We start from the raw sequence: 72,089 nt of genomic DNA on the forward strand, positions 1-72,089 counted from the left end.
TGCTGGATACTGTTTACATCGATTTGTTGTCGATTTTGTAAACCTGAAATTATGACCTTGCTGCATCATTATTGTGCGGGATCTTGTAGTTTAGCATTGTGAAGTGAATTGTTTTGGTTTTGATGTCTCCTGGCAGGTTATTTTATCTTGTGAGTTGTTCCCCACTCTAAAGGCTGTAATTTGTTCAATAGAAAATTGTTTAAGTATTTTTATTGATGTAATGATTTCTTTTCTTTTTTTTTTTTGTTTTTAGTTTAACAGAATACTATTTTTAATAATAATTTAGCATGCCACTTTGATGTAATATGGTTTAATAATTTCAATATTTTGAATATGTTTATTTCCCCTTAAACAGTGAAGTCACCCTAGTTACTCCTACTTAAGTATCTATTGACTAATGGAAAGGTGTTTATTTCAATCAAGTCAATCTCAGATCTCAGTCGGTCAATCATTTAATAATTCGAATTCTGCTGTGTTTAGTGAAGCCACATCATGTTCAAGTTGCCATCATATTAGTTGTATGGTTGTTTACCTATGAAAGTGGATGATTTGTCGATTTTTTGTAATGGTCTGCATGAATATTGTGCAAGTGCCTGTTATTTAAAATTGTTTCTTCAGCTGTTCGGTTTAATGTTCCTCGATAGGTTATTTTGGAATGTGTCTTGACACTACTTTTTCACTCTTGGGGCTTGGGGCTGTGATTGCTTTAAATAAATATTGTTTTAATATTTGTATTGGTATAATTATTTTTTGTCGGGTTATTTTTTTCCTTTACATTATATTAAAAAAAAAACCAGGCCAAGTTGTTGTGATCTATTTTAAGATTTTCAATGCTGTTCACCCTTCTTTATTTCATTATTTACCAAGCCAAACTCTCCAGGTTGCTCCTCATTTAGAAATAGTTTACCGATGTAAAGGTTTTATTTTTTTTTAAACTCAAGTTAATGTATTTTCTCAGTCAGTTAGTTACTTAAAAAATTAAATTTCCATTGTCTTTTGTGAAACACCAGCATATCCAGGTTTCTATAAGATTATATCTATGGGTGTTTATCTATGAAGGTGGCATCTTTGAATATTTTATGTACTTTTATTATGGCTTGATTCTTTCAATGCAAGTCCTAACTCAATAATTTTATCACAAAGCTTGATTTTAATTTAATAAATTCTTACGGGTTTGTTTTGCATGTCACTTGATTGTTTTCATCCACTTTATTGGTGTTGATTTTGTTGAAACAATTTTGTTTCCATCGTTCCTCTTATTCAATCATTTTTTCATTTCTATTTTTTTCCTCCAAAATGAAATTATTAAAAACATTTTCCCACGTGACTTGGCTGTATAATATTTATGTAGCTTGGTTGTTCAGTTTTTAAAAAATGAAAACATCACAATGGTGAATGATTATTGTGCCAGAACTTCTTGTTTAAAATAGTGTTGTGGAGTTGGTGGCTGTAATATTTTTTCCTGCGAAAAGGTATTTAGTTTCTTGGTTTCGAGTATGTCAATCTTTTATGTTGCCTGCATTTGTTTGAAATAAGAAGATGGTAAACTCTGCATGCTATTGAAGGGTTGATTTTGATATGGGATTACTTGTTATTATAACTCTACTTTTACCTTGGGTGCTTTACTTTGTTCCTTGTAATTTGACGCATACCCATCCACCCAAAGGCAGGAATGAACATCTAATATCTTATGGAAATAAACATGTACGTTAATTTTGTCGAACATACATTTTAATTGCTGTATCCAAAGAGTATCTACATAACAAAGCATCATGTTTTAAGAGAATTTCATACTTCTAACTTAGACATAATAAATTTGATGTGATTCTCTTTAAGGGGGCATTGCAGATAAATTTGTTCTCAAACTGCTATGTGTGTGTATTAATCATATTACTTTATCGGGTAGAAATTTATTTATGATGAATTAATAATATATAGAAATTGGTGAGACTAATTACTCATACATTCCTTCCAGGCACGGACTTGTTTGGATTTTGATCTATTGAGGACAATTCTGATGGGAAAAAAGGTAATCTGTGTTGCATCATTCAGCAATCTTCCTTTTCATGGCTTATACCTTGTTTTATTGATGCACACAGAAATTAGTAGAGACACGCTGTTCACCATCCTATATCAATGGCATGGTTACCCATCTGGAAAGCATGAATGCCGTGGAAAAGCTACTGGAGATTGACACAATTGGTTTTGGTTTCGTGAAGAGGATTCCAAAATGGGCGGTGAAACAAAGTATAATGAAATAACTTGCGAGGGCATACGATGTGGACACGACTACGCTTATTGTGGACGTTGGAAACATCCGCATCAATTCTGAGTTGATAGGGAAGGCATTAGGCATACGCGACGGGGGTAAGATACCAATGTTTCATTTTTAGTATTTACTAAACATATCCTGGTTTGATACCCTTGTCATTGCGTAATAGTTGTTGTTCACACTGTTCTGCACTTGAAATGTAGGTGATGCCATACCTGAACTTAAAAAGAAGAATCCGACCCATCACGCCATCAAAGAACAGTTTTTAAAAAAGACAACCACCCAGTTGCGCGATTTCGTGTATTCCTGTCCCATGGATACTAATGCGTGAGCATCTTATCTATCTTTTCCTTGTGAATTTGCACTTGAATTGCTAAGTTTAATCAAAATTTAAATATCTTTTAGCCACTATGGATGCTACTTTGAGTTGTGCACAATTCTATTTATTTCAGGTAGCATTTGGATGGATTTGACGGAGTTTTGTAGTAGAAAAGGGAGAAAGCGAATGATGCTGTCAATCCTGACTTCCTTGTACTCAAATATAAATAACTTGAGCTACAAAGATCCAATTGACATGATTTTAGCGGCGTTGGAAAGCTAACTTCCAGGGCTTTCCAACAATATATAATAGTATACACTTCTTCTCCAGCAACCTCTGCCTCCTCCACGTTGAACTTGGCCCCTGCCAAGTTCAGCGTGGAACTTGAAAGCTCCCAGGAAACCATGCGCAACACTCCACGCTAAACTTGGAAAAAGCCAAGTTCAGCGTGGACTCAAAGGGGAGCACTAAATATCACACTGCCTCCTCCACGCTAAACTTGGCTTTTTCCAAGTTCAGTGTGGATCCTCAATATCAGCGTGCTTCCCATATACGTCAGCATGGTTGCACGAATAATCAATTAATTTTGATTAAATTTGTATATTATTTTTAAATAGGAAAAGATATTATTTTATTTTGAGAAAATATATTTTTACATTAATTAGGATTAGATATAAAAGAGAAAAGAAACTTATCTCTCTCTCTTCTCTTACCTCATTCTACAATTTACAGTTTTTTAGAATCCTAGTTTTCTCTCTGAGCCATGAGCAACTAAACCTCCACTGTTAAGGTTAGGAGCTCTATCTATTGTATGGATTGATACTATTATTTTTCTATTTTAATACATGTATTGATTTCTATTTCAAGAATTATTTTCGTTCTTTATCTTATGAATTTGGGTTGAACGGAAGTATGACCCTTGTTCAAATTGAGTTCTTGTATAACTTGGAAAAACTCTTTAATTGAACAACAACTTGAAAACAATTTCTCCTAAACTTCTAATTATCTGGACTTAACGGGATACGTGACATATAATCCTTTTATATTTGGGTAATTAGAGTTTCTGTGGCACATAAACAAGAATTGAACTTCATCCTCTAATTGGAATTAAGTGACCAAGGAATTGGCGGTTGATGAAAGTTAGAGTAGACTAAGAAGGTCTAAGGGATTAGGGCTTAGTCATATATAGTTTGCCATGAACTGAATCTTGCATGATTAAAATATTTAGTAAGAAAAGTCAATCCGGAAAATAGATAACTCTGAAGCCTTAACTATCTTCTCCATATTTTTCCCAAAGTATTTACTTGCCTTTCTTCAATATTCTTTATATTGTTTAATGTCTTTTATATTGCATCTCAATACCATTTTCTGTTTGTCTAACTAAGCCTATCAAACATTATTGTTATTTAATCCATCAATCCTCATGGGATCGACCCTTACTCACGTAAGGTATTACTTGGTACGACCCGGTGCACTTGCCAGTTAGTCTGTGGTTAAAAATTCCACACCAGATACTGATGCACAACGGGCAGATTTCAGAAGGCACTTCATCCTTGTGGTGCTGAAAATGTTCTTATGCCCAACGAGTCAGCAAACCATCTCTCTGTGGCACATCCCTCCTATTCTTGATGTGACCGACCCCAGCAGATTTAATTGGGCTCATAAAACATTCAAGTGGTTAGGGCTAGCAATTGAGAAATTCCAATCTAAGAACCATGAAACCTGTGGTGGCTGCATGTTCGTCCTTTTGATATATTGTAATGTTTAGTCTCTGTTTTTACTTGATTACTTCTAGATGGCAAAACATAACATTTCTAAATTGGCTTTTAGTTATTATACTTCCAGCGATTGCAGCATGGTCCACTTGATCGATGTCGAGAGCAAGAACCATGGGTCATTGCATGGACTGCTGCAGAACTTGAGAAGAAAGCCGCCAATGTGCTGGCTGAGGTACTATGCTGGTTAATTAATTCCTTCCAATATGCTAACCCAATTTACTAATGAGGAATTCCTACAAAAGTGATTCATGCACTAATGTGGGATTGTACATTATTACTTTCTAAATACCATTGACGTGTCCATACTAGGGTTGCATCGGAGATAGGAAGAGAGGGAGCAAGGAATCAGCCTCCACTAAACAAAGCCAACGGAGGGCACCTAAGAATAGAGAGGCGCACAAGGTAATGTCTTTCGTGGAATTTTAGTTTAGTATATTGTGTTTATGATAATGGTGGTTATTGACATGGTGATGTAATCTTTCATCTCGAAAGCTATGTTACATATAATTTTGTTTTCATACCATCATGGTGTCTCTATTCTATGTGTCGATTACTTACGTAGCTCGTTCACAAACCAGTAGGCCTGAATAGCGAAAAAAGTTGCCGATCGTGAGGGGCAGATCCCGCGACAACAGCACAGTAGCTCATGAAGGCCCAAGTTACAATGAGAGACATGTTGTACCTTCAAACTACGACGAAGACGATGATGTGCCCATTGCTCAACGAAGGCGCCGACCTGTTGTTCCTTCAGACTCCGACGATGACGATGACGTACCCATTGCTCAAAGAAGGCACCGACTCTTCCAAGACAACTTCAACCCAAATGGTGAGGATGTAAATGAGGAGGACAGTGCTTTTGCTCCACAAAATCTGAATCCAATTATACCCTCTTCAGCACTTGTGGAAGTTCTTGATTACGATTTTGACAGGCAAGTTCTATACAGAATAACATATTTGGTTCCCTCACTTATCTCTTTCTATTTCAACGTATTAACTGATCGCGTTAAACCGTAGTAGTTAAAATTATATAGTTGTATCAAAATGAAAGTAGACACACGTCTTCAATTAGTTGTAATATATTACACATAATGCACATTGATTATTTCTAGTAACCATCTGTTGTCTGTCTCAAAATTGCATGTCTTAATTTTACTATGATTTCGATGGTTCTACACGTGTTTTGTAAGTATAGTTGCATTTATTGCAGAGAATTCGACGTGAACTTCGTGCAGTGTCTAGAAGTTGAGGAACTATTGGAAAAGTTTGAACAAGGTGGGAACACAAGTCCAATTAACGTGGAACCCCTTCAGATGGTCGTGGCTACCAAGTCACGCTATCACACCCCGAGTCCCGGAAGGCCTAGCTTTTCCCTTGGCTTGACACAGTTAGAGAAGTCACCAGCCAACCCCCCTCATAACAGTCCATCCGATCTTTAAGGGTGTGAAGTTAGGCGAGGAGAAGGAGGAAATGGTCCAGCGCTGGATTCTGAACTCTCACCTTGACAAACACGCACCATTGTCAACCTATGAAGGTAGGCCATATATTCAACTGTCAAGGTTGGATTTGTGGACTTTGAAAGCACGCGGTTGGGTCAATAGCAATGTAAGTTATTGAAAGCCATGCTGTAGTTTCAATTAATTTGTTTCTCGTACCTTGGATTTCATGCGTGATTACTTTTTCTACGCAAATTATTCAATCAATGTGCAACACATTTAATGATGCTCCGGTGGCGCACTTCAAATGTGACTTCTATTGCGTGTCTCTAGGAATATTGGTATGAAGATTGTAATTTTTTTTTGAATTCTCATAATAGCTATAGCATCACTGGATACTACTTTGGCAACAGGAAACAGTGATAAAACAGCATAACTTGGATGCATTCCAGAACGGGCCAATTTCAGTGTATGATGGATTCGGTCCAAATTTCGGAGACGATAACAGATTTTTTGACAAAGTGGAGGCATCAAAAAGAAATTGGGTTAGACATTATTCTTTTTTATGTAGCACATGGTTAGCCTTTTTAGGATAATAACTTATTTGTCTGGGTCACTTATTCTTCGTAAACTGATGGATGTTCTGAGAATTTTTAAAGGTTGCCTCAGTTGTATTCTGCATGCACCTATTCATTCGTACGTCCTATATGTGAAAGTGAAATTGCCAAGTCATTTAACCAATAATGGTAAAGATTGAACTAACCTGTGAAGTTTATGATATGTTTGTCGTGCATCTTACTCCATTAATTTCATATTTGCATGAGTTGTTATTTGTGCTTTCTTCTTGCAGTGGTTTATTCCAATGTGTTGGAAAGGACACTGGTGGCTGTATGCTTTTAATGTGGCAGGAAAACAGGTGTTGGTACTTGATAGTCTGAAATGTGAGGAAGCCACTAATGAAAGGAGAAAACTAGATGCATATGCAGTAAGTTAGGACCCCAATTGTGCGATTTTTTCGAATTTATCGATAAATAACTTCAACAGTTAACAAAGTATTGTTGAGTTTTTTATAGGGTCGATTGCTTGAAGACATGTCCAAAGTGGCTATCCAAACTTACGAGCATACTTTGAATGGCCCAACTATTGCATATGCGTCAGTCCCCGTGCAACCCAACGGGTAAGTATTAGTAATCGCCACACCTAGCAAATTCATGCTTTAGGAATTACTTTAACATTGATATCATACTGAATGGACCCTCGTTATTTACGTAGCTGGGATTGTGGCATCTTTATAATTAAATTCATGGAGTTATGGACTGAAGATTGTAGACTACATGAATGGGATGATGTAAGTTATTCTGTCGCTCATTTTCAGATTTTTAATTCCGGCTCATGTTTCTTGCAAAATTCAATCACCATCCTCATCATGTAAATACCCATAGGATATGCTTCTTGCTTTGAGATGTCAATTAATGCTGGACATTGTGATGGGAGCGCACAATGAGAGAATAGGACAGGTGCAAACCTTGTTGGAGGAAAATGAGAAATGTGCGCGCCGGAACCCTGGAAGAAATAAGAAAAAGGAGGTCAAATCACCATTCACGGCACCAAGTACAAGGACATTGATGAAACGGCTCGGGGAACAACCTATGAAAAAAAAACAAAAACGGAGAACGCAATAGTTGTACTTAGTCTTAAGAACATAGAAACCTTTATTAACTTATTTGTTTTTTGGCTTAGGTGTATAAGGTCTTTTGCTGTTAGACTCTTGGTATAAGATATATGATGTACATGTTTGGTTCTCTAAGTACTCTGAAAATAACCATTCAGTTAACAATAGGGTTAAACACCCCCTTTCCTATTGAAATGCATATCCAGGTGAAAATAGCTCGGCGGAGAAATGCTAATCTTAAAAATAACCATTCAGTTAACAGTAGGGTTGAACATCCGCGTTCCTATGAAAATGAACATCCAGGTTAAAATTCTGGTAAAACATTACACACAATAAGCTATGGAAATCTTATCTTACCATTTGCATATAAGAAGTAACCATCCGCTGTCGTACAGGTTCGAACATCCGGATTATAAATAACACTAACATAACAACCAAAATTCACCCAAATACTACAGAATAACCATCCGGGGATACTAAGAATTATAAACATCTGAAATCCTATTGAATCGAACATCTAATGAAAAATGCCTGAAACTGATCTCACACATGCACGTTACCTATTCCGAAACAAGTATATGCGGAAAGCCTTGAATAAACATGTGATTTCTGTATTGATTCGTACATCCAACTTAACACACTAATTAAAAGCCATACAGAATACAACATGTTAAATTGATTTATTTGCAGCAAATATGAATTGTAGATTGCAATAAATCATCAATAAATTCTTGGAACAACTTCATTCAACCCCATAAAATAGATATTCATAACATAATACCACTGATAAACCCATATTTTATGATATAATTTGTACTCAAATTGAGTATTTTTATCAATTCTTCACCCACTTATTCATGTAAACTGCATGGTTTTACTTTCCCTTCCTTATTTTACGATATAAGTGAAAAACATGTTTCCTATGCTTTAAAAATAATAATTTTAATTATCCATTATTACCATTCGATGCCGTGATGTGTGTGTTAAGTGTTTTCAGATCTCATAGGGCAGGAATGGCTCAAAGGACAAAAAAGAAACATACAAAAATGGAAGGAAAACACAAAAATGGAGTTGTGAAGAAAAAGGCAGCGATGTGAATGCATGGACGACGTAAACGTGTGCCTAGCGCAAAAATGTAGCGACGCGAACGCGTGGATGATGCGGACGTGCACCTTGAGCAGAACGCAGTTGACGCGTACGCGTGACCGACGCGTACGTGTGACAAGGAAAACTCCCAGATGACGCGAACGCGTGACCCACGCGGACGCGTGACAGACGCCACGTACAAAAATCTGTAGAAAACGCCTCCAGCGATTTCTGGACCCTTTTTCGGCCCAATCCAAGCCAGAAACACAGAATATAAGCCAGAGAATGGAGGAATCAAGGATATACAGAATACAATATTCATAATTTATAATTTTATGATTAGATGTAGTTTTTAGAGAGAGAAGTTCTCTCCTCTCTCTTAGGTTTTAGGATTAGGATTCCTTTTATTTTTACCACTTCAATATCAGGTTCAATATTTTCCTTCAATTAACGTTTCTCCTTTATTTTTATTTATTCGAATACTTTTACTTGTTAATGTTCCAATTTGACTTATGAACCATTCATGTTATGATTTTCTTAATTAATATATTTTGAGGTATTTCAGATTAATAATTATTTTATTCTATTTATGATTGCTTCCAATTTAAATTTAGATTTATTTTTCCTCTTGTTTTGGTTGAGTAATTAGTAACACTTGAATTATCAAACTCAGCTGTTGATTGAAATTGGAATTCTTTGCTGATTAATTTGTAATCCAACAACTCTAGTCTTTCCATATGAGTTGACTGGGACCTGAGGAGCAAAGTAATTAGTCCACTTGACTTGCCTTTGTTAGTAAAGGTTAATAAAAGTGGGAGCAAAATCCAATTCTCATCACACCTGATAAGGATAGTCAGGATAGGACCTCAATTTCTTATACCTTGCCAAGAGATATTTATAATTATTAATTTATTTTTCTCTTCATTTAAATTACCTGTTTCTTATTTCAAAACCCAAAAATACAATTTTTCATAACCAATATTAAATCACACCGCCCTGCAATTCCTTGAGAGACGACCCGAGGTTTAAATACTTCGGTTATTTATTTTTTTTATTGGGTTTGCTTTAGTGACAAACAAAACTTTTGTACGAAAGGATTCTCTGTTGGTTCAGAAACTATACTATCAACGCGATTATTTTTATAAAATTATAAATTAGCAGAAATCTGATCGTCAAAATGGCGCCGTTGCCGGGGAATTACAACTGTGTGCCTTATTATTGGTTATTGTAAATATTTTCTTTTGCTTGTTTATTTGTTTTTGTTTTCGCTTTTAATTTTTATTATTTACTATGAACTCTCACCCCTATCGCTTCGAGTTTGGTTCTGATAATGTTGAGAGGAATGGAAGCTATAACAGGAACATGCATCAAGGTCAAAACAATTAGAGATGGACGGAGCCACGAGGATCTGATCAACCCTTTAGGCAACAACACCTTCCAAACTATCATGGACGACGACCATTCAATAATGCGTGGCAGAACAATAGTTATGGTGGAACCCCTTGTAATTACCGACAAGCCCCATCATACGCCTGTGAACCACCTCTTCAACGCAGCTTTGAACCCCCACACTCACAAGCCAACTACCACCATTCACCTCCATGGGAAGACAGAATTGAGGAGAATTCCATCAAGAAATTTACAATTGATGCTAAGGAGGATAGTGCACAACCTCCAAAGCAGGAATCTTATGAAGAACTGGATGGAATAACTCAACAAGCAAGTTTCCTTGATAGTGATGATCACGAGTCACATTCCCCTAGTAATGAACTTGCATCCGCAAGTGAACTCTTTGAGATGGAAGAATCTTCCCCAAGTGAATGCGAAGATGATGCAGAGGTAGATTTTTTGCAACCTCCAACTTATGATTTGAGCGATGAGGAAGATATCGAAGACTTGGATCAAGATGTGGTTGAAATTGAAGAAAACTGCAAGGAAGTGGAAGAATTCACGGAAGAATACAAGGGAGTAGAGCTTGCAAAACCACTGGAAACACCTATTCCAAGGCCATTACCGCCCAATACAAACTTCAAGTAGGTAAAATCTTTAGCTTTTATCTTTACTTTTCCACTTGAATATGGTTTACTTGAAACAGATGGCCAGCTTAGAGCTTTTTACGGCTTTAAGAGTAAAAGAAAAATGGTTCGTGCTCAAGGCTGGTACGCAAGACTCAATAAAGTTCCACACTTCACTTTGAAGTGTAAGGATTGGTTTCGAGTTCGATTGAATGGGTCTAGGAAGATGTTTGGCCATCTTGGTGAGAACGCAACTTCCAAACTGCCCGGCTAGAAAAATAGAAATCAAGATAAAGGCGGATATAAAAGTAAGATTTGGGATCTTGGAATCTATTCTGACATTCAACATCCCGGAAACCTGAGAATCTGTTTGAAGCTGCTCAAGGGCTTTACATGCCTGGTTTGGGACCCCGGAGGCTGTTGGCATTCCAAACAGTGGTGGAGATTTTTGGATGAATTCAAGCACAAGCCACCATAACAAAGGACTCTCCAAATGTCCAACTTAAGGACTTTAACCAAAAGTGATAGGTGGGAGATAACCCACCATGCTATGATAGTTTCTTTTTCAATTTTATTTCGTTTTGTTTATTTTTATTTTATTTTATTTTATTTTTCATTGAACCTGGAATTAGTCATAGCATCCATATCAGCATTGCATATTGCATACTGCACTTTTGCATAAAAAAAAGGTCACCCCACACGAGCACGCAGGCCACACGTGGGCGTCAAATGAAAATCGGCGTAAAGATCCAACGCCCAGAAAGTTGGGCTGGAATTGTGCGGCTGGTATGCGTTTAGCACAAATCGGCCCACGCGTTCGCGTCCCTGACGCGAACGCGTCCGCGTCACGTGGATTTTGTGGACCCCCTTGGAAACAGAGAGTTGCGCCAAAATGACGCTGGAACTGTGCGTTTAGCACAATTCTCAGCGACGCGTTCGCGTGCTTCACGCGTACGCGTCCCTTACCTTTTACCCAATTCACGCGATCGCGTCAATGACGCGTTCGTGTCAACATCCTTTTCGCCCAAAAATCACGCGATCGCGTGCTCCACGCGTTCGCGTGTATTCAAAAACACTAACCCCCAGTCACGCGAAACTTCCCCACCCCCCTCTGCAACTTCTCTTCTCCCACATCCCCCCAATTACCACCCCTCCCAGCCGCCCAGACCCGCCGACGCAACCCCCCCCCTTACTTCTTCTTTCCTTTCTTCTCCTCCCTCCTCTTCTCCCCTTTCCTCCTCCCTCCACATCCAACCAACCACCACTGCCATCGCCTCCATCACCGCGCCCCACCACTGCGCCGCCACCAGCCACCACACCCCAACCCTCACCTCCCTTCACTCTTTCCCCCCCTCAACAAATCACCACCCACAACCACCATTGCCCCTGCCCCCACCTACGACCGCCGCCACCCATCACTGCTGTGTCACCAACACCAACACCATCTCTCTAAGCTTACTTTCTGTTTCTACAAACCAGGTTCTGCCGAACACCGATTTCGTTTTCCAATTAGCCAGTTCGTTGCACATTTTACAATTTTTGTTCAAAATAGGATAGTTAGAGATGCATGTTGTAGTGGATTTGGGCCTGATAATTTCATCGTTCATGCTACCTGTTTTTTATCTGATTCGCAATTCTAATTATGCTGTGGTGATTCTGTTCATATGTTGTTCTTCATATTTGATGCTGCTGTTAGCATGTTCTTTCATGTTATTGCTATTTGCTACTCCTTTCAGCACTATTTACTTTCATATGAACTGAATTTTTCTGCTGTTTTACTACCCGAAAACATCCAATTTTAGTCGGAATGCTGCCCAATTTTCTACAAAATTTTGGTTTAATCTACTCCATTCATGTATTGGTTTGCAAACTCATTATTTTGCATTACTTAGCTGCAACCAAACCAATTCATGAATGCACAGGCTAGCATTCTTAAACCTTTTTGTTCCCTGAGTACTGAATTGCTTATTGATGATTTTATTCTCATTTTAAACTTTCTTTATTTATCAGAATTATCATCAATAAATTGCACTCCTTGCCTGATTATGAGTTGTTTGTTCCTCAACTTTGTGAATTTCTTGGTAACTAGGAAAACCATTCTCATGTCACCCACTTTAACTTCCTTTTTAACTCTTAACCAGCTCCACTTTCTAACTTCTTTTGCTTTTTCCTTAACAACTTTAACTTTCTAACTCAGGGCATGATTACTATTTTTCCTAATTAACTTGAAATCCACTTCTATATAATTTGGATTGTGATTTTTACACTTGGACTTCTCATTCGAATTCAATCTAAAATGTACATATATTTAATTCATTTCATGCTTCTACTGATCTTTTTGCCTTTATGCTTCCTACTTGCCTACTTGCTTTCCTGCTTTAGTTCTTCAATTATATCCTGCTACTTCTGCTTTTTAGGATGTCTGATTCCCAAAGGAAAGGAAAAGGCAAGGCTACCACAGGCAAACGAAAAGAGGAGAATCTTCTACCTCTATCCTGGATATCCTTCACGACGATTCCTGGCGGGAAAAGAACTTTACCCCGCAGGAAAAGGCCAACCAGCTCCTCACTGCCACAGATCCAGTCAAATTTGCAAACAGATACTGTGAGCTCAAGTATCCCGTGTTCGCCACTGCCAGGAACCTCTACTTGGAGAGAACTCTCAAAATTCCAGAAGAGCTCACCTAGTACACCTCCGAACAGATAAAACAACGAGGCTGGTTCTTCATGGAAAGGAACTTGACAGAGGTCAATGCCCATCCTTCTGAGATTCCTCTTTAGGCAGAGCCCCCACTGCAGCAGACAGACCCTCCTACACTTATCCAGACTGCAGAGCCTTAGATCACCACCGAGACACCTACTGCCCATCCTTCCGGAGATGACACTTTTCACACCCAACCTGAGTGAGCATAGAGGACGATGCTATTATTTAAGTGTGGGGAGGTCACCATCTCTAGCATACTTTATTTTGGTGAACCACTCTTTAGACACTTTTTATCTTATTTTGCTTATTTTTCTATATTTTTATTTTTATTTTACCTTATCTTATTTATCTTTCAGTACTTGCACATTTTTCTTTTTCTGTATTTTTACTATATTTCTGCATTTTGCACTTAGATTTATTTATATATTTATCTTAGATATTTAGTTTAGTTTAGTTGCAATTTTAGTTATTAAGTTGTGATATAGAATATATAGATTAATTAGTTTAGTTTACCCTTTTAGCATACGATAACTTGGATTAATTGAAAATAAAAAGAGTAAACTAAAAACTTTAGTAAAACAGAATCACAACAATCCACACACTGTATATATACAGCAATAAATGATTAGTTAATTTACACAACATTTTTCAAGGATGAACACTAAGATTTTAAGGGCCACCCTAAGATTCACATTGAGAATAATGGGAACTCTTGATTTCTACTTGCATGACATACATAACTGATATATGGTTTTTGAGCTAAAGAACACACAACCTGTGAGTTTTTGAGCTTATTTGTATGGTTACATTATTTAACCATAATTATTTCATTCTTGTGTGTTCGCCCTTCTTTTTTATTCTGGTAATCTTTACTTTGTTTTAATCTATATGTCCAATATAGAATATAGATACATACCAAGAAATGATTGAGGCCATTGTTTAAATTGCTCACTTAGCCCAAATTAGCCTATATTTTACATCACCCTTGTTAGCCCACTTGAGCCTCTTAAATCCCCTTCTGTTCTATAACCACATCACTAGCCTTAAGCAGAAAAATAAATTAAAAATCCCAAGTTGAATCATTGGTTAGCTTAAGATAGAGATTGTGTATCCACTAAGTGTGGGGAAACATGGGAACATGGGTTGATAGGAAAAGGATTAATTCAATAAAGTAATAAGGATTTTGGGAGCATACTCATATAAAACCAAAATAAATAAAAATACCATGTGCATTGATATATGTTCTGTTTATATTTAAAAAATATATATATATATATATTTTTTCTTTTTAGTTAAATAAGTCAATAAGGGGACAAAATTACCCCAATAATAAGTTTAGTGAAGAAATCAATGCACATGATATAAGAATCAAAAATTAAATTTGGTACATGAGTATGTATTAAGAAAGTGAAAAAAATTGGAAATCCCAAGGAAATTATACTGTATATGGAATATGTGTATGTTAGGTGAGATCTTAGACTAATTAAGGATTCAACTTTGTTAACTCACTTAGCCTCATATATATACCCTTACCCTTACCTTGGCCCCATTACAACCTTTAAAAGACCTCATGATTTTTGTATATCTGTATTCGATATTTGTTGATTGGTTAGATGAAGAACAAAGTTTTAGAAAGCAAGAATAGAAAACAATAGAGTGATTAACCCCAAACACTGAGTGAATAGAGAGTAAACACAAATCCAGTGAGGGTTCAATAGCTCATCACCATATATCTCTGCTTAATTGTTTAAGTGTCTTGCAAGCTTATGAAATATTTTTACCCAACTCAATTGTGACAGTGCTTTAACATGATCTAAGTTTGGCTATACATATATAATTCCTTGAAAATATGAATTAGATTAACCACATGTAAGATCTACATATATAGGTGGGTGATAATTAAAATTGCATGATTCATGTAGGTAGTTTGCATTTAGAATAGATTGCATTGCATGAGATTCCACCATTCTAACTTCACTCTTTCTCTTGGATTTAGCATGAGGACATGCTATTGTTTAAGTGTGGGGAGGTTGATAAACCCATATTTTATGATATAATTTGTGCTCAAATTGAGTGTTTTTATCAATTCTTCACCCACTTATTCATGTAAATTTCAAGGTTTTACTTTCCCTTCCTTATTTTACGATATAAGTGAAAAACATGTTTCCTATGCTTTAAAATAATAATTTTAATTATTCATTATTAACATTCGATATCGTGATGTGTGTGTTAAGTGTTTTCAGATCTCATAGGGCAGGAATGGCTCAAAGGACAAAAAGGAAATATACAAAAATGGAAGGAAAATACAAAAACGGAGTTGTGAAGAAAAAGGTAGCGACGCGAACGCATGGACGACGTGAACGCGTGCCTAGCGCGAAAATGCAGCGACGCGAACGCGTGGATGATGCGGACGCGCGCCTTGAGTAGAACGCAGTTGACGCGTACGCGTGACAAGGAAAACTCCCAGATGACGTGAACGCGTGACAGACGCCACGTACAAAAATCTGCAGAAAATGCCTCCAGCGATTTCTGGACCCTTTTTCGGCCCAATCCAAGCCAGAAACACATAATATAAGCCAGAGAATGGAGGAATCAAGGATATACAGAATACAATATTCATAATTTATAATTTTAGGATTAGATGTAGTTTTTAGAGAGAGAAGTTCTATCCTCTCTCTTAGGTTTTAGGATTAGGATTCCTTTTATTTTTACCACTTCAATATCAGGTTCAATATTTTCCTTCAATTAACGTTTCTCCTTTATTTTTATTTATTCCAATATTTTTACTTGTTAATGTTCCAATTTGACCTATGAACCATTCATGTTATGATTTTCTTAATTAATATATTTTGAGGTATTTCAGATTAATAATTATTTTATTCTATTTATGATTGCTTCCAATTTAAATTTAGATTTATTTTTCCTCTTGTTTTGGTTGAGTAATTAGTAACACTTGAATTATCAAACTCAGCTGTTGATTGAAATTGGAATTATTTGCTGATTAATTTGTACTCCAATAACTCTAGTCTTTCCATATGAGTTGACTGAGACCTGAGGAGCAAATTAATTAGTCCACTTGACTTGCCTTTGTTAGTAAAGGTTAATAAAAGTGGGAGCAAAATCCAATTCTCATCACACCTGATAAGGATAGTCAGGATAGGACCTCAATTTCTTATACCTTGCCAAGAGATATTTATAATTATTAATTTATTTTTCTCGTCATTTAAATTATCTGTTCCTTATTTCAAAACCCAAAAATATAATTTTCCATAACCAATATTAAATCACATCGCCTTGCAATTCCTTGAGAGACGACCCGAGGTTTAAATACTTCGGTTATTTATTTTTTATTATGTTTACTTTAGTGACAAACAAAACTTTTCTACGAAAAGATTCTCTGTTGGTTCAAAAACTATACTATCAACGCGATTATTTTTATAAAATTCTAAATTAGCAGAAATCTGATCGTCAACCACCTACCTCATCTATTACCCATGATACATGAATGTCATTCAAAATAATATGTACATCAAGATGAAAAATAAACACACGCACACCCATGTCCCGCATATTCTAACTTTTTTCAAACGAGCTTAGCAAAGACATGAAGCTCCCCACTTATTTGGGCACAGTCCGGGCAATAGGATCACCAGTGTTTGTATCCTGATATGTATTTGAACGAACCACCCGCTAAACAACCCAAAAATTACAACATGGAACTCATGGCATAGTGTAATATCAAAATTAATAGTTCAAGTCATATTGACACAAGGATGTATCGGGGAAGCGTTCTTGTTTTTCCTCGGACTAGATTTGTTGAAGGACTTCTCAAGGGTTGATCCGAGTCTCTTACTCTTTAGCCGGCCCTTTGTAGTAACCAACGATGGTCCTTGGATGTCGACAACACCGAGAACATTCGAATGTTGTGAGCCAATGCTGGTGTGGTTCTCTGCCATGCTCTCGGACCTCTTCTTAGCACGGTGCTCGCTCAGCTTGGCCCTTGTTTCTTCTAAAGCAGCATGCAGCAATGCTGTTTCATCGTCGTCATTTACGAACTCTTGCGCAATGTTGTAAAAGTGTGCACATAATCCCTTGAATGCATTATGACTCACATATGACCGACTGACATCGTGACTGCTCTTGATATAAGTATGCTTGCGCTTTATATTCTTGCTCCATCGAGGGAGAACATAGCAGGTAGGTACTTTATACACTTTAAACGAATGAAAAATTTCAAGACAGTGACAACACAACACACCTGAACTCTCAAAAAGATTGCACTCACAACGAACCTCCTGTGTGGAGCGGTCAAAGTGGACGACATACGAAACACAGATCATAGTATCATGTACTAATTTTCCTCTTCCACCTTCATGCATACCACTGGCCAGTCTTCAGTAAGTACAGATGCTCTGCAATCAGCCTTTTTCACAAACTCAACTTGAACATCCCTAAACATGCTAGTAGTGTACTCCTGCTGAAATTGTTTCTCCATAGGCGAGCTTGTTGCACAAGGTATCCTGGAGTCTACTGCATCATCCTCCAATTCCCTCTGCTCCTTGGCTCCAAGCACATTGTCGTATTCGTGAACAAATTGGACCAAGCTAGTCTTGCTGTGTAAGTATCCACCATAGAATGCGTGCATGCTCTCACTCCTTTGCGTACTCCTCATGGCAGCCCAAAATTTACCTTTGAAGAATATAGGAACCCACATGCGTCAGTCATCATAAAGATCTACAGATAACACAGTTTCTATATCAGAAACCTTTCACTGAATCATTATTACAAAACAAATAAAGCTAGCTACCGCATTATTATGAATTGGAAAGCTTAACGTAATTGAACAACTACAAACCTGACAGCCATGTGTTGTCATGTAAATTGTACTCCTCCATAAATTCAAACCATTTTCTCTCGAAAGACTTCTCCGTCCGAGAGTTGAAAACAATGTCCCTAAGGTCGGCATACAACTCTCCGTATCGACGATAACCTCCAAGCCTCTGAGGAAACTTCTTCATGATATGCCATATGCACCAACGGTGACGTGTATTGGGTAACGCCTTTCTAATCGCACCGAACATGGATCTACATTGATCAGTAATGATGCACTGTGGAGCTGTTCCCATGCACGTCACCCATTGGGTAAAAACCCACTCATAACCTAGAATTTCCTCGTTTCCCAATAGCGCACATCCAAGGAGGGTCGACTTACCATGGTGGTTGACACCGACGAATGACGCAAATGGTAACTGATGCGTGAGCATCTTCCCTATCTTTTTCTAGTGAATTTGCATTTACATTGTTGAGTTTAATCAAGAATTAATTATCTTTTAGCCACTATGGATGCTACTTTGAGTCTTGTGCAATTATGTTTATTTTAGGTAGCACTCAGCTGGATTTGATGGAGTTTCTGCAGAAGAAGAGATGAAGGTGAATGATGCTGTCAACCCTGACCTCTCAACACTCAAACCTAAATAACTCGAGCTACAGAGATTCAATGGACGTGATTCCAGTGGCGTTAGAAAGCTAACTTCCAGAGCTTTCCAACGATATATAATAATTCATACTTCTTCTCTGAACTCGCTGCCAAGGCTGCGCCTAACTTGAGATTTCTCAAGTTAGGCGCAAGACACAACAACAATACGTGAGATTGGTCCTGCCCACTTCAAGTTAGGCGCACTAAAGCCCAAGTTAGGCGTGGATCCTAGTGAAGCCAAGTGGTTCCCATCCATCAATTGAAGATTTGCTTATTGCTATAATTAATTCTAATTTAAATTCAAAGTTTAAAAATAGGAAAAGATATTATTTTTTTAGTTTTAGAAGATAGATTTTAAATTTATTAGGATTAGATATAAATAGGGGGATTCCAGCTCAACATTATATCACCCCGAACACAACATTATTCCATTCCAGACTTCTAATTCTATACAAATTTACATTCCGTAATCCTAGTTTTCTACTCTGAACCATGAGCAACTAATCCTCCATTGTTAAGGTTAGGAGCTCTGTCTATTTGTATGGATTGATTTTATTGCTTTATCTATTTTAATTCATGTATGGATTTATAATTTAAGAATTGTTTTCGCTCTTTATCTTATGAATTTGGGTGGAACGGAAGTATGACCCTCTTTCTATTTGAGTTCTTGTATAACTTGGAAAAGCTATTTACTTGAACAACAGCTTGAAAACATATTCTCTTAAATTTCAATTATCTGGATTTAACGGGATACGTGACATATAATCCTTTTATTTTTGGGTAATTAGAGTTTTTGTGGCATATAAACTGGAATTTGATCATGTAGCTTCTAATTGGAATTAATTGACCAAGAAATTGGAAGTTAATGAATTTTAGAGGATACTAGAAAGGTCTAAGGAATTAGGGTCTAGTCACATATAGTTTGCCATAAATTAAATCCTACATAATTAAATAGTTAGTAAGAAAAGTAAATCCGGAAAAATAGATAACTCTGAAGCCTTAACTTCCTTCTCAATATTTTATTCCCAACTTATTTATCTGCCTATCTTTAATATTCTAAATTTACTGTTAATGCTTTTAAACTTCCAAACACTATTTTTTGTTTGTCTAACTAAGCCTATCAAACACTATTGTTGCTTAATCCATCAATCCTCGTGGGATCGACCCTTACTCACGTAAGGTATTACTTGGTACGACCAGGTGCACTTGTCGGTTAGTTTGTGGGTTATAAATTACCGCACCAAGTTTTTGGCGTCGTTGTCGGGGATTGACTGTGATTAACAACTATTAGTTGTTTGATTGTTTAGATTAGGCGTTTTAATTTTAATTTTATTTAAATATTGTTTTATTATTTTTCAAAAAAAAATTAAAAATTAAAAATTTTCCTTGTTTTCTTCCTTTTCGTTCATAACCCCCCTCCCCTTGTCTTTGTTTGGTTTGACTTTACTTTTTTTTTCTTTCCATGCATTCCTTTTCCTTCCTTTTTATTAATTTTTAATTTTTATTTTCTTGTTTTCAAAACTTTCGTTCGTTCTTCTTTTTTTTCTTTTTATTTTTATTTTCTTTTATTTTTATTTTTTCTTTTCATTAATTTCTATCTTTTTATATTTTATTAGTTTTATTTTATTTTGTCTTTAAAATATATATATATATATATATATATATATATATATAATATAACACTAGTAATTTTTCTTAATTTCTGAAATTAAGTTTGGTGTCTCCTAATTAGTTTTATTTTAATTTTTAGAATTTTGTTATTTCTTCTTTGCTTTCCTGTTTATCATATGGTGCGTTTAATTCTGTTTGGTATTTTGTGCTAAGAAAAAAATAATAGAGAAAGATCATATGGGTTACTACTCACACCCAAGTAGTAATTCATATGATTATGGATGGAGGAACTACCCAAATTTTGGTTGGCAAAGTCAAAACCAAAGAAACTTCAGTGCTCCATGTTCCAACTATCAAGAGCCACCACCTCCCTATTCATATCAAGAACCACCATCTCCATATACATACCAAGAACCATCATTTTTCTACCCATATCAAGAGCCACCATCTATCTATTCTTACCAAGAACCATCCTCTTTTTACTCTTATCGAAAATCATCACCTCCTTCTTATTCTTATCAAGAACCATCACCTCCTCCTTATTCATCTCAAATACCATCAGATCTTGAGCTTCTCATGAAAGAATTCTTACATGATATAAAGACGAGTGTCAAAAATATAGAGAAATATGTGCAGTCGATTATCAAGTCACAGGAAGAAGAGCAAGTAAATTCCTTTCCAAGAGATATAATGCAAGATCCTATGGAAGAAAGTGAGGAAATAAATCGAAGGAGTTTATACTCCAGTGAATTAGAGAATTTTCCACCCTCACACATGGAAGAAGAGAAAGATGCAAAAACAAAGGAGGAAGATACACCAACAAAGGAGGTTGTAAGGGATGAAAACAATTATGGGAATTTACACTCCAATGAAGCAGAGAGTGGCATAGAGGGTGAGTTGATTGAACCACCAATTCAAGAAATTCTTGATGAAAGGCACACTCTAACCATCACACAACACCCAAATTCTGAAATCAAAGAAGTGGAGGCAACCAAGGAAAGTACTGAAAAGGGGATTGTGACCAAGAAACAGAAGAAAATATCTATGAAGAAGAAAAGGTCAACAAAGAGCAACCCAACCTCTACCCCAACAAGCAAGGTGAATCAAGCTAATCACAATAAAAGAAAGCTTGTTAGGAGGACTTTATATCAGGGGGTACTAATTTTCACCTCTCCCCCTTGGAGACATTTCTTTTAACCAACTGGAAGAAGAGGAAGAAACTTCAATAATCAAGCGTCAAGCTAGTGATATTAAAGAAGCGCTTATCAGGAGGCAACCCGATAATTTCGTATCCTTAGCTATTTTTCGTAGTAGTGGTTTTCTTATTTATTTAATTTTTATTGAGTTTTTACTGTTTTTCTTTCATTTTACGTGTATTTTGATCATGCAGCTATTTTAGAACAGGAACCGAACATTTCGAAAAAATTTTGCCTATCTCCAAATTCAGCGTGAAAAAGTTAAAAAAAAAAAAAAAGAAGAGCAACCCATGCCCCTGATTCTCTTTCCTTCTGCCCGTAACCCCTGCACCCATCTCTTCCAATTCCCGTGACCAACTCCCTCCCCAATTCCCATGACCACCCCACCTACCCCCTCATTCATAATTTCATATCCTTCCCTTCCCATACACGTAACCCCCCCCCCCTCCTCTTATATATATATATATATATATATATATACCCCTTTCAACGTCTCCCGCACCCTTCCTATATACAGATATACGTTTCCCTTCCCCCCCCCCTCTCTCTAACACACACACATATAATAATATATATATACACGTTTCCCCCTTCCCCCCCCCCACCATTTTATATATATATAAATAAATACAATAAATAAATAATTATATATATAAAAATAAAAAAAAAGTAAAAAAATTTTAATTTTTATCTTTCTTGTCTTTTTTATTTTTGGTTTCTTTTAGATTAATATTTATTTTTACTCCTCCGTATGTCTTTTTATGTCCCTCTCTGTTTTCAGTTCTTCTTTGCTTGAGGACAAGCAAACCTTTAAGTTTGGTGTTGACGCTTCACTTATGGGTTTTCTTTTTATGGCACTAAGGGAGGTGAATCATCTTCACAATGGAGCACAACCTGAAAATAAAATGACCGCTCGGATAACTAAGGTGGTTGAGTTCCTTTCATTTTTTATTCCTTCCCGCTTTTATTATGTTATGTTCCGGTTTCCTGCTACTTTGTTTTGTTTATTGCATGATCCTTATTAGTAGATTCATAGGTTCTAGTTTAATTTTTTGTTAAGTGCTTTAATTCTGAAAGATGTCTCATGTATTTTTCACTGAGTTTGAAATCAAAAAGAAAGAAGAACATATGTAGTGCATAAGAATTTGAGTTTAATTTTTAAAGTAGTCTCATTTACTTAGAGGTGGTAGCAATACCTTTTGTTTTCTAAATGAATGCTTGAACAGTGCATATTTTTGATAGTGAAGTTTATGAATGTTAAAATTGTTGGCTCTTGAAAGAATGATGAAAAAAGAGAAATGTTATTGATAATCTGAAAAATCATAAAATTGATTCTTGAAGCAAGAAAAAACGGTGAAAAACATGAAGCTTGCGAAAAAAAATATATAAAATAATATATAAAATAAAGAAAAAGAAAGAAAAAAAAGAAAAAAAGCAAGTAGAAAAAGCCAATAACCCTTTAAACTAAAAGGCAAAAGGTAAAAAGGATCCAAGACTTTGAGCATTAATGGATAGGAGGGCCCAAAGGAATAAAATCCTGGCCTAAGCGGCTAAATCAAGCTATCATTAACCATGTGCTTGTGGCGTGAAGGTGTCAAGTGAAAAGCTTGAGACTGAGCGGTTAAAGTCGTGGTCCAAAGCAAAACAAGTGTGCTTAAGAACTCTGGGCACCTCTAACTGGGGACTCTAGCAAAGCTGAGTCACAATCTGAAAAGGTTCACCCAGTTATGTGTCTGTGGCATTTATGTATCCGGTGGTAATACTGGAAAACAAAATGCTTAGGGTCACGGCCAAGACTCATAAAGTAGCTGTGTTCAAGAATCAACATACTGAACTAGGAGAATCAATAACACTATCTGAATTCTGAGTTCTTATGGATGCTAATCATTCTGAACTTCAAATGATAAAATGAGATGCCAAAACTATTCGGGATTGCAGTTGTAAACCCCACTATAAGAAGAGACATGAGCTTAATCGAACTCTCATTCTCATGCAAATTCACATCCTAAGCTTACATTAGTTTTGGTTGCTTGAGGATAAGCAACAATTCAAGTTTGGTGTTGTGATGCGTGAGCATCTTCCCTATCTTTTTCTAGAGAATTTGCATTTAAATTGTTGAGTTTAATCAAGAATTAATTATCTTTAAGCCACTATGGATGCTACTTTGAGTCTTGTGCAATTCTGTTTATTTTAGGTAGCATTTAGCTGGATTTGATGGAGTTTCTGCAGAAGAGATGAAGGCGAATGATGCTGTCAACACTGACCTCTCTGCACTCAAACCTGAATAACTCGAGCAACAGAGGTCCAATGAACATGATTCCAGTGGCGTTGTAAAGCTAACTTCCAGAGCTTTCCAACGATATATAATAGTTCATACTTCTTTTCCGAACTCGCTGCCAAGGCTGCACCTAACTTGAGATTTCTCAAGTTAGGCGCAAGACACAACAACAATACGTGAGATTGGTCCTGCCCACTTCAAGTTAGGCGCAATAAAGCCCAAGTTAGGCGTGGATCCTAGTGAAGCCAAGTGGTTTCCATCCATCAATTAAAGATTTGCTGATTGCTATAATTAATTCTAATTTAAATTCAAAGTTTAAAAATAGGAAATGATATTATTTTTTAGTTTTAGAAGATAGATTTTAAGTTTATTAGGATTAGATATAAATAGGAGATTCCATCTCAACATTATATCACCCCGAACACAACATTATTCCAATTCTCAGACTTCCAATTCTATACAAATTTACATTCCGTAATCCTAGTTTTCTACTCTGAACCATGAGCAACTAATCCTCCATTGTTAAGGTTAGGAGCTCTGTCTATTTGTATGGATTGATTTTATTGCTTGATCTATTTTAATTCATGTATGGATTTATAATTTAAGAATTGTTTTCGCTCTTTATCTTATGAATTTGGGTGGAACGGAAGTATGACCCTCTTTCTATTTGAGTTCTTGTATAACTTGGAAAAGCTCTTTACTTGAACAACAGCTTGAAAACATATTCTCCTAAATTTTAATTATCTGGATTTAACGGGATACATGACATATAATCCTTTTATTTTTGGGTAATTAGAGTTTTTGTGGCATATAAACTGAAATTTGATCATGTAGCTTCTAATTGGAATTAATTGACCAAGGAATTGGCAGTTAATGAATTTTAGAGGAGACTAGAAAGGTCTAAGGAATTAGGGTCTAGTCACATGTAGTTTGCCATAAATTAAATCCTACATAATTAAAATAGTTAGTAAGAAAAGTAAATCCGGAAAAATAGATAACTCTAAAGCCTTAACTGCCTTCTCAATATTTTATTCCCAACTTATTTATCTGCCTATCTTTAATATTCTAAATTTACTGTTAATGCTTTTAAACTTCCAAACACTATTTTCTGTTTGTCTAACTAAACCTATCAAACACTATTGTTGCTTAATCCATCAATCATCGTGGGATCGACCCTTACTCACGTAAGGTATTACTTGGTACGACCCGGTGCACTTACCGGTTAGTTTGTGGGTTATAAATTACCGCACCAGTAACCCATGCCTACACACATAACCATATGCCATTATGAATTCTCAAGAACAACCACATGGGAAAAAAATTACCAAAACCGAAAAAACTAACTACACTACCTGTTACCTGTTTGTACTGTAAGTGCTATTGAGTGACACAACGTCTCCGTAGTATTCATAGGAAGTCCTGAACCTTGCATCAACCCAAACTACACTCCTAAATCTACACTCATCGTCCAATTTCAATGCATAGAAGAAGTTCGGATTGATGTCCTTCATTCTCATGAAATAGTTTATCATCTCCCTAACATCCGCATTTGCGTTGCTGGTTCGGAGTCTTGCTGTAATATAGTTTCTTAAATCCTTTTCTGAGAATCCCAGATTCGACGGGCCCCCAGCTTCATTGGCCAAAGCTAGGAAGGTCTTTGATAAACCACTATTTTACGGTTTATCTTGTGCTTAATTGAGTGGTTTTTATCAACTCTTTACCCACTTATTCATACTATTTGCATGGTTTTACAATTCCTTCCCAGAATTTGTGCTATGATTGAAAACATGCTTCTTTGGCCTTATATTTGCTAATATTAATCCTCTCTTATCACCATTAGATGTCTTGATATGTGTGTTAAGTGATTTTAGAGATTACAGGGCAGGAATGGCTCAGAGGATGGAAAGGAAGCATGCAAAAGTGGAAGGAGTACAAGAAGTTGGAAAAGTTGCTAAGCTGTCCAGCCTGACCTCTCTGCACTCAAATGATCATAACTTGAGCTACAGAGGTCCAAATGATGCGGTTCCAGTTGCGTTGGAAAGCTAACGTCCGGAGCTTCGATTTGATATATAATTTGCCATAGCTGCCTTGACGTTAGGTGACGTGAACGCATGAATGACGCGCCCATGTCGTATCTGCGAACTTCAATCCGCGCGAATGCGTGGATGACGCCTCCGCGTCACTTGCCCGCGACCTGAACGTAACAGAAATTACAGGGGACGATTTCTGGGCTATTTTTGACCCAGTTTTTAGCCTAGAACACACAGATTAGAGGCTATAAAATGGGAAAATGCATCCATTCATAATCAGGCTTTCATATTCACAATTTTAGGATTAGATGTAGTTTTAGAGAGAGAGGTTCTCTCCTCTCTCTTAGAATTAGGATTTCAACTTTATTATTTCAACTTACAACTTCAATCACAGGTTCAATATTTCTTTTATTTATTTTTCCAATTTAATTTATGAATATCCATGTTAGATTTGATTTCTTTTGTGAATGCAACTCAAGGTATTTTCAGATTTAATTTTGCTTTGCTTTATTTATATGAATATTTTTAATTTAATTTAGATATTTTTCCTTTTGGCTTTGGTTAAATAATTGGTGACTCTTGAGTTATCAAACTCATTGTTGATTGAAAATTAGAATTCTTTAAGAATTAATTCGAGTTCCAATAACTCTAACTTTTCCCAAGGAAAGACTAAGACTTGAGGAATCAGAATTAATTCATCTACTTAACTTACCTTCATAGTTAGAGGTTAACAAAGTGGGAGAAAAATCCAATTCTCATTACAATTGATAAGGATAACCAGGATAGGACTTCCAGTTTTCATACCTTGCTAAGAGTCTATTTTATAGTTATTTATTTATTTTACTTGTCATTCAACATACTTCTCTCTTACTTTCAAAACTCCCAATTTACAAAACTCCTAACCAATAATAAGAACACCTCCCTACAATTCCTTGAGAAGATGACCCGAGGTTTGAATACTTCGGTTATCAATTTATTTAGGAGTTTGTTACTTGTGATAACCAAAACATTTGTAAGAAAGGTTGATTGCTTGGTTTAGTAACTATACTTGCAACGAGTATTTATTATAACTTCTAAACCATCAATCTTCAGCTCTTTCAGTCTTGTTTGGTCGAATCCCAGCCTCATTATTATCTGAATCACGTACTTCGCATGCATGGTTAGCTGCCTATACTCACGGTATTGCACTGCCTTCTTCGCCGAACATGGGTGCATGTGCCTCAACTCAACCTTGAAGAAAAGCCACTCTTGCTTCTCCTTATCAAATTTTACATATATTCTTGCCTTGCACACAGCGGATGAAATCAGATTTTTGCGCGTTGGTGCTTTGACACGAGACCCACGGATGCGATCCCGATTACAGTGGATAGCCTGGTTAACGGGTTCCTTCGTGATCTTGTCAAACGTTGTCGTCCTTATCTTAGTTGCAAATTCAACTTTCTTTGCGTAGCTAACATAAAAATCATGAGTTAGTTGCAACTTCGCAAACCGCATTCCAACACTTAGTATTTCATCTTCCTCTAGGGAACCATGATCAGACAACTACGTATCAGATAAAAAAAAACAAAAAAAAGCCATTAATTATGACATCAAAAATGTGAATCCTGACTGCACAAATTTAAACTAAAATCCGAACCTCGTCACCAATATCCATCTCATCACTTCCAACATCAGTAACATCCAACATTTGCGTGGCCTGCACTTTCAACATAAACACACAAATTACAACAATAAAAAAAATAATTTTTATTCAATATCATGTACATGAAACCTCACTTACTAGCACAAAAAAATGCGAACTAAATTTATAGATCAACTCATCCACCCAACTAGTATAAGCTTTACACCAAAGGCATCTAAATGCTACTCATGGTAATTGAATCAATTAATTCATTTGAAATATTATACAATTATTGTGACTACTACCTACTCTCTTTCACGTTAACACTGCATAGCATACAGCTGAACATGCGTCAGGTACAAATCCCATACACAGTTCCTTCCTCGGTTTCCCAGCCACTGGTGCATATTTTTACTTTTAAGAGATGATTTCTTTATGCATACATTGAGCATCATGCATAACTATATACATATACTCATCTTCTAATACTAACATGCAGGAAGCAAATACATGAAAAACATCAATTGATAACTCCTGCATTCTTCCTTTTCATTATCAAAATATATCCTTCTTATCTATTATACCATTGGCTACAACTCTAATTCAATTGATAACTCTTGCACTAACATTGCCTACATGCCACTATATTTTATTCATGAGGGAGTATAGATTATTTTAATGGGTTTTCATATAATTTTCTTCAACAAATAAGTATTTTCTTCTAGAAACACATTTGACACACATATACGAATACAATGATATGTAAAAAACTTCCTAAGCTTTATTGACTAGATCATGTTGTTGATGCATCTGAATACCAATTAACAACATACAATTAAACAAGCCAGTTGCATTGATTCTAAACTGCCCATTCAACTAAAAATGACCATCCATTGAAAAGCGTTTCATACGTAACGATGCTCACCTTAGTCATTTGCACAGGATTGACGATGAGAGGTTTAACTATATTTTCATTTGGATTGGATGAAATTTCATTCCCGCCAGGAGATGGAACACAATCCACCGGTTCAGCCACAACGCACTCCATTAATGAACTCCGGCGGGGTGACGGGGGTGGAAGAGCAACCACACTTGAGACCCCTTCTACTTGCGACGTCGACATCAAGCACAAGAAATACACGCTCTCTCTTGCTGTGCATGCTGGATGTCCGTGTGGTTGTCGTCCAATGCAGATCGAACAACAAACGTGTTGGTGGTGCTTGAAGAGGGCCTTTGCGGACTATGACGCTGGTGGTAGTCGACTCCGACGGTGGTCAGTGACGGGTGGGAGAGTAATTTTCGTTGAGACCTGGAGATGATGGAGACGATACGGTATTGATAAACTACCGTCTACGTTGTGCTCCTATAACTGCTCCTATTCCTATTTGGTCCGGCCGTTACAAATTCAATATCATAAATCGGCTTTATCATTCATAACTCGGCATTATTCACATTATTACCCAGAAAATTGGCGTTATAGTTCGGCATTGCAGTCATTACTCGGCAATTTACGTTATTAATCGGCGTTACAGTTACTAATCAACAATCAATGTCATTTATTTAAAAGTAATGTTACAAATCAGTTTAACGGACTGCTTCACAAAAGTGAAACGTCCAAACCCTTATTATTGCTCTTTAATATAGGCAATAAAGCAGGAACATAACCGATTTATACACTATCACCTATAAAAAGGTATGATCTTCTATCCTAAAGACACATTAAATTCTCAATACTAACTTAAACTTCGGAGTGCCTTTGCAGGTACACTCCCCCCCCCTGTTTCTTGCTCAAAGCTCTACGCCATTGGACACTCTCTTGGAGTAAAAGCTCAGATTGTCATAAGGCTTAAAGGTCGACACCGAAGATAATAGCTCTACGTCGACTCCCAGAAACTGAGCTCTCCCTCCAGGTATCCATACAAGAACAATTGGCGCCCACCGTGGGGCCGAAAATATAAACCTCTCCATATTTCATCGGCCTCGAGGTTCCCGTTTGAAGTCATGGCTGAACAACCTCCACCCACGCCATCCGAATTGCTCCGGATGGTGACCGAGTTGCGGTAAGCTGTGGCCGAGGAGAACCAAAGAATGGCAAATCAAATTGCCAACTTGAATAACACTAGAACTGAAAATAATGACCGACAAGAACGGACGGAAGAAGCCGAGCAGCAGTCAGGGTCAACACATGTCTCAGACACTGCTCGACAGGAAGAGGAGCAACCCGAACATAATGAGGAAGCTCAGAAAGACATAGAGAATGACGATCAGGAAAGCTCCCCTGGACCATTCACAGCGGAGGTGATGACGTGCTACCCCGAAGGTTTACTCTGTCGACCACCCTAATTCCTTATGATGGGTTAGGTGATCCAAAGAAATACATCAAGAAATTCACCTCCATAATGATAGTAAATGGTACATCTGATAAAGTTTTATGTCGTTATTTTCCATCTTACTTAGACGGTCCTACACTTGATTGGTTTTGTTCTTTGCCTGCAGGTTCCATTTCTCGATTTTGAGACATATCAAAACCCTTTGAGGAGCACTTCGCTGGATCAGCCATCTACCTACATGACTCCGATTACCTGAACACAGTCAAGCAAGGCCAGCACGAAAGCCTCAAGGACTACATGACGCGCTTCACAAAGATAGCCATGAGTATACCCGACCTCCACCCCGAGGTGGAACTACACGCCATAAAAAGCGGATTACGACCAGGAAAATTCCAGGAAACTATTGCTGTGGCCAAACCAAAAACTATGGTCGAGTTCTGTGAAAAAGCTAAAGGACAGATTGACATCGAAGAACTCCGACAAGCTCGGAAAGTAGAAAAGTCTCACCATAGAGACGACGAGAAAACACGAGACAGCAAGAAGAATTTCAAACAAATTCCACGATATGAGACCTACACCAAATTCAACACCAAGCGCGATGATATCATCAAGGAGATCTTGAATTCGAAATTAATCAAGCCACCAAGAAAAGCTGGCAATTACCCAGATTCAAAAGGCACTGACCGATCAAAATACTGCTCCTTCCACCAGAAGCATGGACACAATACCGATGATTGCGTCATCGCCAAAGACCTACTGGAACGACTAGCTCGGCAGGGTCACCTAGACAAATACATCAGCGGCCACATGCAGCGGCGAACACCTCCTTCCGGAGACCAAAGCTCGGTTACACAACATGGCCGAGATAGAAACCGACCGAACAATAGTCATCCTGACCTACCAACACGTACAATTAACTGTATTTCCGGAGGTTTTGCAGGTGGCGGAGCCACAAGCTCGGCAAGAAAAATATCTTACCGAGCTATACTTTCCATCAACGCCGATCAAAGTCAGCAGCAGCCGCTGCCGACATCTTCACAGATAACATTCCAGACAGCCGATCATGATAACAGCGTAACAAATCTGGATGATCCCGTCGTAATCTCCCTACAGCTCGAAGATCTCCTGGTTAAAAAGATGTTGCTCGACCCAGACAGCAGCACCGACGTTCTCTTTTACTCAACATTCCAGAAAATGAAACTTAGCAATAACGTCATCCAACCTTCCAGTGGTGACTTGGTAGGATTCTCAGGTGAGCGAGTCCCGGTTATAGGCTTTGTGTGGTTACAAACCACACTCGGTAAGTTTCCCTCGTCAAAAACTTCAGACATTCAATACTTAGTTGTTGATTGCTTCAGTCCCTATAATTTAATACTTGGCCGACCTTTCTTAAATAGATTCGGCGCTATAGTATCTACAATTCATCTTTGTGTTAAGTTCCCTTTGCAGGACAACACAATTGCAACCATTCACAGTGATGTCCAAGAAGCCAGAGAGTGCTACAACAATAGTCTCAAAAGACCTAACCGTAACACAAAAGCCCAGATCCACAATATCGGCAACATAAAAGACCAACACATGTTGGCCGACCTTGATCCCAGAGCAGGAACACTAGAAAGGCCAACCCCAACAAAAGACCTAGTAAAAATCTATTTCACAGAAAACACGGACAAATTCACATACGTCGGCTCAACATTATCCTTAGACGAAAAATCATCATTCCAAGCATTCTTACAACAACATGTCGACCTGTTTGCTTGGACCCCAGCTGATATGCCAGGCATCAACCCATCCATCATATCACACAAGTTAGCGTTAGATCCGTCTGTCCGACCTATAGCACAGAAAAAGAGAAATCTCGGCCACGACCGAAAACAGGCTTCCCTAGAAGAAACCAAGAAGCTCATCAACGCCGGCTTCATCCGAGAAATCAGATTCACAACATGGCTGGCGAACATCGTCATGGTTTAAAAATATAACGGTAAATGGCGCATGTGTGTTAATTTCACCGATCTCAACAAAGCATGCCCCAAAGATTCCTACCCTCTACCCTCTATTGATTGTTTAGTTGATAATGCCTCTGGTTTTGAAAAACTCAGCTTTATGGATGCATATTCTGGTTATAACCAGATCCAAATGCATCCATCCGATCAAAAAGACAGCCTTTATTACTGAATATGGAAACTATTGTTGTAAGGTCATGCCATTTGGTCTTAAGAATGCAGGTGCAACATATCAACGTCTAATGGACAAAATCTTCGCCAAACAAATCAACAGAAACATTGAAGTCTACGTCGACGATATGGTCGCCAAGACAAAGGTCGGCAAAAATCACCTTGATGACCTCACAGAAATCTTCGGATAGCTAAGAAAATACAACATGCGGTTAAATCCCAAAAAGTGTGCATTTGGTGTTCAAATCGGTAAATTCCTCGGCTTCATGCTCACTAGCCGAGGTATTGAGGCAAATCCAGAAAAATGCCGAGCTATTTTAGACATGACAAGTCCCCACACCATCAAGGAAGTCCAACGGTTAACAGGGAGACTTGCTGCACTTTCTAGATTTTTACCTTGCCTAGCTTCTAAATCCTCATGTTTTTTCCAAACTTTAAAAAACAAAAAAGCTTTCCAATGGACTGATGAATGTGAACAAGCATTTACAACTATCAAAGAAACTCTTTCAAAACCACCAATTTTACAAACCCCCTACAAGGGGAGCCATTATTCTTATATTTATCTGTCACTAACTGGGCTATAAGCTCCGCCCTTGTTGCAGAAAGAGAAAAGAAACAATTTCCGATCTATTTTACCAGCAAAACCTTACAGAATGCCGAGCTTCGATACCCGAGCATTGAGAAACTGGCCCTCGCTCTTGTCTTCTCAGCCAGAAGACTCCGACCATACTTTCAGAGCCATGAAATCCATATTCGAACAGATCAACCTCTACGGCAAGTCCTGCAGAAACCCGAGCTGGCTGGCCGACTAGTAAAATGGTCGGTGGAGCTATCAGAATTTGATATCACGTACGAAGGACAAGCATCCATTAAATTCCAGTTTTTGGCCGACTTCATTGCCAAATTCTCAGTACCAAGTACAACTAACGACTACATCGAATGGTCTCTATACGTCGACGGATCCTCCAACCCGCAAGGGTATGGGGTAGGTATCATACTTGGTGATGGCCGTGGCAATATCATCGAACATTTCCTCAACTTCTCATTTAAAGCAAGCAACAATCAAAGTGAGTATGAAGCGCTAATTGCCGGCCTTAGACTCGCGGCCGACCTAAACATCACCGAACTTAAGGTATACTGCGACTCCTTACTTATCGTCCAACAGGTAAACAACTTATATCAAGTTAAGGACCCTTTGCTTTCTAAATACCTGGATGTCGTACAAAATTTACTTTCAAAATTTTCTAAATACGAAATACAGCACATACCAAGGGAGAGTAATGGCAGAGCTGACATTTTGTCTAAACTTGCCAGCACTCAACCAAATGGATCATCACTTTATCAGTCAACACTACTTAAGCCAAGCATTGAACTAAGACAAGTCTTAAGTGTGACACAGGAAGAAGATTGGAGATCTCCATACATACAGTATCTCCAAACAGGGATCTTGCCAGGCGACGTCGAAAATGCTCGACACTTCCGCCGACAAGCCTCCTTTTTTACAATTTATAATAGGTTTAATTACTCTGTTGGTCCCTGTAGTTTCACCAAATTTTTAATTAGGTCCCTATACTTTTTTTTCTTTCAATTGGGTCCTTACACTGCTTTAATTTTGTAATTAAGTCCTTTCTAGTATAAAAATTATTAGAGTTAACTGAATATTTCTTCGCAAATTGAAGATATTTATAATTAAAAACTTAATTAAATCTTTGATCGCATGTATTTTGGTAAAAATATTATGTTAATTTTATCATTTTTAACATGAAAAGGACGTGATTACAAAATTAAAAGTAGTATAGGGACCCAATTGAAAGGAAAAAAAGTATAAGAACCTAATTAAAAATTTGGTGAAACTATAGGGACCAACAGAGTAATTAAACCTTTATAATAATTGCCTATATAGACGGGGATTCTCTCGTCCATTACTTAAATGTATTTGCAGAACAAAAGCCGAGCTTGCACTTGCTGAGGAACATGAAGGGATCTGTGGAACACACTTCGGAGTCCGAAGCCTGTATTCAAAAATCCTCAGAGCTGGATTATATTGGCCGACGATACGACAGGATTGTCAAGCGAAAGTTAAAAACTATAACAATTGCCAAAAACACAATCCGATTACACATCTCCCGGCCAAACTCCTACACTGTTCCGAGGTTAGTTGGCCGTTCAACCAATGGGGCATTGATATCCTCGGACCTTTCCCCACAGCCGCAGGACAGGTAAAATTCTTTGTAGTAGCAGTTGATTATTTTTCCAAATGGATAGAGGCACAACCTCTAGCCAAGATTACATCACAACAAATGCTTTCCTTTGTTTGGAAATACATTATTTGTCAATTCGGCATCCCTCGGCACATTATCACAGATAATGGTCGCCAGTTTGCCGATCAAAAATTCACATCTTTTTTGCAGAACTTAAAAATCAAACAACACTTCTCATCAATAGAACACCCACAAATAAATGGGTTAGCTGAAGCCGCAAATAAAATAATATTACATGCTCTAAGAAAGAAACTGGATGATGCAAAAGGCCTCTGGGCCGAGCTTATCCCAGAGATCATATGGGGGTACAATACAACAATTCACTCAACCACAAAGGAAACACCCTTCCGTTTGGTCTACGGCTCAGACGCAATGATACATGTGGAGATCTCTCAATCCTCACTACGCACAGAATTGGCCGACCAAACTACACAAAACATAGCTCAGCAAACCGACTTTGACCTTATTGAAGAACTCAGATCATCCACAGCAATCAAACATTTAGCCATGCAACAGCACATTGCCCGAAGATATAACCAAAGACTTCAACCAAGGTCTTTCCAAATCCACGACCTTGTGCTCAGAAAAACAGAACAAGCTAGGAAACCACCAGCACATGGCAAACTAGCAGCTAATTGGGAGGGCCCTTACAGATTCACAGAAGTAATCGGAAAAGGAGCCTATCGACTACAAACATTAGAGGGTAAAGATCTCCCTAACACTTGGAATGTATCTTCCTTAAAGTTATATTACAGCTAATACCAGGGACAGGCAAGTACTCTTTTTCCTACTACTAAGATTTTTCCCACAAGGATTTTGCTTGGAGAGGTTTTAACGAGGCTAGCCTACCTGGGCCTTTGGAATCAAAAGTTCTTCAATAAATATTTTGTTTTACCAACTCATTTCTTGCTTCATGCATAAACATATAATTTCGATCTATACTATCAATCCGATCACTCGGATACAATCAGTCATTCTGACTGCCGACCTTAAAAATGGAATCCAATCATTTAATCAGACAACAATCCGATCTAACTCGGAATCCGATCATTCAATCAAACATATATCCGATCTAACTCGGAATCCGATCATTCAATCAAACAAATATCTGATCTAACTCGGAATCCGATCATTTAATCAGACAAATATCCGATCTAACTTGGAATCTAATCATTCAATCTGACAAATATCCAATCTAACTCAGAATCCGATCATTCAATCAGACGAATATCCGATCTAACTCAGAATCCGATCATTTAATCAGACAAATATCCGATCTAACTCGGAATCTGATTATTCAATCAGAAGAATATCCGATCTAACTTGGAATCCGATCATTCAATCAGACGAATATCCGACCTAACTTGGAATCCAATCATTCAACATATCCGATTTAACTCGGAGTCCGATCATTAAAACATGACCAACCTAACTCGAAACCCAGTCATTCTGAATTTACCAATTAGTCAATCAAATATCCGATCTTAGTCAGAATCACAACACTATGATACTATCATAGCCAATAGCTGATCTCATTCACAATCATTGCCAATGACCAAAACACAATACAGTTATTATCATGCCTATGAATCGGCATCCCAAACTCGGCCTACTCATCTTTTCTCAATCAAATTAATGGCAATTCACCATTACAACAAATTTTACCTAAAAAATCTGGCTTCAACCCAAACTCACATACCAGATAAAAACCAACTTATCATACAGCAATAATATTATATTATCATCATAACATGCAAACAGGAACAACAAAGTTTGTCCTCTCCCAGAAAACAGTAGTAAAATATAAGCTACAATAACAAAAGCCAACTAAACTGTCTACACATAAACAATCATAAACCCACCACAGAAGCAAAATAGTTTACCAAAATTAAACTATCAAAAAACAAGCCAAAACATTATTGAACATTCTCATCTCCCTCCTCAGCAGCACCATCATCTTCGACCATCACACCATCCTGAATTACCTTCCCTGGATCCATCGCTGAAAAGTCCACCTCGGGAGCTAGGAATCTTGCCTGCACAGATGCCCTCTCAAATCCTTCAAGGAAGGAATCAAGAATTTCTCCTTGCTTGTTCTTCTCCAACTCCTTAAATTGAGTGGTAACCTCAATCATACGGGCACCCAGAGCAGATAAGTCAGCTTCCTTCTTTTTTAAATCTTCAACATCCTTGGCATAGCTATCCTTTACATCTTTCAAATGCTTTTCAACCTCATCTAACTTTACCTCTAGCTCCGAGATCTTAGCAGTGTTTATAGCCAACTCCTCCTTAAAGCTCGGATCCTCCTTCTTCTCAACAAACTTCCGATGTATTTTTTCACGGCTACGCCCCAAACTCGCCAGCCGCAGCCCAACCACCTAAAGTTCAAAAATTAGTATCCCACAAAAACAGAAAAATTCAAAAACCTTCACTCCAAAATCAAAATTACCTGCATGTACTGATCAATGGCCACATCCCCCACCTCTTCCGCCAAACTAACATCAGACGAGGTCTGGCATACCTCATCAGCAGTGATCATGAAAGGATGATCCTTCCCCCAGAGGGACGACCCCTCACTCCACTCAACAAAACCGTGCAACTTTTTCTGGTTATCACAAAACCTATGAACCTCCTCCATCGGAACATCATCCCTCTCATCATCAGAAACGCCGGACAAATCCACCACATCACCCTTTCTCTTCTTAGCAATAACTTTCCTCCTCCCCGGCCTTGGTTGATCAACCTCGTCAACATCGACCTTATCTGCCTTCGACGAGGATACCTCCTTATCCAACCCTTTGCTCTTCACCCGAGACCTCAAACTCACTGCAGATACACCTGGGTACTTACCACCTGAAAAACAAGCAAAACAAATACACATTTCAAACCTCAAACATGATACCAAAAGCAAATTTACAATTCTTACCCAAGTAAGCAATAACAGCATCTTTATTCTCCTCCCACTGCAACAGGTCATAAACTGAAATCAACTCCTTCTGATCAACAACCTCAGTCAAATACTCAATTACGCACTCATCCCTTGGAGTTATCACTTCAGGCCCCAGAATATTCTACGGCTCCGAACACCACCAAAGAGGGAACTTTTCCCCTAAATTTTTGTCCAAATAAAAGGGAAAATCGGCCTCAGAGTTGCTCACCTTAATGTACATCTCCTTGAAATTCTTAAAAGAAGACTTGTATAGCTTAAATATGGCAAACCTCGGCGAGCTATTAAGATTTACCCATCCGCCTTTCCATACGCCTTTCGCCTGAAATAAGGAGAAAAACAACTCCACTGATGGGATCTCTTCCAGAAACTCCATGAGAATCTCAAACGCACGTAGGAACGCCCATCCATTAGGATGCAATTGGGATGGAGCGCAGTTTAATTGCTTTAGCACTTGACACTCAAAATCACTAAACGGAACCCTCACCCTCAACTCTTCCAATACACAGCTATACATAAAGAAATATTCAAAACCTTCCCCTCTCTGGTAAACTCTATCATCTTCTGAACATAGCAATAACTCCAAACGAACTCCAGACCCAGCCCTCACTACTCCAGCCTTGTCTATGCCACTAACAGCATCAACATCCAGAAATAATAAAATACGACCCTTCACGTCCTCATTTACCCAATCATCATACCAATCTATCTCCCTTTCAGTATCCCTCTCATACCCCATTCGAACTCAGAAATGAAGAAGATGAGGAACAGACAACGAGCCAAGAATTGAATTTAAAGAAGGCAAAAGAAAGAAACTTCACATACCTCTTTTACTCATTTTCCTCTGTTTCGAAACCTTCAAACCTAATTTTATTTTCAAACAGCAAAACTAACCCACAAAGCCCAACTCTTGGTTTTTTAAATACACCTAACCAAGAGTTACATAACCTTTTCAACTCCACTACACCCACTACTAATCACATCAAATCGCCCCTTCAAACATTGGAAATGACAAAACACTTATTGCCATCATTACTTGATTCTCTCTCCTTATTAAAAACACTCACTTCTACCATCATTTAATCTTTTCCAAAAAAACATTTTAATTAAGCATCTTGAACTGGGGGCTCCTAGCCTAACTCACCTGCCGACATTATACACCTACTCAAAATAGCCGATTTATGCTTCATTAAAAGCTCAACCTGCTTCATTAAAATACTTTCCCAGGCCAAGCTTAGGGGCTGTGGTCCGGCCATTACAAATTCAATATCATAAATCGGCTTTATCATTCATAACTCGGCATTATTCACATTATTACCCAGAAAATTGGCGTTATAGTTCGGCATTGCAGTCATTACTCGGCAATTTACGTTATTAATCGGCGTTACAGTTACTAATCGACAATCAATGTCATTTACTAAAAAGTAATGTTACAAATCAGCTTAACGGACTGCTTCACAAAAGTGAAACATCCAAACCCTTATTATTGCTCTTTAATACAGGCAATAAAGCAGGAACATAACCGATTTATACACTATCACCTATAAAAAGGTATGATCTTCTATCCTAAATACACATTGAATTCTCAATACTAACTTAAGCTTCGGAGTGCCTTTGCAGGTACACTCCCCCCTGTTTATTGCTCAAAGCTCTACGCGATTGGACACCCTCTTGGAGTAAAAGCTCGGATTGTCATAAGGCTTAAAGGTCGACACCGAAGATAATAGCTCTACGTCGACTCCCAGAGACTGAGCTCTCCCTCCAGGTATCCATACAATAACACTATTTTTTTCAAAATTTAAATTTGAATTAATTCAAAATTAATTAATTATCCATTAATTTAATTTTAATTCAAAATTAATCCCTATTGTATGCATTGTACAGCAAGCACATTGGCTCCCTAGACTTTCTCAAACTAATTTAATAGAGGATGAGAGTACATGAGAGTACAGGGATTACAAGAACAATTGGTCTATGAACCAACAAAGTAAAAATGGTATTGAAGCAAAAAAATTAAAAATAAACAAAGTAACATAAATAGAAGACTGAATTAAGCTTCATTGAGTAAATCTGCAGTATGTCATAGAGAAGATAATGAACGATAAGAAGGAAGAAATTATAAGCCAAGTAAAAAACTCTGCAAGAAGAAGAGAGAACCTAAAAAAAGAGAGAAAGATTGAAAGGGCAAGGAGAAGAGAGTACCTTTTTGAGAATGACGATACATACAAGAAGCTCAAATTAGGGAAAGTAAGAATGGATAATAGTAGAATCACAAAAAATATAAAATATGAATAAAAAAATTCATAAAAAAAAATATGTGCCCACCTTTCTAAATCCTGGGTCTACCATTGTCCTTCATAAAAGAGTGGACACAACAATAAAAAAAATTGTTATCCCCAAGATTTTTTCCAAGATTTTTCCACAAGAATTTCATTTTAAACCAACAAGCTTAAACAAAACCAGACAATTCTACTAATTCATTTTGGTGGATTTAGACTCAGTCTTGATCAAATACTATAAAGACCCAAAAGATCCCACAAATATAACCCATTCAACAATCCAAATTCTAAAAATTCTTACTCCAACACACTTTGGTAAAAATTCAACCAATATCAAAAAATTTTCTCAGTCATTTGACCCAATAAGATATTTTTATTGGGATTACATGAACTATGGACAAGAGTTTCTTGGTTCCAAAACAAACAGAATCGCCACTCATGGCTCATATATTTCAAAAGAAACCTTAACTATCACTTTTCTAACTCGTTTTCTCAATGGTGGGACTATTTCGACCCATTACTCGAAATTTTACCCCAACCTGCAGATGAGGGGTTCAAAGTTTTTACAAACAAATATGATCAGCAGAAAACATCTATTCCGGCTGACCTCAAATTTTTCTCAACATTTGCATTGCCATGGATATTTTCATGGTAATACAGGTATGGTAAGCAAGATCACTCGAAGGCTCTACCAATGCTCCAACGGAATGCATACGTCAAATAGTGGACTCAATACGATGCAACAAAGACTCATCTTAACGAAGTTAGAAAATGGTTAAAACACCCTAACTTTGTTAAGGTCACAGATCACAAAACTTCTATTTTTCTTAATCAAAAGACTCAAATAGCAGCAGCTTTAACATGGTCTCAATCAAAAGAATCATTCACAAAAAATTTTCAACAAATTCTTCAATTACTCCAAGCTCAAGAAGACCAACAAGAAAATTCAAATTTCTCGTCGGCATCATCAAGTGATTACAATCAAAAGAAAGATGATTGTTTCGGAATCAATTTAGCGAAGGATTAGGTACCATAGTAAACAAAATGTACTTTAATTTGTTTTGTATCTCAATTTGTAATCGATATTGTAGCTATAATGTAGGTCAACATTACCTGTACTGTAGAAACAGTAGAATCTAGGCCTATAAAAAATGCGCTTCAGCAACATTTTGGAGTAGAGTTTTTAGAAGGAAAAGAATAGAGAGAGAAATTAGAGAGAGAGGCTTTGAGAATCCTTTGTAAGCCTTTTACTCATATCTTTTTTTTTTCGAGCTTTCTTTTTCCAGCTTTTTCTAATAAACAATTTCTAATTCTTTATTTTTCTGCTTTTAATTTAAGTTTCTGCATCTGCATATGTATACAAATTACCGCCACAACCAACTTCATACTAATCTATATATACGTGTAGACTACCATTGCATCTAACTTCATATTTAATTTCTGCTTGAGCATCTACATTCATAATATCATTAAACATTTTCATTCTTTCTCCTTATTCATCATAAAAAAATATGATTATTCTTTCTCAAACTCAACAATACCCATCGCTTTTACCTCTATCCTCTCATATGTGCTTTAGCTTTCTCTTCACTTCTTTTCTCTTTCTTCTCCTTCATTTCTTTTTTATTTTTTTGAGATACATACCAAACATACTCTTAGAAATTTTGATATATTCACATTCAATATTTATAACTAGTGATGAAATACAACATAGCTTGATTTTAAAATTAAACTTGCAAATCTACTCTCAGCTCAACATATTATTATTATTATTATTATTATTATTATTATTATTATTATTATTATTATTATTATTATTATTATTACACATAAATAATAACAAAAATACCAAATAAATTAAGATGATGAATACTTTATTTTCTTAATAAATGTTAATAGAATTTAGATTATCTAAATTTTAAATTTGTAGTTATAAATAATTAAATACCTCTTGAAAAAGAATTTAGATCCTCTAAATTTTAAATTTGTACTTTAGAAGGTAAAGTGTGATCTTCTACCTTTGAATGGTTTTTCTTTCATATTTATTATTGGTCCCACCTATAAATAAATGGGGAGAGATCACACTTTACTCTGTAAAGTGAAATTCAAACTTTAGAGAATTCAAATTTCTTGAAAAATATTACCAAAAAAAAACACCTCTTGAAAAATGAAATATGGGCCGAGCTTTGTGTTGCTTAGTTTATTTATGGGCCGAAACCTTTTTTCTTCTGAGTTCTACTGTGGGCTCCTCCATAGCGTAAAGCTTCAAGTCTGAATCAATTTAATTTTAGCCAAGTTGCAGGCTTGCAGGATCCGACAATTTAGTTTTTTGTTTTAGTTGCAAGACTTGCAACTAGCAAAGCTTTCTTTACTCGTGCTGTACTGTGGCTTAGCTTTATATACTTCATTGTTCATAAATTAAAAATTTATTTTGTTTTTTGTATCTAGAAACTCGGGGTTTGTTTAAAGATGGAAAACAGAGACAGAGACAAAGATCCCTGAAGAACCTACTATTCATTGAGTTGGAAATGATTTAACACCTGAGTTCATCTTTTCTACAGAAACTGTACCCATAGAAAACATAAAAGGCATAAGCTGGTCGTTGTCATTGCTATCTTATCTATAAAATAAAAAAAAAAATAAAAAAAAAAAAAACTAAAGTTTTAAGAAAAACATTAGTACAAATTAAAAGGGTAAAAATTCACGTGCAATTGTCTTAATATGAATTTGATATTTAAAAATTGCTAAATAATTTGATAAATTTCACTAAATTATCATTTAACAATTTTCAATTATCAACTTTACATAAAGACGTTGCATATGAGTGTTCATCGATTCAAATATATAGTACACAGAATACAGTGGGCACTCGTTGAACAAAAAAGGGTTAATTTCTCTCTTTCTCTCTCTATATCTTTGCACGCTTACAATATGTGTGGGAACAACCATCAAGCTTTAAAATATGCATATAGAAGGAAAGAAGAAAGGTGCATGGTATGGGCCAACATGCATGCATGAATGATCAATCACTCCTTAAAGAACCCTAATACACAAAGCAACCGACCAGATGCTGTCCATTATTGATAATGCTGGAAAATTAAATTACTATTGCTGCTGCCTAATGTTGATAGGAACCGAAAGATTATCATCGGCCAAATTAAGATTCATAAAGTACATTATTAATTAACAAAGCATGGCTTCTAATTTAGGCATCATGTATATGCATTTATGTATATTTATGCATGTTTCACAAGTTTTTTCAATAGAGTAAGTTCCTATTAGAATAATCAATTTTTTTTAGAATAATTAAACTTTTGAATAATGAAAACATAAGTTGCCGACTTGCCGCCGTAGGTGTTTTTATACTTTTATTTGTATTTTGATTATAAATTTGAATCTAATTAGATTATTAATGTGAATCAAGTTTTATTATTTTTTTATGAAGTTTTATTATAAATGAAACTATAGGTTGATTATATTTTCTGTTAATTTTAATCATAAATATAACTATGATATTTTTTATTTTTATACAGATAGCTAATTTGAGTATTCATGTAATATTTTTTGAATTATATTTGTTTATATCTGTCAACGAAATTGAATCGTTTGACATAAAAGAAAAAACCAATAGCCACTCATCATAATTGTTTTTAACTCGAAGAGGAAAATTTTTGCAAAAAGGGAAGAGTAATGATATGTCAAATAGAAGGGGCAAGCACCCCATGAGAAGTTTGAGATGTGCAACCATAAAAAGATGAACCCACTATTAATTATTTTTTCCCCTTTTGATTGTTTTGTGTACTTTCAAATTGATTGGCTTTCAATTCATGGGCAAAAGCTGCCTCTTGATGAAGCACTTTCCTTCATGAAAAAGTTGTGTGTTTTGTGGGGGGGCATAGAAACGGTAAAAGCTAAAATCTGTGACATATATAAAGACGATAGACTTTAGACTAAGGGAATGGGGAGAATTTTAAAAAAATTAAAAAGAAAAAGGGAAACGCTTTTTGGGTCATTAAAATAGAATTATAGAAGACAATTTCAAACATGGTGTGCTGTGCACTAAGGCCATTAATCATCTTATGATCGTATAGCCATTTCTATTGATTGATTCCCATAGTACATAAATGTAGGAGAAATAAACCAAGGTAAAAAGGAAACTTTTTGAAACTAATGAATATGAAAAAATTACATTATAAGAAGCAATTGCAAATAATTAAAGAAAAAAAATTCGTTGCTCTTTTTTAAAAATGTTATTTCAACAACTGATAGTGGCTTAACAACTAACAACTGAAAATGATTTATCAAAATTATTCTTGGTTACCATATACTAACTGTTACCCTCTACTTTTTGAAAGACAAATTCTTTGGTGCTTATAATATTGGTGTTGAAATTACCGAACTTATTTTTTATGGTAAGTTTTAAATATTAAAAAATTATTTACTTTTATAATTTTTAATTTAAATATTAATTTTTATTTTTTTAATAAATTAGACAAGAGCTTACAAGTTGAAATCAACTTAAGAATGTCGTGCCTAGGGCATGCCAATCCTTGGAAGATCTGGCACGAATTCCGCAAAATTTCTTCCCAATTTTCACCAAATATTATAAATAACGCTCAATACACGCTCAAAGTGTGCAATCTAATCCTAAAAACATTTACTTCGCCGACTCGACTGACTTGAGCATTAAAATTTTTTGTAAATATTTCTACTCATGGATTCAAAAAGCTTTACCATCCCTTTCACTCAACCTTTTGCTCAGGTAACCACTTGTGAACACTAAACAAAACCTAAAACATACAATAATTTGGATAATTATTCTCCAATCGTTAATGATCAGGCTACTTTTAATTGGGGAATTAATATTTTTCCTTTTTTTCATTTTCTATTAAGAAAAGAATAATTAAATCCTATCTAGTAAGGAAAAAAAATTAAATACTCTCATGAACCAAAATATATTTATAATGCGTATAAGAAATTCATGTTCTCTGATCTTTTATTACTTACTAGTCAAAACAAATATGAGAAATCAAAATGATTTTCTTTTTTTATAGAAATGTTATCATTAATATTTGTAAAACTGAAATGGTTATTAATATTTTTTTAGTGTTATTCTTTTTGGGCAAAATAGATATTCGAAATTTAAATGCATCATGCTATCCATATAATTCATTACCCAAAAAAAATAGTTTGGAATGTTACTTGAAACGGTAATTTTGGCTTGAACGTGAAATCCAGACTTGAGGCAATGTTCGATTTGTACTGGTGTCGAAGTGCCACCGTCTGAAATTCTCGTAAGAAAGTGGGAGGTAGTACTTGCAAAAGACTCCGATACTTAAGTTAACAAAAATTTTTAATAGATTGGGTTTTCAGTATATCCAAAAACGTTAGTGTATTTATAGTAGAGTTAATAACCACCTTTTAAAGTAATTCCATTTTTTATGGTGGATAACCATTTCTTTTTGTTAGGAAAGTTGTTAAAATATCCTTTCTACATAAGTAGGAGTTAGTTGAGATTCATCTTATTTAGATAAGTAGAGTTGGATTGGTTGTCATTGCGCTCGATTTCTATAAAATCGGATAGGAATAGATGAGGCCATCTTTATTAAGTGGGTTTTTATTCATTTTGGATCTGACTATATTTTTTAGGCCAAAATATAAACAAATAGTAAAGTTATATCAATTACATGTAATTATGGAAAAAAATGTTACAACTATAAATTAATTTTAGTAGGTAAAGTAATAAACTAATAACAATGTTTTTTTTCTTATTAAGGTTTTCTCTCTCTTTTCTACTATATTATTCCTGTCCACAAAAAATCTATCACCAATTAATCATTGTATACATTCGAATTTAGTATCTTGTAATTTTTTATTTTATTATTGTAAATAATTTTGATTAATGATTTATTATAGATTTGATTATTCTACTACTGTAAAAAGAAATGGATTTTGTAACATGTCATGTCCGTTGTGCTAACCACTTCTAGACTGTCAATTAGAAGTAGTTGGTAAAAACTGCAGTTAAAAAGTGTCGGAATTTGTATAATCTTATGAAGTTAATTAATTCTAAATTTATTGTTTACATACACATTAAAAAAATAGATATCATATCTATTGATACACTAATGATATATGAAGACAAATTTAGAAATTTTTTATGAATCAATCAACAAGTAATTTTTTATAGAATTGTTCTTCACATTCAAACAATTTTAATATTTAAATTTATTCAAGTAATTTACATCACGGACGTTTTTCTTCTTTTTTTCTTCATTACCTTTGATGCTACGTCACCTTTTTTTTCATTATTATCGTCACCAACACCACCTTCTCCTCCTCTTTCTTCTTTTTTTATTGGAATTTTTTCTCTTCCTTCCTTTTCATCCTTCTCCTCCATCATCATCATGATCATCATCATTATCGTTATTGTCGTCTTCTTCTTATACATATCGTCGTTATCGTTATCGTCATTATTGTTATTGTTATTATTGAATTTTTGCCATGTTGATGATGTTGTATGATCTAAAATTGATTTTGAATGTGTTTCTATTCACAATTTAATTTTGTTTGTGTGCTTATTTTCGAACTGAGTTTATATGTCTCAATCATTATGAAGGAGAAAGAGAAGGAGAAAGAGAGAGAAAGAGAAAAAAAAAAGAGGAGCAGTAGGAGGAACGCGAAGAAGAAAAAGACGACAATGATGACGATAACATAGCGCGTGAACGTAAATGACTTAGTTAGTGTGTGCGTGTAATCACGCTCTTTTTAATGAGAATAGTTTTTGTTGGTGTTAAATCTACTTGATTGGATGACTTAGATAGTAATATTACTTGGATGTGTAATAAATCTGTTTTTTATATATGCCAAATGTTAATGTTTTAAAGAACATTTAATTTTTATCACTTTGCCGAATAAAAAATTTATTAATATTTTAAACAATTAAAAATTTTCTACCAGCTTTAAGGTTAGAAATTCAGTTTAAACAAAAAAAATTAGATATTCATTTTGACGGTCATACATGTTAGTTTAACCTAATATATATAAGTCGCTGGTTGTCGTGTGGCTTACGATCTCCAAATGAAAATTGTTTATTGAATTTGTAATATGGACGATGATATCATCATGCTTGTTATTAGTTATTCACAAACCAAAATCACTCCCAACTTAATTGAATTCTGAACCCACTAGTAAAAAGAAGTTATTAAGTCAATTATGGTAGGCCAAGACTAATTAACTACTACTAATAATATTAAAAAAATATTTAATATTGAGAAAATACATGACAATTAGTTGGGACACTATGACAATTTTATGTACTTCCTAATAGTCAACCGCGCAAAGTGTCATGCATCTCTTAACTAATTAAGTCAATATGCTTATCATTTTTTGTGACTGGTAAACGATCTGCTTTTTTGTATATAAAAGATTAAACCACGCTAACGATAACTTAAATTTGAGGGAATATGATCATCTGTTTACATATGAATGCTGATATTAAGCTTCACTACGCCAAAAGCTAAATAAATAAAGGAAATTGTATAAGCTAGGTAATTAATTCGTTGCTAGTAGGAATACTGGAATAATCTTTTATATATAATAAAATAACAATTTAATTTTAGTACACTATAATATAATCATTTTACACAATATCTAAATAACATTAATTTTTTTATGAAAATTTATATGAGAATTTTTTAAAAAAATTATTTTTATTAACGTGATGATATATAATTAAGTATATATGTAAAATTCTTTTACATCATCCATGTATATAAAATAAATTATAATAATAAAATGTTTATTTATTCAACCATAAAAAATTATGAACCATAATTTAGTAAACAGAAACGATCTTTATATTGTAATAAGGAAGAGGAATGAATTGGATACTCATTAATATTCGAACGGTTCAATTTTTTAATGAAAGAAAGTTTAATTTTTTATTAATGAAGTTTGAAAAATTAAAGATTAGTGTGTGTATAAATATCTCTGATAATAAACACAACAATATAAATATAAAACATTTTTTTCTTTTTCTCTCTTGGTATATTTATGCTGTAACATATACAATATTAATATATGAATTATTTTATTATAGTGATATAATAATATTGATAAATACTAATACTAAAATTTTTTATTTACACTTCGTTATTTTTATTTTATTATCTCTTCCTTATTTATTTATTTTACAACACTTTGAACCCAATATATATACATGTGACACCACACTCCTTCTATGATATTGTTCTTTCTCCACTTATATTATTTGGTCAGTTTATCCGCATATTATAAACTACATATATGCAACTAATGAATGTGGTAATAACTTATTATACGGATCATTAGATCGTGAAATCTATATGAAAGTCTTTAAAGGACTAAAGATATCTAAACCATCTAATGAATATTTGCAGGGGTTATACTCAGTCAAATTGCAAAGATCTTTATATGATCTAAAGCAATCTGGACGAATGTGGTATAATCGTCTTACTGAGTATTTGGCTAGAAACATATTTAAGAATGATGATATCTGCACATGTGTTTTCATAAAGAAATATGCATTTGGATTCATTATAATTGCTATGTACGTTAATGATTTAAATATAATTAGAATCCCTGAAAAAATTCCAACAACTATAAAAGCTCTAAAAAAAGATTTTGAGATAAAAGATCTTGGAAAGACTAAATTTTGTCTTGTCCTGCAGATCGAGCATATAAAAAATAGAATCTTTATTAATCAAACAACATACATAGAAAAGATCTTGAAGAGATTTTATATGAATAAATCACATCTATTAAGTACCCTAATGATCGTAAGATTTTTAGATGTGGAAAATGATCAATTCCGTCCTAAAGAAGAAAATGAAGATATCATTGGTCTTAAAGTATCATATCTTAGTGCCATTGGGGCACTAATGTATCTTGCTAATAATACACGACTCGATATATCATTTGTTATAAATTTACAAGTAAGGTATAGTTTTTCTCCAACCAGAAGATCAGACATTGGAATGGAATCAAACAAATCTTTCAATATCTTCATGGAATAGTTGATATGGGATTGTTTTATTCATATGGATCCAAGTCACAATTAGTTGACTATGCAAATGCAGGATACTTGTTTGATCCACACAAAGAGAGATCTAAAACAATCACATATGGTGGTACAGTTATATCATGGAGGTCCACGAGACAGACGATTGCAGCAACATCCTCTAATCGTGCTAAAATACTAGCGATGCATGAAACTAGTCGCGAGTGTTTTTGACTCAAGAGTTTGATCCAATATATTCTGTCATCATGTGGACTGATTGATCATAAGATAGCTCCAACTGTTCTGTTTGAAGATAATACAATATGTATTGCTCAACTTAAAGGTGGATACATCAAAGGTGATAGAATAAAGCATATTTCTGTCAAATTCTTCTTCACTCGTGACCTTCAAAATCAAGAAACAATTGATATCCAACAGATCCGCTCAAGCGATAATCTGGCAGATTTATTTACAAAATCACTTTTGAAATCCTCCTTTGAAATATTGATACGTCAGATTGGGATGCGCTGATTTCGAGATATAAAATAATGTTGACAAGAGAGAGAGACTGTACTCTTTTTTCTTTGGTCAATTTTTTTTACTATTGAATTTTTCTTGTCAAGGTGTTTAATGAGGCAGTTCCCATCACAAAAGATATTGTATTCTTATTTCTTCATTAAAATTTTTTCGGTTGAATTTTTCTTTAATAAGGTTTTAACGAGGTATAATCCTAAATAGTCATCCAAGGAGAGTATTGTGATAAAGATGAAGAATGAGTTGGATGCCCATTAATACTTGGACGGCTCGGTTTCTCAATGAAAAAAAGTTTAATTTTTTATTAATAAAATTTAAAAAATTAAAACTTAATGCATGTATAAATAGAGGTTTAAGCTTATGACAATAAACAAAATAATATGAATGTAAAATACTTCTTTCTCTTTCTCTCTTTATATATTTATATTGCAACATATACAATATTAATATATAAATTATTTTTATTATAATAGAATAATAATATTAATAAATATTAATATTAGAGTTTTTTATTTATATTTTAATATTTATATTTTATTATTTTTTTATTTATTTATTTTACAACGCTTTAAACCCTGCTAATATATATATACATGTGACACCACACCCCTTCTATGATATTGTTCTTTCTCCACTTGCTTTTAATTATTCTCACTTTTTCCTTGCTTTGGAAATGGAGCAAGTAGGGGGAGATTTTGCACTTGTATGTATACTTTTGAACAAACATTCAGATTAGTCATAAAAGAATTTTAGATAGGGTATTTTAGTTTTTTAATAAATTTTTATTCCTAAAAGATGTTGAGAGTTATTTTTATTAGTGATCCAATTTTTCTATTGTTTTCAACTCAAATTTTTAATATATATTGGATAAATAAGTCTTTATAGAATTTTATTATAATATTGTTTGATAAAAAACTTCGTATAAATAAAATAAATTATTTTTTTTCAAAATAACAAAGAGATCAATCTGTCCAATAAAAATAATTTTTTAAAAATTTTAATAAATAAAAATTTATTAAAAATTAAAGTATTCGATTTAAAACTTTTTAGAAGCCAATATAAATGTTCATTCATGCACTTTTGATTAGACGAATATCTATCTCATTCTATCTTGGAGGATTTTAGATGTTATACTTATACCCAAAAAAAAATATCTAAATAATAGCCACAAACTTAAAAGGAATTTAATTTTACTGCTTATCAATGAAAAGTAATTTTAAATATACATTCAATTATATAATTACATATTAACTTTTATATTAATAATGGAAGGAAGTAGTTTAGATAAAGATGTTTAAAATAATTTTTTCAAAGATTTTTTAATAATTAAAATCTAATATATATAATCGATTAAACCGTGTTATTTTTGTCAAAATTAGACTAGACAAATCGGTTTGACTAAATAACCAGTGAACTAAACTTTGAATCGATCTAAATTAATATTTTTTTTTATAAAAATGATTACAATACTCTAATTATAAAAGATGACTAAAATATTCTTATTTTATATATATATATTAATTTTAAAAATTCTAAATCCTAATCCTATAATGACATAGAGAGAAGAGAAAGATTATGATTTAAAATTTTTAAAATTAATATATATAATAGAAATATTTTAGTTATTTTTATAATAGAGGTATTGTGGTCATTTTTTTATAAAAAATATTAATTTAGACCGATTTAAAATTTGATGTACCAATTTATTAGTCAAATCGATTTGTCTCGTCTAATTTTAACAAAAATAATAAAATTTAATCGATTAAATGTGTTAAATTTTAATTATTAAAAAATATTTTTAAAAAAAGATATTTTAAATGTCTTTATGTAAGTAACTCCCATAATGTAAATGTCATCTAAAAAAATAGACATATTTAAATAATTTTGTAAAACTTTTTATATTATCGTTACATTAAAAAATTTAAAATACATAAGCAATCAATTAATTAATGAATAACTTTATACATACAGTTATTACAAATAATATCCAAAAACCACATCTATTCCTTGGTTAAAATATAAAAATAAAAAACAGCCAAAGTCAATCACAAAATATGTCAACAAAGATTGTTTTTACTTACTTCACCCCTTTTAACACAAGCCAAACTCCTATTATTATTAAACATATAATGATAAAAAGATTAAAAACCAATACTGATGGAGAAAAAAAAAATCATACGCACGTGCCAAAAACACAACAAAGATATCTCTCTCTCTCTCTCTCTCTCTCTCTCTCTCTCTCTCTCTCTCTCTCGTTCGTTCTCTCCTTGCTTCTACGGCTTCCATGCACTGGCCCACACCACCGGCTGGTCCTTCCAACAAAGAAATACTCCGTTATCGGAACACTGTGCCATCGACCACCCTTCCCTATACCTTCTCAACAATGCTCTGACGTCATCACACACCTCCTCGCTAAACGGCATCCTATTCAACCCCCCACCTTCCCTCATTTTCTGTGACCATTTCACCGCCGTCTCCCTCCGCTCCACCGACTCCTCCGCCGTACACGCCACCAGGTCCACAATCGCCCTCCCCGCCGCCCTCTCCAGCATCAGCCTCTCCCCACTCGTCCTCGTAAAGCTCTCATCCAGCGCCTCCATGTAAACCCTAAACCACTTCACGCATTCCTCGAACCCTGTAAGGAACTCCTGGCCTTCGGCGCCAACGTCCAGATCCGCTTCTTCTTCCACCACCGTCACGATCCGAGGGTTTAGCCTCGCCAGCGAGGATATCAACGTGTCACGGTGGTTCCCGACGGGTGTGATCGCGTGCAGCGTGTTCACGTAGTTGATGGCTAAGGCCTCCTCGTTCTTGATGTCCAAATCGCCGAAGTTGAGATTGGAGAGATCGCCGACGTGGCAAACGACGTTGAATTTGAACGGAACTCCCATTAGCCTCGCAAATTTCTCCATCCTTGTACCTATTCATAAAGCAATCATAATCATGATTTAGATAGCAATAATAATATGGATTTAGTTTTGATTTACTTTAAATTAAAAAGAATTCGAGTATACTTAGATATACACCTAAAATTAACCATCAATATATAATATAAATTAAAAAAATAAAGTTAAATTACAAATATATTTACATGATTACTCATTTTAATGTGTACCTATTACTTTTGAAAAAAATTATACCATACTGCTAGATAGATTCAGACAAAAGAAAAGATTTTTACACTGTTAATTCATAAACTTCAATATAAAATATAAGATCTTCAATCAATCAATCAAAGCTAACTACTTTAAGTTCTAACTAACATATATGTACTCTCTTTTACGGATGCTATATGTTTATAATTATTTCTCAAATTATTGTAAAGAAGGTGGTTGGAACAGTAAAAGAAGAGAAGATGATTCATAAGTTGGTTCGTGCAAAAGTGAATGATGATGACACAAATTTAGAGAAGAAAGAAGAACACTAGAAAATAAAATAATCATGAATGTTTATAATTTTGCTTTTTGGTTGATCACCTATTTCCTTCATGACCCTCTGAACAGCGTCGCCAGAGTCACCAGGTCTGGTGGTGACGACGGTGGTTAACCGGAGGTTCGGGGTGTCGTCGCTACGAGTGGCCAAGGCTTCAAGAAGCGTTGGCCACTGTGTGCAGTACGTGTTGCTGAAATCCACAATGTGCAAGTTGAGCTCCCCATCGAGAGCCTCTAAGATGGCGCCATTGGACGCCACGTGTCCAAACGTGGTCCAGGGACTAACCTCCTGGAACTTGAGAACCGTCTTCCTGGTGGACTCGAAACAGCAAGTCTTGTCCGAAGCTAACGTTAAGGTTCGGTAGGTTCGTTCGCCGACGGTGGTTATGCGGCTGAACAAGGCTTGAAGAAAATACGCGGCGAGTTTTTGGTTTGTGTCGCCGTATGGAGAGCTTAGCTCGTTGAGCATCCATAGGAGTTGATGCAGTCGCGTGGTGTTGTTGTCAGCGATGGCACGTGCGGTGTCGAGGAGGATGTTGGGTGCCCACGTGCCTGATGAGAATTCAAAGTTGAAATCTGATGGTGGTGGAGTGGGTGGTAAGAATGATGTTGACGATAAATCATGATGAGTAGTGGTAGTGGATGATAATAAATGGTAGTGGGGTTGTAATTGGTTATAATAAGGGTAATATTGTTCTGGTTGCTTTGAAGAAGAAGAGGATAGGTCTTCTTCATCCATGAAAAAGTTGAAGCATTCTTCTTCAGCTTCTTCCTCTAGTTGGTGTTGGTCATAATAATAATAATAATTTTGATGAGAGTTGGTTGATGATGTTGTTGTGGAGTTTAGGGACGGTGGATCTAGCCTAAACAGCGTATCCATTTTTATCACACTATGAATAGAATATACTCACTATGGTAGTGAAGTAGTAGTGACTAGTGAGAGTGAGTGTGGTTGATTTTGTGCACAAGCAATAAAAGTATTGGGTGTAACGTGTTTTTAACGGTGTGGAATGGGGTAGCACTGGTGAATGATTGGTGGGAAAAGCTTTTCAATTTCGGTAGCTTCTACTATACTAGCTAGTTACTATACTTTATACAAAAGAACTTGATTAATTATAATAGCAATGAGTAGCAAAGGAAGGGGACTAAGCTAAGGGACCGATTAGTTGAAGTCAGGATTTAAGTATAAATGATGATCTATATGGAATGTAGTATTTGAAAAAAAAAAGGAAAATAAATATTACTAGAATTACAAAAAAAAGGGTGATGATGTGAAATGAACCCATGGAGTTAAGTATGAGTATATAAAGTTCCTTTTGTTTCAAAGAAGAAGATAAGATAAGACATTGAAAATAAGATATAAAAGATAGAGAGATAAAATTTAATATTTTTATATTTTATTTAATGATAAAATAGAATAAATTATGAAAATTTAATTTATTTTTATTTTTTTAATAAAAAATTTGAGAAAAAAATATAATTTTAAAAATTAACAAGAATAATAAAAGAAAAAATAAAAAATAAATTGTATCATTTATTAGTATTTTTATATTTTTTGTGTCAAAATAGACATAAAATATACTAATTTAATGTCTTTAAATATAATATATTTATCTATATATTATTTGTCAAATAAAATGATGTGTTTTTGTGTTTCTGTTTTAGTGTCTCATTTTTTTAAATAAATACAGCTTAAATTAGATAGTAGAAAGAATTACATGTATGGATCAAATTTGGGGTAAAAGTATAAGTAATTATTGACACGTGTACCATGAGTAGTAACATATGGATTGGCAGTCAAAAGAAATTTTGAAATTAGATATTATGTGTTAAAAGTAAAAATTATCAAAGGTAATCAACTTATTCACATTTTCAAATAAGAATTTTAGGTTTGTCAATTTTATGACTTTCTGTTTTATTTATATTTTTGGAAAAAATGAAATTAAAAAGAACAATATTTTGGCTTACTTTTACATATTTTCTATTCATATAGTTAAAAAGAAATTGTAACACATTATCCATTGATTATATAATATGGACTCATTTTCTGGATAATCATTACAACTCCACACTGCGAAGCAACAGTAACTAGAGCAAAAAAAAACAAGAAGCAAATAACAAAGGGCTGGAGCTAATACATACTACAACTCCACCAATAAAATAATATGAAAGACTGCCTATACGAAGCCAACACCCACATACACCCTGACGCATATACCCCGTTATGTCGCTATCTTTAATTGAAATTTGAATTTTTCTTTATATAGCGATTGTGATGTTGTGCCTATTGTTTGTTGGGTTACATAGAAAAATATGTTTATTCTAAAATGAGAAATAGCCAATGATTTTGTGAAAAGGAAATATTAAGGGAAAAGGTGGAGTTGTGGTGAAGAGTTAATATTATTCTTTTTAAAATAGGAAAAAAAATTATCAATAAAATTTTACATCTGCAATGCATATGTTTATTTTAAATTTAATAAAAAAGAATATTCTTTATTTAATTTTACTCTCTACTTTTTTTTTTGGTGTAATTAAACTGCTCATAAAAACTTTTTGTTTATAATTTTATGTTGTATCGCAGTTCAAACACAGTTTATACACAGGATTAAGTTAATTTTATGAGTAAATATTATTTTTGGACTTTAAAAGATCTAGATTTAGAGATTAAAAAAATCTCAAAAGAATGATATTGATTTTGAAAAAATAATTTAAACATTCAATAAACCCTTAATTTATTTACTACAACAAAACAGCATTTTTGCCATATTTTTTTATTGTTTGATGACAGTTTTAATCGTCACTGAATATTTTTGCGATGATTAAAAAAAATGTCATGGATTTGAGGGTCGCCAGCTGACATAGTGACGGTTTTGGACCACCGTTGGTAAGAAGTGTCGCTAAACTGTTCATGATGGTTTTTGAAGTATAAAACCATCACTAATTTGTAATACTCGTCAAGGTATTTTTTACATTGTATTTTGCGATGTTTTGAAACTGTTATTAAATTAATAAATTTCGTGATAGTTTTTTTCTTAAATTTCATGATTGTTTTAAACTGTCATGAAATTTTTAGGGGACAATTTGAAATCGTCACTAAGTTACTAGTTCCTATAACAACTTTTAGATATATTTAGTGCCACTACAAAAAATACGCCGAGTACTGTCAAATCTACCGGCGGATTCATCAAATAAATCCATTGGTATGTAATTAGTTTACCGTCAGATTAACAGTCGAATTGAATTTGATGGTACAAACGGCGACGAAAAATTTTTACCGGCGGATTATTCCGCCCGATACTAATTACCAGCAGATTTTGTGTCGATTTTTCAATTAATACGACGAAACTAAGTTGATGATTACCGTCGGATTTGGCGCCATATTATGTTTTATGGCGCCCAAGTACAATTGGATTTTTTTGTCGGTAAATCCAACAGTAGTTGTGATTTTTTTTTACAATTAGCCCACAATTAGTAGTCAAATTAAAATTTTTGTTTACAAAATTAGGATAGAAATTCAAAATTACAAGAAATTAACTAATGATTTTATTAAATATCAATGGTCAAAATATAATAAAAAGTCAAACAAAGTAGAATACAATGAAAAATACATGAAATAAATCCAATCCTTAAATCCTAAAGATTTGAGTAATAGTCACGTCATCGTCGTCTTCCCCCTGCTGAGGCGGCGGAGTAGGTAGTGCTGACACTGTGCTCCACCAGCAGCGTTACTGCTGGTACCATGAGCGCCGCTGGTACCAGTGCGCATCTGCTCGTTATACACCTCCATTTGCTCTCGTAAATACTCTAGCCGCTCCAGCTTCTCCGTCAGATTTGAGCTGATGGCAGCGGCTCCTCCCACGCGTGCAAGAAGCTCATTATACCTCTGCTCAGACTGCTGAGCTTGTTGGTAAAGCTCCTGTGTGATCTTCTGCACCTCCTCCCTCAAGTCAACAACTTCCTCGAGATCGGCTGGGCTGGTGGCAGAGGCAGAGGCAGATTAAACCGCCAATGCGGAGGTGCAGAGGTCACTGGCAAAGAACAACCCTAACCTGGAGACCCAATTCGTGTAGGGCTCAGAGACGGTCTCGCGCCAAGCCTTATCAGGATCTACCACTGAGGCATCAGAGCTGGCGGGGTTGTCCCCACTAGGCGGCTGAGATTGCTATGTAGCGGCCTTCAATCTCTGTGTGTAGTCCTCCTGTGTAACACACGTTGTGATTATGATGACAGTTAATTGACTTTAAACTGAATAAATTTCAAAGTTAAAATTAATTGAAACTCACATATTGAGTCGCAAACCGCTCATCAACAAATATCTCATTGTTGGCCTTCAACATATGGGTATGCTTGAAGGTCTCCATCTATGTTGCCTCACGATCCAACGACTTAGAATATACATATTAAAACCAACTAATATAATAAATCAACAATTAATTCAAGAATAATTAACAGATATTAGCAAATAAACTACATACAAGTCCGCTCTTCGTCTTCATGAAGGTCGTCGACCTACCAGTATACTTCGATGACCTTGACGAAGCCCTGTTAGCTCTGTTTGTCAAACGGCGACACTTGAATCCTTCATCAATACTAAAATGAACGTCCAGTTCCTTCTTAAGATCTGGACGGAGCCAAAAAGTTAGGTTGTCGCGCCCCTGAAGAAAGTCATGCATCATCTGCTGAAGTTGCTTAGCTACCCGGTGGTCATAGATCTTCCTAATCAAGATATCATGTTCCTTATCCTAGATAAATTTCTCTTGCACAAAGTAATTCAACAATATTAGTTAGTCAAAATAAAAAATAGTTGAAATATAGTTAATTCAACAACATTATTGAGTTTTTACCGCTCACTTCTGAAACCATCGCTCTCTGGTCTCAGCAGGGATCTTCGTGTAGCTCGGACATGCGGTGTCGTATATGGACTTAATCCTGTTGAAGATCTCTTGTGTACATGCATTGTTGTTTGGTGTAAACCTATCAATAAAAAACTTAAGATTAGCAAACACATAAAAGCACATAAAACTTAACATATTCAAAATAGATTGCGGATAAAAGACATTAAAATAGTATGCACACACGCCTGTAAGCCATCAAGCCAAATCCCCATCCGTATCACGGGCGGTTGTGGAGGGGCATCTGGCTGGGACACAATAAAGGAATCACCCACTGCGGGATCTGTCGCTGGAGCTGTAGGGGGGGGAAGGGGCGTAGCAGAAGGAGGCATGTAGTTCGGGTTTAGGACCATGATGAATTATTGGTCCGTTGGATCCGCCTGTGATGTCACAGGGGTCGACGGGGTAGTCAGGGTAGATGGGGATGATTGAGCAGTCCCTGGGGATCCGGTGAAAACCCTCCTTCTACCACAACCACAAGACCCACTTGTTCTACCTCTGCTACCTGTCATCATGTCTGCAAAGGGAATATATTAATAACACTAATCAGTGTAACGCCCCAATTTCTAATATGTCATGATCATACTGAAAATCGAGTGTCACCAACTTGTCACCCAAAAACTTAACTAATATTATTATTAAGCATGTAATCGTGTTAGTACGAATTCGTGTTTCAGAAAAACTTTTTCTTTCTAACACAAAAAGGGTCGCAGGAAAACTAATTACGCATAGACAAACGATGATGTAAAATTAAATACGAAAAACAATAACATGAACGTCAAGGATAAGCATAAGGAAAAGTATAGGTAACCAACAAGATTTTTGAACAATGTGTAAACAATGTGAATTAATAGGGTTAAAAGAGTAAATTTAATTAGTAGCATTAAATTAGGGTGTAGTATATTTTCATTTGATTGGTGGTTGTTCATGTTGTTCAAAATTTTCATTGTTCCCCTAGCATTTCCCTAAGCATAATATACACCATGTACACTATTTACACACACACACACACACACACACACACACACACACACACACACACACACACACACACACACACACACACACACACACACACACACACACACACACACACACACACACACACACACACATACTGTTACAAAATATTAGTTAGCATACAACTCTTCACAACTTATTACTATAGACACAACCAATACTCCGGGTCCTGGTCCATATTGGAAGCCCTTAAGTTGGCGTCTGAAACTAGCCTAGTCAAATTATTTATAGCTTACTCTCTCGGTGAGTTTAATCAAAAGTGAGATACTAAATACAAAATTTAGGCTAACATAAGAAACTCCCAAAATCACACCGTCACCTCTAATCATCAACTGCCATCATTAGAGAAAGAAATCTCGATCACATTAGGATACTTCTCGTGGTCCTCGTCATCGTTGTCAAAGATCTCGATAATCTCATGAGAAATTCTGGCACTAGTATCACTACTCTAATCCTTGCACATAGGCCCACTGACAGAAGTCGTATGCTGATCATATGCCAAAAGTCCAGATGAGAGTGACAAAATCGACTCTAAAGGAAGATCCCACTCAAGCAGAACAGGGTGATGATGAAGTCCAGGTCCATCATAAAACGGATGATGAGGAGCGTCTGGGTAAAGCCATGCTAGAGAAAACTCGTAAGACATATCCGTGTTAAAGAGCGGAGTGTTGATTGGATGTCGGAAGGAATGATCACACAACACGCACATACGTACCCTAGGCTCAGCGGCTACTATATAAAAACTATGTTGTACAGGGTCCTTCATATATATATATATGGATGCTCCAGCTCATAGAACAGAACTCTTGTCTCCATCTGAAGAGGAAGAAGGAAGGGGTAAGAACTGGAAAGTTCTTAGTAGGGTTGGGGGTAGATAATTAAGTTCGGACTATCACTGTTTCAGGCAATCGCAGCCAAACACAAGGAACCAGAACAATAACCAGTTACAGAAATCCAGATTAACAATTAATGAAAATCACAAATATACTCAAGTAACCATAAACAATTCACAATACCGAACCAAATGTAAAATGTGCAAACAAGGATGATGCATGTCTATTTCTATCGCAAGTAATGAGCTCATTTGTCGGCTTTGACCCGCACCTGACGCAATCCAACTCGAAAGTCAAATAAGGCATTTCAACGACATAACCTCCGCAAGTTCCTACTTTCTGTAGGCGCTGATTCTCCAGTTGAAGTATGTCGAATTGACCTCTGCAAGTACTTGTTGGCGCTGATTTTCCAGCTGAAGCATGTGACCCCATCTCCTTGAAGCCATTCCATATTTACGAGCGTTGCCGCAAAATCATTCATATACAAAGCCCACAACTAGTTAACATTTATCCTTTGGCACCATAACCATAATTACCGTCACCCTCTCGTGACCTTCTCATAATCACACGTGCCAATTTATCTTCTCTCTTTCTTTAGTCTTTTACTTATTTATCCTTAATAGCTCAAACTATCTTTGCACTATTCTCTCGTGTTCCACTAAGTATTTTATGGAAAGAGAATCATAAGATTCCTACATTAACTTTGTGTCTCTAATTCTTTTAAAAGTGTACTTCTATTTATTTTGTTCTATCTTACCATTAATAATATCGATAATAATAATATCTCTACTAAATAATATTCTTAATAATAATAATAATAATAATAATTTTCTTTAATACAAATAAAATCATTTAAGTAATAAATAAATAATAGTATTTACAACTTCCTTAAAGACTTAACTTTTTAAACTTTACTTCTAAACTTTTATCAATTACGTTTTAAACCTCAAATTTTTAATTATTTTTCTTTTAACCTAATATTTTATAAAATTATATTTGAAACCTCACTTATTTAAATATTCTTAAAGTAACCTTAAACTTTTATAAAATATCCATTTTACTCATGTACTTTATTTATTGTCCAAAAACTTGAAAACTTATATAATTACAAATTTTAACTTGATCTTTTTTATTAAAATACAATTTTACCCTACAAACTAAAACTCCAACACTGATCTCTCATTTTTCCCAAAACTGAAATTCTTATTCCTTTTTCTCCAAAAATATTTACTTAAAAATTAATTCGTTTTCGAGTTTTACAGTTACTGATTTTTCACAACTTTTAATTTAATCGCTCGGTCCTTTAATTACACAAAATTTACTCAATTTTTCAATATAATCCCAGTCCCGGATTCTTCAAAATAATTCAGTTCTTGACTGCACTAACACTGGCTGAACCATCATCATTATCAAATAATCGATATATCATAAAAATTCAACATAAATTCAATCAAACTCAATCAATAATCAATCACAACATCAATTCACTTATCCAATACAGATTTAATTGGTGAAAATTTATAAAAAATCTACCTCCGTACGAAACCAAAAACCTACCTCCGTACGAGACCAAAATAACGAAAACTCTAGTAAAGATTTCTGACTGAATAATTGAAGAAGAAAACGTCAGAAATCGGCTACTCCACCTAGTTACACCTTCAGTCGAACCACAAGGGAGGAGGAGCAATTCACCGTCAACTTCTCTTGAACAAAAGTGACGTCAACATGTAGAGGAGAAAGATACAAACAATTTAATCGAATTAGATATTTTATTAGTGTTACTAGTCACGTTTTCTTTCTTTTCTTTTGCTTTTGGGTTTCGGCCAAATGAATGAAACTAATAATCAAAGGATGATGACATTAGATAATGATTAAGGGTGATTATTGGCTAAGTGTCATGATTCATTAATAAAAGGGGGTTGGGTGTCAAGGCTTGGAGCTGCTGAGTCAACTATTCAAGTTATAAATATCTTAAACGGATAATTATGAAAACTGAATAAATTAAAACAAAAGTAATAATATATATGAGGGTAAATATATATATGAGTTACTGATATAAATGATATTAGTAAATTAAGGAAAAAGTTATTTGATGAGGTATTAGCAACTCTAAATTCATCAAGAAATACCAATAATTACTCATATCGGCAAATATCGGACTTGATAATAATAATATTATTATCTAGACTCTATTATAATTAGAGCAAATAAGATAAATAAAAAACATAATAACAAAATTAAATTACCATTTATTTTACTTTGGGGTTCGAAGTCGACTCATCAAAATAAAATTAATCGCTTTAAAATATTATTTTGAAAAAAACTCGCTTTAGTGTAAAAGTTAGGGTTATTACATTGTACCCTCCTAAAAGAAAATTTTGCCTCAAAATTCAATTACCTGTAAACAGGTGTGGATAATCGGCCATTATCTTATAGTTCTTAGGTGTGTTATGTTTCCTCGTCTCGTCCCTAAGCTACTTTGACCAAAGAAACTATTTTGCCTCGTAGGTGTTTGTCACTCTTGTCTACTATTCGAACCGGTATGGCAGGATATGTCAAGTCGCTTCGAAATTGCACCGATTCCGGTTACAAAACATGGCTTTCGTCGGGATTATACTTCTTTAGTTGTGAAATATGAAAGACATCATGAAGATTTGACAAAGAAGGGGGAAGAGCTACTTGGTAAGCTACTGGACCAAATCTTTTAAGTATCTGAAAGGGTCCTACATATCGAGGGTTAAGTTTCTTCGCTCTAATACTTTGTTTGGATGTAAAATAGAAAATGTGAGGAAAGAAAATAGAAAGAAAGAAAATGAGAGGAAAGAAAATAAAAAGAAAAGTTAATTTTTTTTTATATTGTTTGGATGAAAAGAAAATAGATGAAAAGAAAGTAAGAAGAATTTTTTTTGTTTGGGTAAAAAGAAAAATAAAAAAAAGAAAAGTATAACCAAGTAAAATTATATTAATATCCTTATTTATATTATATATAAAGTATAATATACTAATATATTTAAATTATTTTTTTAATTAAAAAAGTGTTCCTAATCATATTTTAGAATTTTAATGTATTACTATTTTAAATAATAATATTTTTTTAAATTTATCTTTTTTTATTTTCTATTAAATATTATAAATTATGTTTTTAATTTTAATAATGTACATATTAGTAATTTTTCTTTTATTTTGGAACTTTCAGCAGTTTTCTTCGCAGAAAACTTAGATGTAGGCCCCACGCCACTGTTTTTCTTTTTCATCCAATTTCTGTGTTGATCCAATCAAGAGAAAATTATATTTTCCATCAATTTTCCTTCCTAGAGTTTTCTTTCCTTCTAATTTCAATGGATCCAAACATAGTGTAAAAGCTCGGCCTATTCTTGTGGTAAGGGTTACTTTCAAGAAAACATGGTCACTCTTATTAAACTCTAAAGGTTTTTGTCTATTATCGGCATAACTCTTATGTCGGCTTTGCATAACTTGAATCTTCTCACGAATCTTCTTTATCTATTTAGTTATTTCCTGTATCAAATCCGATCCTAGAACACTTACTTCTCCTTCTTCATACCAACATAGTGGCGATTGACACTTCCATCCATAGAGAGCTTTATATGGTGTCATTCCAATACTTTGTTGGTAGCTGTTATTGTAGGCAAATTCTATTAATGGCAGATACTTGTCCCGACTTCCTTGATATTCCATCACGCAAGATCTCAATATATCTTATAGTGTCTGAATTTTCCGTTTGGACTATCTATCTATTTGGAGATGATATGTTGTACTCATGTGCATCTCCATTCCAAAAGCTTTTTGAAAGGCTCCCTAAAATCTCGACGTAAATCTTGGTTTTCGATCAGAAACAATTGATGAAGGTATCCCATGTAGTCGTATTATCCCTTGTATATATAGCCGGGCAAGTCTTTCCAAAGTATAATCAACTCAGATCGGAAGAAAATATGTTGACTTAGTCAATCTGTCCACTATTACCCAAATAGCGTCATGTCCTTCCGACATTCTTGGTAACCCAGTTACAAAATCCATGGTAATCTTCTCCCATTTCCATTGAGGTATATCTAAAGATTGTAAAGTTTCTGAGGGTTTCTAACATTCCACTTTTATCTTCTGATAGGTTAGGCACTTCGAAACATACTCAACCACATCCTTCTTCAACCCTGGCCACTAAAACATACGCTTCAGGTCTTGGTACATCTTACTTACACCGTGATGCATAGAAAATCTACTTTGTTGGGCTTCCATCAAAATTTTCTGTCGTAAATTTTCTTGAGCAGGCACACAAATTCTGCTTTTGTATCTCCACAAACCCTCTCGATCTTGATATATTTTCTCTGGCTGACCTGCTTTTAGCCGTGTTTACAGTACTGACATTTCTGTATCTTGAGCTTGTGCTTTCTGAATAGCTGTCTTAAAATTAGATGTCAAGTACAACTGAGCCATAACAACTCCTTCTTACGTCTCTTTCATTCCAAAATTCAGATTCTCAAAAGCCGAAATTAACTCCTCTTCCTTCATCATCATCCAAGAAATACTTAAACTCTTCTGACTTAGAGCGTCTGCAACTACGTTCGCCTTCATAGGATGATAACTCGACTTAAACTCATAATCCTTAGGAGCTCAATCCATTGCCTCTGTCTCATGTTGAGGTCTTTCTGATCCAAGATGTATTTCAAACTCTTGTGATCAGAAAAACTTCAAACTGTGCTCCATACAGATTATGTCTCCATATCTTGAGTGCAAAAATTGCTGCTGCTAATTCCAAGTCATGCGCTGGGTAGTTCTTCTCATGAGGTTTCAGTTGTCGTGAAGCATAAGCTACCACATTCCTATGTTGCATCAACACACATCCTATACCTTTAAAAGAAGCATCACAAAATACTTCAAAATGTTCTTATGGATCTGGCAACACTAAAACGGGTTTTGTCGTAAGCCTTTTCTTTAGAGTCCCTAAACTCTTTTCACACTCTTCCATCCATTCGAACGGAACTTCCTTCTGTGTAAGTCGGGTCAAAGGTAATGCTACCTGAAAAAATTCATTGATAAACCTTCGGTAGTATCCAGCTAATCCCAGAAAACTTCGAACTTTAGTAACTATCATAAGTTGCTTCCACTGCAAAACCGTTTCAATCTTTGAAGGATCTACTACTATTCCTTCTTGTGAAATCACATGTCCTAAAAATGCCACTTTGGTTGCCCAAAACTCACATTTCGATAAATTTTCATGCAACTTGCGCTTCCTTAATATCTGTAGTACATTCCTCAGTTGCTCTTCATATTCCTCTTATGTATTAGAATAGATGAGAATGTCATCTATAAAGACTATCACAAACTGATCTAGATATGGACGAAAGATACAGTTTGTATAATCTATGAATACCACAGGAGCATTTGTCAGTCTAAAAGATATAATGGTATACTCATAATTTTCATATCTGATCCTAAACACAGTCTTTGGTATATCTACCTCTCTTACCCGAATCTAGTGATAACCTGATCGCAAATCAATCTTCAAAAATACTGTCACCCGCTTCAATTGATCCATCAGATTGTCTATCCGAGGAAGTGGATACTTATTCTTGATAGTGACCTTATTCAACTATCGATAATGCACGTACAACCTCATTCCTCCATCCTTCTTTTTTACCAACAATACTGGAGCTCTTCACGGTGACACACTTAGACGAATAAACTTCTTCCCAAGTAGCTCATCTAAATACTTCTTCAGTTTTGCTAGTTTCAATGGTGACATCCAATAAAGTGCTATCAAAATTGATCCAACTATAGGTATTAAATCAAGGTCAAACTCCAGGTTCTCATATGTCCAGGAGGAACAAAGGAGGGGATCCTAACTTCTCACCATTTTGCTGGAGATGATTTTACAATACTAGAAGGAACAAAGAAGGAGATCCTCACCTTCCACCATCTCACTGGGGTCGCACTTTCGAGAAAGAGTTCTTGAGATAAAGCAGTCACATTAATAATTAAATCATGCCCAATATTGTATTTATAATTAACATATAGTTCTTCAAACTTATCTCTACTATACTCCGATATCCTTTTAATCAACTCAAAACACTTCACAAAACTACTCTAGTTAACCTACCACAGTACTCTGTAACTCTAAGTCTCCGGCTCTAAATACAAAATAGAACTACCTCTTTTATCTTACTAGTACACTCTCGCTCACCCCAAAAGTCTAAACACTAGCTAGGAAATTTCAAATGAGGTTTGAAAAGTTAGAGGAATGGTTAATAATTAAAAAATTGAGTTTTCAACAAAAAAGTGGTTAAGGAGGTTTACAAACTTGCTAGAAAGTTCAAACAGTTAAAAACAGAGTTTTAGTGCAAAATAGGGCATTGTGCATACACATCATACTGTGTGTACGCACACACCAGACGATGTTTCCAAGGTGTGCGTACGCACAACTTGCAAAACTTCCAGAGTGTGTGCATGCACACCCTCGTGCGTACACATGAGACTCACTATACGCTCTGGTCAGTGCGTGCGCACGATAGTGTGCATACGCACATATACTAGATTTTCTAGTTTTCAGAAATTTCTGTTTTTAAACCCGAAATTCAAACGCACATAAATTTTTGTAAAAAAAATTCTTTCTTTGAGCGTTGTAAACTTCACTGATCTAATTTTCATTTAAAAAAAGTTTCACAAAGTTTGGGAGTCCGAAAGCCAAGATATGACCCGCCTAATAATTTCATAACTAAGACAATACCAAATGTTCCTAAACCAAGTTCACATGCTTTTCAATCACTTCACAACATACCAACATCCAAAATCCTACAGTCTATTCAACAAGTTCATTCATAAATTCTTACCAAATCCAACATCAACCATTAACATTTCACATTAGATATACATACCATATCTAACCATCAATTTCCAACTACTATGCACATCAAGCTTCCACATTCATTTCTTATATCCATTAAACATGAACAATTCACATAATTCAACTTATCCTACGGTCAATTAGCCTAGGTTTTTACGTAACATTATACATTAACTACGAGAATCCAAAATCATACTTTGGCCAATTCCTCCCTCAGCCCGGAACACCTCAAAATTCTCTCCTTCACAAGCTCTAAGTCTCCAAATCAATTCCAACGAGCTCCAGCCACCAAAGCTTGAACCCAATCACTCCAGTTTGCGGATTCAACTTCAATCCAATACAAATTCAATCTAATCCATACAATTCACCACAATTAACACTAGAGTTCACAAAATTGGACAAACCACAAGAGTTTAGAGTTTTTAACCTTACCCATTGATTATTGGGGTAAAACCTAATAATTATCCAAGGCTAGATTACACCTAAACAACTAAAATTATCAAAATATCTCAATATCAAACCAAAAATACAAAAAATAAAGGGGTCAAAAACTGGGGACAAAAATCTGAGATCCTTACATTGTTTAGTTAGAATCAAAGACCTTGACGAGATGAACGCGTAGCCACAAATAGTGTGACGATCGGAGCTCTGGATTGAAAGTTATGGGAGATTGAACATTAAAGTGAATAGTATTTTCAATGGTTTGTTTCCCTTCTCCTCAATGTAGCATGTTTCACCATGAAACCAGGGAAGAATGGCTGAAAGCTTGCATATATATGAGGTAGTGGAAGTGGGTTTGGGCCACTTGGACTCAGTTCAATCGGTTTGTTTCGTTGATCTAATTTGCACAAAAATCTTTAAAATTAGTATTTTAATCTACGTTTTAATTATTTTTACTTCTCTAAATTTTAAAAAAAAAATTGATTTCCTAATCTTCTTGGCTCATACTTATTTTATTAGTTAATTAATTATTAATTTACCAAATTTTATATTATAAACACTCGATTTGAACTGTTGATTAGATTAAATCTTAATTATCCATTAAAAAGGTAAATGGCTAAAATTACAGATGGAACTTAGAGTTTAAGTGTGTAAGTCATTTATAACAAATACTTGTGTTAGTGAAGTGTTATTTCTACCAAAACTTCATTTTTCCTGTATTCATTTGTATTCGTAGTTTTTTTGCTAAATATTGACGGTTAGATTAAATTTGATCTTAGTTTAAGAAATTAAGTGACTCTAGATACTAGCACAACAGTATGTCTAAGAACATGACAACATGCTTACTACTTGAGTAGAAATAAATACATATGATTCATATAAAAATATTTTATTTATATTAATTACTTTAATTTAATAATATTGAATCATATAGTTATTGTTCCGGCCCAACCCAACTAACCAAAGACCCGGGTCCGGACGACCAGCCGACTCGGAGGTCTACCGAGTCCAACCCCAGGAAGTGACCCAAACGTCACCTCCCCTCCCGTGAGTACTTGGACAGTTGTCAGAAGCTTCCAAACATGTGGGCCTGGCCCTCAAGGGCCCACCTGAGGTACGAACGAATGGAGAGTATAAAGGGGGAGGGACCTACCCCTCCTTAGAGGTATGTCACCTAACCCTAACCCTAATAGCCGCCTTTTGTACGGACACTGACTTGAGCGTTGGAGTTCTTGTAGGTGGTCCCACCTTATCCTCAACTCATCAGGCCGGAGGAGTCACTCACCGAAACACTCCAGCGTCCATCTCCCAGTCACCCCCTCCTTCATCACCACCAAATCCAACCCGTTCGGTACACGAGAAACCGAATATTGGCACCGTCTGTGGGGACCTCTGGCGTGAATGGATTTTCTGTGGGGCTCGGTCGATGAGCAGGAAGAAGAGGAAGTGCGTGAGGAGGAGGGAACCCGCCTGATGAGTAGAATAGCCTCTATGGCTTCCTCTCGCGAGCATACGAAGACCCCTCTCGTAGGAACGACCCTCTTTCCCGCTCCCCGAAAAGACGCTCCTCCGGGGGGACGGGTGGTGACAACGCAAGGATCATGCAGGAATTACGCCACCAAGTGCAAAATCTTGAAAGGGAGTTGGCAGCCAAGGATCGCTATCGATCCAGCCTGAGCATCTCCCGTACCCGGTCTCCCCCTATGAGATCGGAAGCCCAGGGAAGAAGCCCCTAGAGGGACCGTACTAGGCATAAAGCAGATGCTCAATCTCCTTCGACCCACGATGGCCAAGGTGAGAACAGAGAGAGACCGAGAAGGTGACGTGGCCCTAATCATGGGAGTGACTCTATTTCACCCCTCTATCCTTAAGGTCCGGCTGCCGAAATACTTTGACAAGCCAACAGACATGAGATACGACAGAACCCAAGACCCTCAGGAGCACCTGATGGCCTTTGAGACCAGGATAAACCTTGAGGGTGTCGGCAATGCAGTGAGGTGTCGTGTTTTCTCCGTGACCTTGGCAAGACCGGCAATCTGGTGGTTCAATGCACTTCCACAGGGGTCCATTATGAGCTTCTCAGACATAACTCACAATTTTTTAGCGCAATTCACCACACGCATCGCCAAAGCCAAACATCTCATTAACCTTTTAGGGATCACCCAAAGAGCCGGTGAACCGACCAGGAAATTCCTCGACAGATTCAACGACAAGTGCCTGGAAATTGACGGGTTGACCAACTCAGTGGCTAGTCTGTGTCTCACGAACGGGTTATTAAACAAAGATTTTAGGAAGCATCTCACCACCAAGCCTGTATGGACCATGCAAGAGAAATAGAACATGGCGAGGGAATACATCAATGACGAGGAAGTGAGCCAGGTGGTGGCAGCCAACAAATGGCAGCCAACCAACCCCTCCCCACGTTAAACCGGGCACACAGAAAGGTAGAAAGAACCCTCTAAGGATGGAGGACCGGCTAATCCCTTCAAGCCCTTCCCCTGAGTCGGAAAGTTCACGAACTATACTCCTCTAACGACCCCAATCGTCGAGGTCTACCAGCAGATCACCGACAAGAGCATCTTGTTGAAACCACAGCAACTGAAGGACAGAACAGGCAGGAACAAGAGCTTATATTGCAACTACCAAAAAGGTTTTGGCCACAAAACTCAAGACTGCTTCGACCTAAAGGACGCTTTGGAACAAGCCATTTGCGAAGGCAAACTAACTGAGTTCTCTCAGTTCATAAGGGAACCTAAGAGGAGGGAACGCGAACGTTCCAAAAAAGACAGGAGCCGAGTAGTGAAGCCAAGGCAAGGGCCTAACGAGGACAATGACCGCAGACTCACTATTATTAACGTTGTAGTCGGGAGAGATGCACCCCCTAGGTCGAAGTCTGCGAGAAAGAAAGACGCTAAGATCTTGGCCGTATCGTCAGGTAGCCACGAGACGTCGTCTAAGGAACCACCAAGAATATCGTTTAGGCCAGAAGATCAGTGGTTCCATGACATCCCGGAGAACACCCCATGGTGATCACAGGAAGAGTCGAAATTGGCTTGGTCAAACGAATCCTCATCGACCCTGGAGCTGACTCCAATATCATGATTAGAAACGTTTTTGATGCCCTAGGGCTCCGAGAGACCGACCTTAAAACTCATCAGCATGAGGTCATTGGCCTAGGAGACAATTTCATAAAGCCCGATGGGGTGGTCACCCTCCCAGTTAGCATCAAAGGAGGAGAAGGGAAGAGATTGGTAATAGCGGAATTCGTTGTCTTAAGGGACTCCACAGCCTACAATGTCATCCTAAGGAGGAAGACAATCAATGAATTTTCTGTTGTGATCTGCACTAAGTTTTTTATCATGAAGTTTGTCACAGACGATGGATCGATGGGATCCCTTTGGGGGACCTAGAAACAGCGGTTGCGTGTGACAACCTCTCCCTAAGAAAGAAATCGAAGGAAGCATCCGGGGTCTTCTTGGCCGACTTAGATTCCACGGTAGACGACAAGCCGAGGCCCGAGCCCGAGGGAGACCTGGAGAAGTTCAGGGTCGGTGACACGGAGGACAAATTCACCTTCGTAAACAAGAACCTCCCCCATGACCTGAAAGAGCCCCTCATGGAGGCCATCAGGGCAAACGGCGACCTATTCGCCTGGATGCCAGCTGACATGCCTGGGGTAGACCCCGATTTCATATCCTACCGACTTGTCGTGAAGCCGGATGCCAAGCCCGTTGCTCAGAGGTGGAGGAAGATGTCCCAAGAGAGAGCTAACGTGGTGGCCAAGAAAACGGTCATCCTGTTAGAAGCGGGGTTCATTAGGAAACTTGAGTACTCGACATGACTGTCAAAGAGTCCTCATAAAAAAGGCAAATGGAAAGTGGCGGATGTGCGTCGATTACTCGGTCCTCAACAAAGTGTGTCCCAAAGACTTTTTCCCTCTCCCCAACATTGACGCCTTGGTAGATGCGGCAGCAGGATATCGCTTCTTAAGCTTCATGGACGCATACTCAGGGTATAATCAGATACTGATGCACAGACCCGATGAGGAAAAAATGGCCAGGAGGCACTTACTGCTATAGGGTAATGCCATTTGGCCTGTGGAACGCAAGAGCGACCTACCAGAGACTGATGAACAGGGTTTTCAGTGACCTTATCAGGAAGTCGGTAGAAGTCTGTGTCGAGGATATCCTAGTAAAAACCAGCCAACTAGAGAACTTGGTCGGCGACCTGAAAACCGTCTTCATGTCTCTCCATAGACACAATATGAGACTTAACCCCCTCAAATGCGCTTTTGCCATAGAGGCCAGGAAGTTTCTCGATTTCATGATAACCCAGAGGGGGGGGGTCGAGGCCAACCCTGACAAGTGTAAAGCTATTCTGCGGATGATGAGCCCGAGAAGTGTTAAAGACGTACAGAGATTGGCCGGAAGGCTCACCAGCCCTATCCCATTTCCTCGGCACGTCAGCAGCCAAGGCTCTTTCTTTCTTCAACCTTATGAGGAAAGGGATAGCCTTTAAGTGGAACCCAGCCTGTGAAGAAGCTTTCAACCATTTCAAGAAGATACTCTTAGCCCCACCAGTCTTGGGCATGCCCAAGGATAGCGAGACGCTATTTTTGTACTTGGGGGGGGGGGGACGGACGAGGCCTTAGCGGCCGTTCTCGTCCATGAAGAGGATAAAATCCAGCAACCGGTCTATTTCGTTAGCAAAGCGCTACAAGGCGCAGAGCTAAGGTACAACAAGATGGAAAGCCTAGCCTACGCACTCCTAATCTCGTCTCGAAGGCTGAGGCAATCCTTCCAGGGGCACCAGATCGCTGTTAGGACAGATCAAGCCATTCACCAAGTCCTAAAAAAGCCCGACCTTGCGGGACGAATGATGACCTGGGCAGTCGAGCTGTCCCAATGTGATCTGCAATATGAGCCTAGGAATACAATTAAAGCTCAGGCAATGGCTGATTTCCTTGTTGAAGTAACGAAGGATCCTCACGAGAATCCGGACACACGGTAGAAGCTCCATATTGACGGAGCCTCCAACCAAACGTTTGGGGGAGCAGGTATAATTCTTGAGAGCTCAACTGGGGTGGTGTATGAGCAATCTATCAAGTTCGACTTTCCAGTCTCCATCAATCAGGCAGTGTACGAGGCTCTGATAGGAGGCCTACTCTTGGCGAAAGATGTCGGGGCAACGAGGGTTGAGGTAAATAGCGACTCTCAAATCGTCACCTCCCAAATCAATGGGACCTATCAAGCTAGAGACTCCTTGCTACAGAAGTTGGCGAGCACGAAGCCAGGATCGGAAAATCGATCCCTGATCCAAGGATTGGTAAAGGAGCCCACGGTGACCTTGTGCGTAGCCCAAGCAGCCGACATCCCTTCGTGGATCGACCTGATCATCAGCTTCTTGGAAGCTGGTAAACTTCCCATGGATGACAAGGCCGCAAAGGTGATAAGAAGGGAAGCCGCCAAGTGCATAATAGTACAAGGCCAACTGTTCAAGCGAGGGCTGAGTCAACCTCTGCTGAGGTGGTTACGCCCCGACTAGACGGACTATGTTCTGAG

General features: G+C 36.1%; 4 protein-coding genes across 4 annotated transcripts; 2 read left to right on the forward strand and 2 right to left on the reverse strand.

The window, feature by feature from the left end:
• Positions 1-5,836: 5,836 nt before the first annotated feature.
• Positions 5,837-7,566, forward strand: LOC140176076 (uncharacterized). Its single transcript, XM_072205937.1, has 6 exons — positions 5,837-5,971; positions 6,216-6,347; positions 6,653-6,787; positions 6,876-6,979; positions 7,075-7,150; positions 7,543-7,566. Exons 1-6 carry the CDS (start codon positions 5,837-5,839, stop codon positions 7,564-7,566), a joined length of 606 nt encoding a protein of 201 aa, XP_072062038.1.
• Positions 7,567-25,080: 17,514 nt separating this feature from the next.
• On the reverse strand, positions 25,081-28,613 carry LOC112721209 (protein FAR-RED IMPAIRED RESPONSE 1-like). The gene is made up of 5 exons (XM_025772277.1): positions 28,416-28,613; positions 27,506-27,565; positions 26,949-27,411; positions 25,199-25,484; positions 25,081-25,102 (listed from the first exon to the last, which is right to left on the reverse strand). Exons 1-5 carry the CDS (start codon positions 28,611-28,613, stop codon positions 25,081-25,083), a joined length of 1,029 nt encoding a protein of 342 aa, XP_025628062.1.
• A 22,369-nt stretch (positions 28,614-50,982) lies between these two features.
• LOC112720620 (protein SHORT-ROOT) lies at positions 50,983-53,482 on the reverse strand. The gene is made up of 2 exons (XM_025771612.3): positions 52,532-53,482; positions 50,983-51,975 (listed from the first exon to the last, which is right to left on the reverse strand). Exons 1-2 carry the CDS (start codon positions 53,364-53,366, stop codon positions 51,329-51,331), a joined length of 1,482 nt encoding a protein of 493 aa, XP_025627397.1. The 5' UTR covers positions 53,367-53,482; the 3' UTR covers positions 50,983-51,328.
• A 14,831-nt stretch (positions 53,483-68,313) lies between these two features.
• On the forward strand, positions 68,314-68,865 carry LOC112721210 (uncharacterized). The gene has a single exon (XM_025772278.1). The coding sequence runs from the start codon at positions 68,314-68,316 to the stop codon at positions 68,863-68,865; it is 552 nt and encodes a 183-aa protein (XP_025628063.1).
• Positions 68,866-72,089: the final 3,224 nt, after the last annotated feature.

The sequence above is a fragment of the Arachis hypogaea genome, chromosome 11 (assembly GCF_003086295.3).
Source record: "Arachis hypogaea cultivar Tifrunner chromosome 11, arahy.Tifrunner.gnm2.J5K5, whole genome shotgun sequence".
NCBI classification, from domain to species: domain Eukaryota; kingdom Viridiplantae; phylum Streptophyta; class Magnoliopsida; order Fabales; family Fabaceae; genus Arachis; species Arachis hypogaea.

What these genes read in the sequence shown, in the direction of transcription:
- LOC140176076 (XM_072205937.1), top strand. Translation starts at nt 5,837, where the DNA reads ATGGTCCAGCGCTGGATTCTGAACTCTCACCTTGACAAACACGCACCA. An exon ending in GCGGTTGGGTCAATAGCAAT is followed by an intron (nt 5,972 to 6,215) that starts GTAAGTTATTGA and finishes CTTTGGCAACAG; the next exon opens with GAAACAGTGATAAAACAGCA. An exon ending in GACTACATGAATGGGATGAT is followed by an intron (nt 7,151 to 7,542) that starts GTAAGTTATTCT and finishes TTTTTGGCTTAG; the next exon opens with GTGTATAAGGTCTTTTGCTG.
- LOC112721209 (XM_025772277.1), bottom strand. Translation starts at nt 28,613, where the DNA reads ATGTCGACGTCGCAAGTAGAAGGGGTCTCAAGTGTGGTTGCTCTTCCA. An exon ending in ATCCTGTGCAAATGACTAAG is followed by an intron (nt 27,566 to 28,415) that starts GTGAGCATCGTT and finishes TTGAAAGTGCAG; the next exon opens with GCCACGCAAATGTTGGATGT. An exon ending in GAAAGAGCTGAAGATTGATG is followed by an intron (nt 25,485 to 26,948) that starts GTTTAGAAGTTA and finishes AGACCTTCCTAG; the next exon opens with CTTTGGCCAATGAAGCTGGG.
- LOC112720620 (XM_025771612.3), bottom strand. Translation starts at nt 53,366, where the DNA reads ATGGATACGCTGTTTAGGCTAGATCCACCGTCCCTAAACTCCACAACA. An exon ending in GAGGGTCATGAAGGAAATAG is followed by an intron (nt 51,976 to 52,531) that starts GTGATCAACCAA and finishes CTTTATGAATAG; the next exon opens with GTACAAGGATGGAGAAATTT.
- LOC112721210 (XM_025772278.1), top strand. Translation starts at nt 68,314, where the DNA reads ATGGCCAAGGTGAGAACAGAGAGAGACCGAGAAGGTGACGTGGCCCTA.